This window comes from Zeus faber (assembly GCF_960531495.2).
Source record: "Zeus faber genome assembly, chromosome: 21".
NCBI lineage: Eukaryota > Metazoa > Chordata > Actinopteri > Zeiformes > Zeidae > Zeus > Zeus faber.
Window position 1 is genome coordinate 25711454 of NC_137208.1, and position 72089 is coordinate 25783542.

General features: G+C 45.6%; 1 protein-coding gene across 1 annotated transcript; it reads left to right on the top strand.

The window, feature by feature from the left end:
- Positions 1–28794: 28794 nt before the first annotated feature.
- Positions 28795–36046, top strand: LOC307246691 (prolactin-like; the record flags this gene model as incomplete). Its single annotated transcript, XM_080022677.1, has 6 exons — positions 28795–28821; positions 29065–29146; positions 32536–32726; positions 34148–34255; positions 34586–34765; positions 35849–36046. 6 exons carry the CDS (start codon positions 28795–28797, stop codon positions 36044–36046), a joined length of 786 nt encoding a protein of 261 aa, XP_079878803.1.
- Positions 36047–72089: the final 36043 nt, after the last annotated feature.

The window sequence follows — 72089 nt, forward strand, 5'->3', positions numbered from 1 at the left end:
ACCCTGGCCGTCGTCCGCCAGCACTTCTGGTGGCCAACCCTGCTCCCTGACACCCGGTCCTTCGTCTCGGCCTGTCCCACCTGTGCCTGGTCCAAGACCTCCACCCGACCCCGCTCCGGCCTCCTCCGCCCATTACCCATCCCGACTCGTCCTTGGTCCCACATCGCCCTGGACTTTGTCACTGGTCTTCCACTATCTCGGGGGAACACTATCATCCTCACGGTGGTGGACCGCTTTTCTAAGGCGGCCCACTTCCTCGCCCTGCCCAAGCTACCATCGGCGAGGGAGACCGCAGACCTGCTGGTGGCTGAGGTGTTCCGCCGCCATGGCATCCAGGCAGACGTGGTGTCGGACAGAGGACCCCAGTTCACCTCCAAGGTCTGGCGTGCCTTCTGCTCGGCCCTGGGGGCACAGGTCAGTCTCGCCTCCAGGTTCCACCCCCAGACCAACGACGGAGCGGGCAAACCAGGAGGTGGAGGCCATGCTCCGCTGCCTGACAACCACCAGCCCCACCTCCGGGAGCGACCAGCTGCCATGGGCCGAGTACGCCCACAACACCCTGGTGAACGCCTCCTCCGGCCTGTTGCCCTTCCAATGCTCTCTGGGCTACCAACCCCCCGCTGTTCCCTGCCCAGGAGGCTGAGATCACCGTACACTCCGTCCAGGCCCACATTGGTCGCTGCCGGAGCACGTGGAGGAGGGCCTGCTCTGCCCTACTCCGGGCCTCTGCCAGGTCCCAGCAGCAGGCGAACCGGCACCGTGTGTCCGCACCTACATACGTCCCCGGACAGATGGTATGGCTCTCCACAAAGGACTTGCCGCCAAGGGGCGTCCGTAGAGGGGGGGGTACTGTTAGGCGCACGGCCTCCCGGCGCCACTAGAGGCCGCCCTTGCCCCATCTGCAGCTCCCTACTCAAGCCCAATTGCACACACCTGGGATTAATTACCTGCACAGTATTTAGCCCCAGCTTCCTAGCCATTCCTTGCCAGACCGTCAACTAGCTTTCCCCGAGTTGTATCGCTATTGGCTCCCTTCCAAGCTCCTATTCCTAGTTCCTAGTTCCTAGTTTATGTCTTGTTGTCTCGCCTTCCCCTTACCCGCTTGTCTCTCGTCGACCCAGTCTCTCTCTCCAAGTCCAGCCAGCCCGGTTTACCTGCCTGTCTCCGCTCGTCGACCAAGGCTCTCCGTCCATCTCCATCCAGCCTGGTTCCCCGTCTCTCCACCCGGATCCTGGACCCCATCTCCTGGTCATCGTCATCCCTGCCCTGCCCTGCTCCATCCCCACCCGACCGGGTCCCCCCGGCCAGCTCCACCGTCCCGGCTAATATACATTCCCTGCCTGCCTCCCGTCTCCCTGTGTCGTGCGTTTGGGTCCCTCCCAGTTCTGGTCGTGACACCTTGACATATAAGCTCTTGGATTTTCCTGTGTGCCCAATGACTCAATAAAGATATTGTCCGGGTGTACGTTTGTTGGAAATGCATCCCTCAATGCTCTCCACATCCGACCTCTACTTGCAGAAAACAATTCTGTGTCATACACCGCAGTTGCCTCGTATCTGTTAAGGCCTGCCGCCTGCAGGATCTCCACCATAGCTGGGACTCCAATGAGGCTAGCCAAAAGTCTCTTAATATCTCCCATGGCAGGCTGTGTTCCCACCAAAACCTCTTCCAGCTTTGAGATCCACGGATGTGCTCCATCTTGAAGAGTGGGTAACTTTTCAAGTATGTACTTGTACTCTAAATTTTGTAAACAAATTATCACTGGACACATTTTGTGGTGTCTCTTTCCTTTTCTTGGACGTAGTCCATACCTCTAAATGTCTGGCTTTTGAGGCTTTTTCTACTGTAATTTCTTCTCCGTTGTTTGCAGTTCTTGTAATTGTTTTTCCAATGTTGCTTGTTGAACTTCTGGACAGGTGAAATCACTTATGTCCTCGAGGGATCTGTCTATACTCCTCTCAATCTCTCTTAGAACCAGACGTCTATCATCTCCTACTCTTGTACCGGCTGCTCACGGGTGAAAACAGGAAGGACCTTCTTTCTCCGATTCTTCATCACTTTCACCTTGTTCACTCTCATCCATGTCGTCCGTTCCTGGAACCATTTTCCTCACTGGTCGATCTCCTCTTTTCTCAGCTTTAGCAAACATCCGTCTGACTGCTGGGTCGTATCCTCCAATAGCTTTGTCTGAATCACTCACAATCTCTTCTCCTATTTCCAGACTTCTGCCTCGTTGTCTGCTTCCCAAACGGTTCCTTCTCTTTGCACTGTTGGAGCTCGGGTACATCTTTGTGGTTGTTTAAGCCTTGCCCATCTCTATTATTTGCTCATCCTCATCTTTGAAGAGATAGTTGCCCTCCTGTGTAATCACTGGGAGCTGGGGATAAACATCAGTGAACTTCACCTCCTTCTTATAAGGCGGGGGCTTCTTTACAGATGCTGTATGTGAGAAGGGTGCCTTAATCTTCTCCATCAATTTTTTTCTTTCCTTATCATTTTTCTTTACTTCTTGTATACTCCCGTTCGCTTTTTTCTTTTGCAGCTTCGAACAATTTCTGTCCCTCCTTTTCGAACAGTTGCAGATTGCCAAGTTCTGTTTGTCTTTTCTCCAAGCGTCTCTTTCCTTTCTTACCTTTCTTTTGATTAACTTTATATGTGGACACAAGCACCTGCATTGTTTTAATCACATCCGGGTAAAGAGTTCCTTCAACTGGCCATGGTTGTTCAATGTCAGGCCACCGCTTGCTCCATTTTCCTGATATTTTTGCAATATCTTTAATCAGGGGATTATTCTTTCGCACTACATCAACAGGAGTGATTGCTTTTGTAATTTTAGTATCCATTTTTGACATCATAATGACCCTCTTATTTTCTTTTATTGTAAATCGAATCAAATTATTTCAAAATTATTTATAAAGCACCGTGTAATCACACTCAACCAAAAACAACTGAATTTACCAACCCCCCCAAGGAGACCAATAGCTCCCCACTTATGGAAGCAAAATCACTTGTTCATCATCTGATGCACCTGATCACAATAATTTATCTTTAATAATCAAAATTATATCAATGTTCAATCTCAAAACAGCCTCAATCAAGGTAAACCATACTCAGATAATGAAACCAATATTCAAAGCACTCAACAGTATTTAAATCATATCAGCTATTCCACAAGTGATCAATCAAATCAATAATACTCCATTAAATAAGCAAATGCCTTAATTATTAAGTCTGTTGCCAAGTCTCCCACTAAATAACTACTATAAGCCTATATGTGGAAACAAGCTAAACATGTATCAATTATGTAGGTTATAACTAAATGTATACACATACAGGTAAATGCAGGTGTCTATTGAAAGAGTTTGTGGATACTGGCCTTGTTCAAACTGGATTCAGGATTCCAAAGTGCTGTCATCCGCAAGCTCCAGTGTCTGTGAAGCACTGCCAGATGTCTTGTCATCTGCCCTTTGGATGATCCAATTCAGACACATTCCATCTTCTTTGTCTTTCCTCCAGTTTACACAGCATGGTAAAAGAGAGGAAGAAAGAAAAAGGAAAAAGAACAACACAAGAGTTCAGTGTCTTAGGACCACTCTAAATTCTTATACACACTGTAATACAATGCAGTGAGACATGCATTATCGGCTTTCTCATTTCTCACGCATTTGAAATTAAGCAATGCTTACTTTTTTTCATACAATGCATTTAAAAATGTAAAGAGTATATTAATCAATCTTTTTTCACCTTCAATCAATTATTTTTATTCTATTTATCTATTTTATTTTATTTTATTTTATTTTTTCTTCTAACATACTGAGAGAAAAAAGAGGAGGGGGTGGGGCTTCTTCGCAGCCCCTCTTGTTAACTAATTCCACTCTGAATGAATAAGCAACCCTTGCTCCACCTCTTAAATTAAGCAAAAAATTCCAGTAGCGACTGGTCGTCAGCGAGTGAACTTCCTGTCTTAGCTCCCTTAGTATCAGTCCAACCCAATGCAGTTACGCACAGAGTCAAATAGCAACCACAACAGTCTGAGCTGTTTTCTCTCATTCAGCAGCCGAAACACAAAACCTATCCTCTGGCAGCCAAAACCAGCTTCTCCTTCTATTTCAACAAGACTATCTGTTCTTTTAACCAGATCAAACTCACAGCAAGTATAGCCACATACACACAAGCAAGAAAAAGACAACGAAAGAACCAACACACCAATCAAACAATCCACAAATCCTACTTACAAAATAAGAACAGGAGATTTTCTTTATTTTTCTGAATGTGTACATGCATGTGTAAGCAAAATGTTTCTGGTTGCTCTACTCCTTTTCTCAGAAGGCTCATATTTTTATCAAATGTATAAATGTCCTGTAAAAGGCTCATATATGTTTTTATCACCAAAGAGGTAAAAAATGTCTCTCCATATGTATAACTCAAACCACTCACCACCTACTGTATGTATACCTATTTAATAACACATATATTCTATATATCATTTACCCATACACTTGAACATTACACAGATCTCTCCACACATCTTTAGTCGTGGCAGAAAACACACACACACACACACACACAGACACACATAGACATGTCTGTCCAGCACATATGATCCTCCAAAGACTCCAACAGTGCTTAACTTTATATTTTAACGTCGACTCATTTATAAATCTCTAATTTCATCATCATCATTCTTTCATCATGCATGCTCAATGTACACTAGTTCTCCTAGGCTGGTTCAGCCCTGTTTTTCCACTTTTCTCAAACTTTATTTCTCATCTTATTTCCTCTTTTAAGCCTTTAACTTTTAACTCTTTTTCACTTCACTTTCATCTTTTTCATCTCATTTCACATTAGCCAATTCCCCTGGCCAGGGTTGTTTCCTCTTTGTTTTTCTTACACAGATTTGACGATACTATAATTTCTTACGACCAACTTTCACGCAGCGGCTAATGTACACATGTCTTACCGTTAAGAAGATACGGGCCCTGTCTTCATTAATCTTGTGTGGTTATTTAGCTACCTTTATGTTACTAGTTCTGCCATTCTACTATTACTTTTTACTTCAACTTAATTATCTTTTAACTTATTTCTTATTTCTCTTGTCTCTATTCTCTATTTCTCTTTTTCTTCATTTATTATTCTTTTAACTTATTTCTTATTTCTCTTGTCTCTATTCTCTATTTCTCTTTTCTCTATTTCTCTTTAGAGAAATAGAGAATAGAGACCCAACACATCCACAACACAGCAAGGCCCAACACATCCTGTTTGTGACGCCACATTTGTTTTTTCTTTGTTGTGGATGATGTGCTGATGAAGAAGGAATCTTCGCTGACGCTGACTTGATTGTAATAATACATTTATTACAAGGAAGAACAGCATCAAATCAGACATGCCATGGATGTCTGGGAGAGAGCAGAAGCCAAATGCATTCTCTCTCGAATGGAGCAAAAGGCTGTCTCTTATACTTGTCCAGATATAACGTAAAACACCTGGTTCCAATACATAGGTTTCAGCTCAGCCCCTGTCTGACATAAATCTAAACATATTCCAATTCTCTACTCACAGGGGCCCCAAAGTAATCACTCTAATGTTGAAGTTCTCCGTGTAACTTTCGAAGCAACATACAATATGTTAATAATAAAACTATACTATGAGCTCTTTCTTGGGAGCCCAGTGCCCTTCTTCACCCTAAACATTCCAGACACCTGAGTCCCAAACACAGTTTCTGTCGTCTCCAGGATGCCGTTAGTCAGGGAGCCCTGGACAACACACTTATCAACAACAATTTACTGGGAAGAGAGAGCAAGAAAGCGCAGCTAGTATCAATACTGCAGAAAAAATGTTTCAAATATTCAGAATCGATATTTATTTAAAAAATCGATATTTCTGACAACCCTACCTGGGAGCCCAAATCACAGAGGACTCAACCTGGACTATACATAAAGACACTCTGGTGAGAAAGGCGAGGCAGCGTCTTTACCACCTCGGGCAGCTGAAGAAGTTCAGGGGCTCGGTGAGGATCCTCAAGTCCTTCTACCCTGGAGCAGTGGAGAGCATCCTGACTGGCAACATCACTGCCTAGATTGGGAACTGTACTGCTTAGGACAGACAGACTGCAGAGGGTGGTGCGTTCAGCCAAATGTACCACTGGAACTACCCTCCCCTCCCTGCAGGACTTATAAACCAGGAGGTGTAGTAGCAGAGCCTGCAGGATTGTGAAGGACTTCACCAAATACGTACGGTTCCAGCTGCTGTGGTCGGGCAAGAGCCTCCACGGTGACGCAGTGAGAACAGAGAGACTGAGACAGAGTTTCTTCCCATGAACCATAAGGACTGTCAATGCTGAACTCACAAGGGGCCCTCACTGAGACACTCACATAGGCCCCATTGCCTTGCTGTACTGCATGTTGCACACTGTACTGCATACTGTATCAATGTACTTGGTTATAGCATACAGTGTGCTATAACCAAGTAAATTGAATTACTGCTGTATTGCAGTTCTTTTCAGTGTTACTGTATTGCTATGCCATACTGTTGTATACTGTACTGTATATCTCGACACACACTACCTCACTTTATTCACAGATATGTGCAGTAAAATGTACTGCAATAAACATCTTAAATCTTGAATCTATTTCTACAGAGATGACTTGTTTGGTACTTTCCACATGACTCCTCCCCCTGTGACTTTCGTACATTTTAGGTTTTCTCCTAAAACCTCCGGCACGTCCACAGGCCTGAACCAGTTTTTTTGTACCAGCCCCAGACGTACTACTCTTATGTGAAGTCTCTCGAACTTCTCTGCTACGGGAACTCTGTGTTTTCTTGGCCGGTATATGTCCGCAAAGTCTTTTGTCATAATCAGGTCATGGGGTCCTAAGACCCATATGGTACCCTTCCAGATACCATAGGGTACCTTTCGCTTTGTCTCATCTGCCGGCTCCACCGTGAGATATCCTTCTATCTTTAACTAATCGTGGTTCATGGATATGTCTGCCCCAGGGTCTACTAGGTAGGGAACATCCTAAATGTTGGTATAGATGTCGTCCCCCACCCAGTAGGCATTCTCGAGGGTCACCCGGTACCTGGTGGCCATTACTTCCTGGCCCTTCCGCTGCCTCCTTACAAGACTGGAAGAAGGCCGTTTTCTGCTATGGCATCAGCTTTTCAAACTCTGCCGCCGGAATGTATTCCTTCCTTCCTTTCCGAGATAGTCCTTTTCTCCGTATAACTTCTACCAGCTTGGCCTCTCAATGTATCTCGAGATTCGGCTGGCTGGCGTGAGTGTGTAGGAGGGGTAGTCGGAGCTGATCTTGCTCCTCCCACGGTGCCCAGCTTCCTCTTCTGCTTGTAGTGTTCTCTGAGTAAATCCTTTCTTGAAACTGTACGATTCCTCAGCCCCCTACTGTACTCCCTGTACACACATGACTGTGTGGCCAGGTCCAGCTCCAACACCATCATCAAGTTTGCTGACGACACCGTGGTCGTGGGCCTGATCACCGACTGCGATGAGAAGGCCTACCGCGAGGAGGTGGCTGACCTGTCACTCTGGTGCCAGGACAACAGCCTACACCTGAACGTCAGCAAAACCAAGGAGCTGATTGTGGACTTTAGGCGTGGATCACAATCGAGGACGCACGCGCCCTTGTGGATTAATGGGACTTCTGTCGATAGGGTGAGCAGCTTCAGATATCTGGGAGTCCACATCACAGAGGACTTAACATGGACTGTTCACACAGACACTCTGGTGAGAAAGGTGAGGCAGCGTCTCTACCACCTCAGGCAGCTGAGGAAATTCCGGGTCTCGGTGAGGATCCTCAAGTCCTTCTACTCTGGAGCAGTGGAGAGCATCCTGACAGACAACATCACTGCCTGGTTTGGGAACTGTACTGCCCAGGACAGGCGGGCCCTGCAGAGGGTGCTGCGTTCAGCTGAACGTACCACTGGAACTACCCTCCCCCCCTTGCAGGAGCTATACACCAGGAGGTGTAGTAGCAGAGCCCGTAGGATCATGAAGGATCCTCATCACCCCAACAAAGGACTGTTCCAGCTGCTGCGGTCAGGCAAGCGCCTCCGCAGTCACACAGCGAGAACAGAGAGACTGAGACGGAGTTTTTTCCCGCACGCCATTAGAACTGTCAACGCTGACCTCACCAGGGGTCCTAACTGAGCCATACACTAGGCTCCACTACCTACTGTACTGTATGTAGCATACTGTACCGCTTACTGTATCACTGTTCAGGGTTGTTCGTGATGCCGTATTGCTGCGCCGTACTGTTGTATACTGTGCTGTATTATCCCAAACACTACTCCCTCTATTCACATTCACATGCCACTTTAATTCACATGCCACTTTAATTGCACATATCTGTATATACATAGGCATATTCCTTCTATCTATTCCATTTTATTTCAATTCATTTTTATTGTATTTTATTCTATATATTTTTATCTTATTCTATAAGTATTCCACTTACTGTATTACGTTTTAGGAGTCAGTTAGTCGGTCGATTAGAAAGGAATTTTTCTACTTTTTATTTTATTTTCAATTTTTTCCTAGGACATATTGTGTGCTATCACCGGGTGCGTTGCATTACATTTCACTGCATATATGTATGGAAGTATGTATATGTATGTAACAAATAAAAAATCTTGAATCTTGAATCTTTATTGTTTCCTCCGTATCCAGTCTGGGACTCATCCCCACAAACTCCATTTGTCACAGGAAGCCTTGCGTCATGGCCTCCAGCGCCCTCACTTGTCTTGTCATTGGAATCATTATTTTTATGCCCTGAGTTGTTTCATAGCAATCCGGATCCAGGTCTCCTCTTCTTCCACCGCTGCACCGGTATAATCCTCAAAAATCTGTTATGCAGTGCCCTGGTTTCGGCCCCTTGAGGACTTGTCTGACTTGTGGAAACAAGTGACCTAAGCTTGTTTATACTAAAATGAAACTAACTAAAACTGCTACTTTTATTGCAGGTAAAGTATTTATTGAAGCATGGCAAAGGGTTAAAGAATCAGTACATGATACAAACAAATTGTGATTATTGGTATTGATAAAATCAATCAATCTGATCAAAATCGGTAAAAAGAAAAAGATAAAAAAATCAAAACATACCCTAATGCTTTCCCTATCCTATTCTAATTTGGCCTAATTTAAATTGGGAGCCACCCGAAGGTGCTGATCAGGAATCTCCGCTGGCTTTACCAGCGGTGATGGTATCAGTGATGTCCTCCAGAATAGCCTGCCTCCCATTACAAGGAGCCCAGTAGCCTCACTACAGTTGAAATATCACTGCTCGTTGGGGGGATTCCAGTGTCCTGGAGTTGAGCTCTAGTGCTGAGGTTGCTGTGTAGTGTATTACTGCTCTGCTTATGTTATCTAGTATTGTAGTATTGCAACTTGGACTACTGGTTTGACTCTGCACATTTCACTGCTATTTGCTGATCTGCCAACAAGCTTGTGTTCCAGACACACCCCCTATTCAGGTAAGTCCTCTCTTATGTGGGCGTGCTCTTAGCCAGGTGCAACCCTAATCACATGAGCAGCTGTATTCTATCACCTATTTATGGTCCTGCCCTTGAAGCGTTAGCTTCAAGCGTTGGCCCATTTGTATTCGCTCTCGTGTGAAGACGCTCTGTGTAAAGACGCACGTCTACCTCTGCACGTCAAATAGAAGTGCATTACTGACTAAATCAGTTTTATTGTTGTCGTTTGTTGTTGTCCTTTTGCTGTTGTTTTTCTTGTTATTATCGCCGGTTCAGTCTTATTTGGCACTTACTTTGTTCCAGCTGGTTCAGGGTAGTACCGTCATATCTGCTGCTAATTGCTCAGCCATCAGCAAGGGTGTGAGCCAAGCAACTCCCTCTAATCAGTAAACCCTTTGTCTAACTTTCTGGGCGTGTCCTTCTTCCGCTGAACAGGGATAAATGCCCTTCACTACAAACTGAACTCTGAGTCGAGCTCTAGTGCTGAGGTTGCTATGTAGTGTATTACTGCTCTGCTTATGTTATCTAGTATTGTAGTATTGCAACTTGGACTACTGGTTTGACTCTGCACATTTCACTGCTATTTGCTGATCTGCCAACAAGCTTGTGTTCCAGACACACCCCCTATTCAGGTAAGTCCTCTCTTATTTGGGCGTGCTCTTAGCCAGGTGCAACCCTAATCACATGAGCAGCTGTATTCTATCACCTATTTATGGTCCTGCCCTTAACGCGTAAGCTTCAAGCGTTGGCCCATTTGTAGTCGCTCTCGTGTGAAGACGCTCTGTGTAAAGACACACGTCTACCTCTGCATGTCAACCGAAGCAAGGACACCGAACAAGGCAAACCTGCCTTCTTTTTCTCACTCCATACAAAAGGTGCTACTACCGCATCCCTACAACTTCAAGGTCACCCAGAAAGCCTCATTATACCATACGCCGATGCAATCCGGGTAACCTCAGGTCCCTGCAGCAAACATCTTCTGCAAAGACCTCCTTCTCTGTTGGCTTATGGAATTGTCGATCTGCAGTAAACAAGGCAGACTTCATTTCTGGTCATGCCAACTACCTCTCCTTGGAGCTCCTTGCTCTCACTGAGACATGGATTAAACCGGAAGATAGCGCAACCCCGGCTGCACTCTCCACAAACTACACATTCTCCCACACATCCAGACCATCTGGCCGTGGTGGTGGGACTGGCCTGCTAATTTCCAACATATGGAAATTTAATCCACTGCTGCCTTTAAACAACTTTGCCTCCTTTGAATATCACACCATCTTGGTGACTGCTCCGATAAAAGCCTATGTGGTCGTCATCTACTGTCCACCAGGACAACTAGGTGACTTCCTACATGAGCTTGACACCCTGCTGTCATCAATTCCTGACCATGAGTGTCCCATGCTCGTCCTCGGAGACATGAACATTCACTTGGACAGTGCGAGCTCGGCTGACTTCCTGTCTTTGGTTCGCTCATTCGACCTAAGACAGGTCCCGACTCCACCGACTCACAAGGCTGGCAAAGAGCTTGATCTCATTCTTGCTCGGAGCTGCACCACGGACAACCTAAGGGTCACTCCTCTTCATCTCTCTGATCTCTTCTTCATCCACTTCAATGTCCAGCTACCAAAACAATCCCCCACCTCCCCACCCATGGTTACTATCCGCCGCAATCTCCGCAACCTGTCTCCCACCCACTTCTCCTCTGTGCTCTCCTCTTCTCTTCCGCCCCACGGCACTTTCTCCTCTCTGCCGGTTAATGATGCCACTGACTCTCTCTGCTCCACCTTGAGCTCATGTCTGGATAGCCTGTGTCCACTATCCACCAGACCTGCTCGATCAACCCAGTCGCACCCTTGGCTGACTGACACCCTCTGGACAACGCGCACTGACCTCAGAGCAGCCGAGAGGAAATGGCACGAATCCAAAACAATTGAGGATCTTGCAAGCTACCAGACACTGCTGTCCTCCTTCTCTTCCAGCATCACTGCTGCTAAGAAGGCCTTCTTCAACGATAGGATCAACGGTGCCACAGACACACGTAAGTTATTCGCCACCTTCAAGTCTCTGCTTTACCCTCCACCACCTCCCCCAGCTACTAACCTCACTGCTGACTGCCTTGCCTCCTTTTTTACTAACAAAGTGGCATCAGCAGCCAATTCACTAAACAACTTACTCACAACCTGTCTTCTCCAGCCCTAGGCTCATTGTTCCCTGGTTTCACCCCCCTCGCTGAAAGTGAGGTATCTAAATTACTAACATGTAGCCGTCCTACTACCTGTCCGCTAGATCCGATCCCATCTAACTTCCTTCAAGCCATATCACCGACTATCACCCCGGCAATCACACATATGATTAATTCTTCCCTAACTTCCGGCACTTTCCCTTCCGCTTTCAAAGCGGCTCGGGTCGCACCACTGCTCAAAAAACCCTCACTCGATCCCAATCAAGTAGAAAACTATCGGCCGGTCTCTCTCCTCCCATTACTTTCCAAAACCTTAGAGAGGGCGGTCTCTAGACAGGTTACAGAATATCTGTCAAGAAACAACCTTCTCGATACACTTCAATCTGGCTTCAAAAGTGGTCACTCCACCGAAACAGCCCTGTTTTCTGTGACAGAGGCCTTAAAAACTGCTAGAGCTGCTGCCAAATCCTCGGTTCTCATTCTGCTAGACTTATCAGCTGCTTTGACACTGTCAATCACAGCATACTCTTGTCCATACTCTCAAGTATGGGCATAACGGGCAGTGCACTTTCCTGGTTCGAATCTTACCTTACTGGGCGCTCGTTCAGTGTGACATGGCAAGGCCAGCTGTCTGTGCCTCACAACCTCACCACAGGGGTGCCCCAAGGCTTGGTGCTAGGACCCCTCCTCTTTGCCATATACACCACCTCATTGGGCCCGATCATCCGCTCACATGGCTTTTCATATCACTGCTATGCGGATGATACTCAACTCTATCTGTCCTTCCCGCCCGACGACCCCACTGTCTCGACACGGATCTCGGATTGTCTCGCTGACATATCCACATGGATGGAGGATTATCCTCTTCAACTAAATCTGGCGAAAACGGAACTGCTGGTCTTCCCGGCCAAACAAGGTATTCATCACAACATTGATATTAAAATCAACTCTCTATCTCTTGTTCCTACCAAGGCTGCAAGGAATCTTGGTGTCATTATTGATGACCAACTGACATTCTCGGACCATGTTGCCGCCGTCTCCCGGTCCTGCTGCTTCGCACTACTCAACATCCGAAAAGTCAGGCCGTACCTGACCCAATATGCCACTCAACTGCTGGTACAAACCTTGGTGATGTCCCGTCTCGACTACTGCAACACCCTCTTAACAGGCTTGCCGGCCTGTGCGGTGAAGCCACTACAGATGATACAGAATGCGGTGGCGCGACTGGTGTTCAACCAGCCAAAGAGGGCACATTTCACTCCGCTGCTCATCGAGCTCCACTGGTTACCTGTAGCCGCTCGCATCAAGTTTAAGTCTCTTATGCTGGCCTACAGAGTGATTGCTGTTGCAATCACTCTGTAGGCTCTTGTAAGAGCACATGTTGCCCCCCGGATGCTGCGCTCGTCAAATGAGCGTCGCCTGGCTCTGCCGGCCATACAGCCACGGCAATCCAGGCTATTCTCATTTGTAGTTCCACGTTGGTGGAACGAGCTGCCAAATATGACCAGAGCAGGGACCTCCCTCTCTGTCTTTAAGCACTTGAAGACCCAGCTCTTCAGTGAGTACCTCCTGTCCTAACCTACAATTACTTAGCACTACCTAGCAGTATTTATTGTTACACTAATGTTGTTGTTACACTAATCTCTGTTGCAATGTAGCTTGAATGTTTTTCTCCCTTGTAAGTCACTTTGGATAAAAGCGTCTGCTAAATGACTAAATGTAAATGTAAATGTAAATGTCCTAATAGTCCAGAGAAGGGTTGGCATGACAAAGTCCCAGACCTGTCAAGTTGCCTCTTGATCCAGTATAATCGTCTTTTGGTTTTTGCCCTGGAGCAAAGAATCCCAATGTATTCTGCTCGTCTCTTCTTTTTATAACTTCTGCCAACATCTCTTTCCCTTTCGGAACACATGATCGGTGACTCATGCTTTTATAGTAATAGCTGCCCTATCTACGTCAATGCTCTTTTGTATTTCTACAGAGATGACTTCTTTGGTACTTTCCACATGACTCACCCCCCGTGACTTTCCGACATTTTAGGTTTTCTCCTAAAATGGCCATCCCAGTTTCGCCCACTTAAAGCCCCACAATGCATATAACTTTCTTATGCAAACTTGACTTTGTTTTTCTGACTTCCTCAGTATATATACATCCTTTCTTTATCTACCATTTCAATCCCTAATTCTTATACATCATCATCACATTAATCACAATATTTCGTTCTCATATTAATCCATTTGCTTAACATGGCTGTATCATTACCGTTGTGTAATGTACTTTCCATTGTTAATCTAGCCACTGGGGGTGCACAAGCCAGTGTATCATCAGTGCCGGTCCCAAGCCCATATGAATAGAGAGGGTTGCGTCAGGAAGGGCATCCGGCATAAAAACCATGCCAAATCAAACAATCAGACAACAAATCTGATTTCCATATCAGATTGGTCGAGGCTTGGCTTAACAACGACAGCCACTGGTGCCGTAAGCCAACAGGGTGCCAGTGGAAATTGTGCTACTGTCATTCGAAGAAGAAGAAGAGGGGGAAGGCGTGTCCGGAGATAGCAGGAGAGGAAGAAGGGTAGGAGAGTAGAGTTGAGAGTAGGAACTTTGAACGCACTATGAAGGATGAAGAGAGAGAGCCTGCTGACATTATGGAGAGGAGGAAGGTAGATGTACTATGTGTACAAGAGACCAGGTAGAAGTAAGGCCAGGAGTTTCAGAGCCGGGTACAAATTGTTCTACCATGGAGTGGATGGCAGGAAAAATAGGGTAGGGATAGCCTTAAAGGAAAAATATGTCAAGAGTGTTTTGGAGGTGACGAGAGTGTCGGACGGAGTGATGAGCATTAAGCTGGAAATTGATGGGGTGATAATGAGGTCAGCGCATATGCTCCCCAAGTTGGGTGTGAGATGGAAGAGAAAGAAGAATTCTTTAGTGAGTTGGATGTAGTGGTGGAGAGCATCCCCAAGGGAGAGAGAGTGGTCGTTGGAGCCGATCTCAATGGGCATGTTGGCGAAGAGATCAGAGACATAGGTGATGATAAGGTGATGGGTAGGTATGGTGTGAAGGAGAGGAATATGGAAGGACAGATGGTGGTGGATTTCACAAAAAGGATGGAATTGGCTGTTGTGAATACATATTTCAAGAAGAGGGAGGAACATAGGTTGACATTTAAGATTGGAGGAAGGTGCACAGAGGTGGACTACATGTTATGCAGGAGGTGCAATCTGAAAGTGGTGGTAGGGGAGTGCGTTGCTAGGTGGCATTGGATGGTAGTCTGTAGGATGACTCTTGAGGCCAAGAAGAGGAAAAGAGTGAAAGAAGAGCCAAAGATAAAATGATGGAAGTTGAAAAAGGAGGAGTATTGCATGCAGTTTAGGGAAGAGGTAAGGCAGGCAATAGGTGGGAATTGACGGTTACCAGATGACTGGGAAACAACTTCAGAAGTGGCGAGGGAGACGGCCCAGAAGGTACTCTTCAAGGGACTCTTGGTGGTGGAATAAGAAAGTACAGGAGAGCATAGAGCAGAAGAGGTTGGCATAGAAGAAATGGGATAGTCAGAGAGATAAAGAAAGTTGACAGGAGTACAAGCTGATGTGGCGCAAGGTGAAGAGAGAAGTAGCAAAGGCAAAGGAAAAGCCATACGAGTTGTATGAGAGCTTGGACAGTAAGGAAGGAGAAGGACTTGTACTGATTGGCATGACAAAGGGACCAAGCTGGGGAGGATGTAAAGCAGGTTAGGGGGATGAAGGATAATGCAGGGTATGTGCTGACTAGTGAGGAGAGTATGCTGAGAAGATGGAAGGAGTACTTTGAGGAGAAGTGTACTGGTACCCATCTTCAAGAATAAGGAAGACGTACAGAGCTGCAGTAACTACAGGGGAATAAAGTTGATCAGCCACCGCAAGCTATGGGAAAGGGTAGTGGAGGCTAGGCTAAGAGGAGAGGTGGGGATCAGTGAGCAGCAGTATGGTTTCATGCCAGGAAAGAGTACTACACATGCAATGTTTGCTTTAAGAATGCAGATGGAAAAGTACAGAGAAGACCAGAGGGAGCTGCATTGCGTCTGGATTTAGAGAAAGCATATGATAGGGTGTCAAGAGAGGAAGTGTGGTATTGCATGAGGAAGTTGGGGGTGGCAGAGAAGTACGTTAAATAGGTCCAGGATATGTATGAGGGCAGTCGGTCAGTAGTAAGGTGTGCAGTAGGTGTGACGAAGGCATTCAAAGTGGAGGTAGGATTGCATCAAGGATCAGCTCTGAGCCTTTTCTTGTTTGCAATGGTGATGGACAGGTTAACAGATGAAATCAGGCAAGAGCCTCTGTGGACTATGATGTTCGTGAATGACATTGTGATCTGTAGCGAGAGTAGGGAGCAGGTTGAGGAGGTCCGGAGGAGTGGAGGCATGCATTAGAGAGAAGAGGAATGAAAGTCAGCAGGAGTAAAACAGAATACATGTGCCTGAATGGGAGGGAGTGCAGCGAAAAGCTGAAATGCAAGGAGTGGAGGTGGAGAAGGCACATGAGTTCACGTACTTGTGGTTGACCATCCAAAGCAGCAGAGAGTGCAGGAGAGAGGTGAAGAAGAGAGTACAGGCAGGGTGGAGTGGGTGGAGAAGAGTGTCCGGAGTGATCTGTGACATAAGATTTCCAGTAAGAGTGAAGGGGAAGGTCTACAGGACGGTAGACCAGCTCCGTTGTACGGTTTAGAGGCGGTGACACTGACAAAAAGACAGGTGGCTGAACTGGATGTGGCAGAGTTGAGGATGTTGCGATTTTCAGTGGGAGTGTCAAGGAAGGACAGGAATAAGAATGATTACATTAGAGGGACAGCTAAGGTTACCTGTTTGATGGAAAAGTGAGAGAGGTGAGATTGAGATGGTTTGGACACGTGTGTACGAGAGATGAGAGTTACATTGGGAGAAGGATGCTGAGGATGGAGCTGCCAGGCAAGAGGAAAATAGGAAGGCCAAAGAGAAGGTTTATGGATGTGGTGAGGGAGGACATGCAGGCGGTTGGTGTAAGGGAGGAAGATGCGCAGAACAGAAGGTGTTGGAGGCAGATGATCTGCTGTGGCGACCCCATAAAAATATATAGAATAAAATACAATCAAATAAAATGAAATAAAATGGAATAGATAGAGGGCATATGCTTATGTATATGGAATAGGCAATTATGTATATACAGATATGTGCATTAAAGTGGCATGTGAATAAAGTGAGGTAGGGTTTGGGATAATACAGCACAGTATACAACAGTACGGCGCATCAATACGGCATCACGAACAACCCTGAACAGTGACACAGTATGCGGTACAGTATGCTACATAATAGTACTGCAACGGGTCCAAGGTGCGGGGGAGGGAGGCGCAGATATAATCCTTAATCAGCCTCTCGAAACACTTCATGACCACCGAGGTGAGAGCCACCGGACGGTAGTCATTCAGGCAGGCAGGAGAGGTAATCTTCGGGACAGGAACGACGGTGGACCTCTTGAAGCAGGACGGGACAACTGATTCAGCTAGGGAGATGTTGAATATTGTAATGAACACCGGAGCTAGCTGGTTAGCACAGGTCTTCAATACTCGCCCAGATATGCCATCTGGGCCCGCAGCTTTCCTGGTGTTCACACGCATTAGAGCCCTCCTGACCTCGTGCACGGACACTGAGAGTGCGCACTCATCCCCAGCGGTGTAACTCCAATTAGCCGGCGAGCTAATGGTGCTGTTGCCAGACTCAAACTGCGCATTAAAGGAGTTCAGTTGGTCGGCTAGGGAGGCGTCCACACTCGTGGCTGGGGAGGAGCTGTTGTTGTAATTCGTAATTGTCCGCAGCCCCTGCCACAAGCGTCTTGTGTCCCCCCGCTCCATCTGGAGCTCCTCAGTCTCTCTGTACATGTGTTGGGGACTGCTTGCCATTGTGGGTGTGGGTTGGGGTGTGGGTGGGTGGCTGTGGGCCTTTTGCTTCTGCGGCGTGGCGTGGCTTCTCTGTGGCAGGTGCCCCGGTTGCTGGAGGTGGCAGAGGGCTTGTATACCTGACGGCCTGCCAGCATCGGCGTGGGGGGGGGGGGGGGGGGGGCTTCAATTCTTCTTGAACTTCCTCAACACTAGAAAGACAAATGTAATGCAACCACCGCTCATGGCTTGCAATTACGTAGCTGGCTTTCACCGCAGCATCACTGACCTCTCGGCTCCGGGTGAAAACAGATTGCTGTTTCCTCAGACCCGCCAACAATTCATTTACCTTCTGTTTTCTCAGTTCTCCGTGCAAGCTGTTGTATTTTTCACCATGCTGAGTTTCATTGTGGCGCCGAATACTGTATTCCTTTAGCACCGAAACTTGCTGCATGCACACCAGGCACACGGGTTTCCCATTTACCTCCGTGAACATATAGGAAGAGGTCCATTTTTCTTGAAAAAGCCGACACTCTGTGTCCACTTTTCTCTTTTTTGACAAAGACATTTCACTGAAGAGGGGGCCAGGGTCAACAGAAAAAGCGGGTAAAACGATAAAACTGACTAAAACACAGCGCATACAATATAGGAACTGCAGATTTTAAAGAAAATGAAGTTTATTGTTATTTTTTTTCAATAATAATGCAGATTTATCCCGCGGGCCGGACTGAACCCCCTAGCGGGCCAGTTCCGGCCCACGGGCCGTCAGTTTGCCACCCCTGCCCTAGACAAACTGTACGTTTGTACCCAAATTGGGGCCCTGCTGAATCTTAGAGTAATTTTGACATAAACGCTGTTGTCGCTTACTAGACCCAGGAACCTAATACTCGATAACAAACATCTGTACACTGCACTATTCTCAATAATCACAATAAGTTCACCAAAAGATTTCATTGAATACACAGAGAACTTTTTCCTTTCAATACTGTAAACGCGAATAGCGTACTTCGGACCGGACGTGCTGTTTTAGACAATTTTGCACTCTTCTCCCTATGATTCCTCTCTGCGTTCGGCGGCGGTTCGTGTAAGCCAAACCAATCCTCCAGCATACACAAGACAAACCACAAACCAACTGATTATGGCCACATTCAACAGTGGATAATTCATACTTTCCACACCATGGTTTTCTCATAACATACAGTCACATAGATTAATCGCATCAGCCCCTGTTTTAGTTCCTTTTTCTGATTCAGTTTATAATTACAGTGATCTTTCAACTAGGTCAAAAATTTAGGTTTGTTGGAGAAGAGACTTTTTCCATACCTGTAACCTGAGTGGAGTCTGCACTTAGGCACAAACATATATTTCAGAAGAAAGCATGAGGTTAATAAAAATTTACCACGACACAACACTTTATCTTGTCTAGACTTTTCCACCGATTGTAATGCAACAAACACTGCCAACATCTCCACTGTGTAAACCCCAAAATTTTTGGATGTTCTTCTGTTGATTCCTATTGCTTTTGCTGGTATTGCCACCCAAAATCCTATGCTATTTCCTGTCTCAGGTTTCTTCGTACCATCTGCATATATCTGTATGAAATCACTATACCCTTTCATTACATGATAGTTGAATGCACTTACCAAATCAATTTAATCTTTTTCTTTCCTTTTTACCTCTAACAAATACCAGTCTATGTCAGGCCACACAAGCATCCATGCAGTGACCACCATAAAAAAATACTGAAGGCCTTATCCTCAGCTCAAACAATCCATATTATTATGCAATGTCATCCCTACCCGACCGAAGTTATCTCTCTGACACCTCCGACATCCGACATCTCCTGCAATACTCATTTTGTGGAGTGTTGACAAATATTTTCCTGGTGAAAAAGACTGTTTATGTTTTTTCTACTGAGAATCTACTGTACACCCTCAATCATAGCCCCACTCCATCACCTCATCAATCTCATCAGTTGGTCTTTGTACTTTCCTGATTGCATGCTCCATATTCCTCCCTCTTTTCCACAAGGCCCTATCATCAGCAAACAGTGGCCTTTGATTTAAAAGGATTGAGCAATAAATAGTCCAACCGGCGCTGTTTCGCCTCTGCCTGCCTCCTCTTCCTCATTCCCTGGCCCTGTGCCAGGTTGCGGCCCTCCCCCTTGGAACAGATGTTGACGGCCCTCGCCACAATTCAGGAACAGCAAGGCCTGCCTGCAGTTCCAGGAGATGGCAAGGGTCTGGGAAAGCCAGCGGGCCATCCAGGTCCTCCTCCACGAGCACACAAGATGAAGAACAACCGCCCAGAACAGCCCCCCCCCCAGCCACAACAAAAGATGACGGGGGAGGATGATCCCGAGGCGTTCCTCACTAACTGTGACATGGCGAGGCCAGCTGTCTGTGCCTCACAACCTCACCACAGGGGTGCCCCAAGGCTCGGTGCTAGGACCCCTCCTCTTTGCCATATACACCACCGCACTGGGCCCGATCATCCGCTCACATGGCTTTTCATATCACTGCTATGCGGATGATAATCAACTCTATCTGTCCTTCCCGCCCGACGACCCCACTGTCTCGACGCGGATCTCGGATTGTCTCGCTGACATATCCACATGGATGAAGGATTATCATCTTCAACTAAATCTGGCGAAAACGGAACTGCTGGTCTTCCCGGCCAAACAAGGTATTTATCACAACATTGATATTAAAATCGACTCTCTATCTCTTGTTCCTACCAAGGCTGCAAGGAATCTTGGTGTCATTATTGATGACCAACTGACATTCTCGGACCATGTTGCCGCCGTCTCCCGGTGCTGCTGCTTCGCACTACTCAACATCCGAAAAGTCAGGCCATACCTGACCCAATATGCCACTCAACTGCTGGTACAAACCTTGGTGATGTCCCGTCTCGACTACTGCAACGCCCTCTTAACAGGCTTGCCGGCCTGTGCGGTGAAGCCACTACAGATGATACAGAATGCGGCGGCGCGACTGGTGTTCAACCAGCCAAAGAGGGCACATGTCACTCCGCTGCTCATCGAGCTCCACTGGTTACCCGTAGCCGCCCGCATCAAGTTCAAGTCTCTTATGCTGGCCTACAGAGTGATTGCTGGGAATGCTCCCGCCTACTTAAATGCTCTTGTAAGAGCACATGTTGCCCCCCGGATGCTGCGCTCCTCAAATGAGCATCGCCTGGCTCTGCCGGCCATACAGCCACGGCAATCCAGGCTATTCTCATTTGTAGTTCCACGTTGGTGGAACAAGCTGCCAAAAATGACCAGAGCGGGGACCTCCCTCTCTGTCTTTAAGAAGCACCTGAAGACCCAGCTCTTCAGTGAGTACCTCCTGTCCTAACCTACAATTACTTAGCACCACCTTGCAGTATTTATTGTTACACGAATGTTGTTGTTACACTAATCTCTGTCGCAATGTAGCTTGAATGTTATTCTCCCTTGTAAGTCGCTTTGGATAAAAGCGTCTGCTAAATGACTAAATGTAAATGTAAATGTAACTTTGAACAAACAGACGAGGCGGCCAGCTGGACGGACCGCGAGTAGGCGTGGTGGCTCGTTCCCCTCCTCTCGAGAGAAGCCCAGCTGGCAGCGCATGACCTCCCTCCAGAGGAGCAAATGAGCTACGCTGTAGTCCAGAAGGCGGTGATGGCAAGACCAGGGTGATGGCATCTTGGGTAGATATTTGTTGTGTGCATAGGGATAATCACACATATCTGTAAGTATGGCTCGAAATTCGCCATAAGGGAAAAAAGCATAGGGTAAAGGCTGCGGTTAGTTCCCACCTGTCAGGGGTGGGTCCGCCCGTGGGGCCCCCCCAACCGCCCCCCCCGGCCAACCACGCCCCCACACCGACCCACCAGTGACCGGCCACCCCGGAAAAAACAAAAAACCCAGTGCTCAATGTGTGCTGTTGGTAACTGCAGTTAAAATTGCGAGGTTGGGGGTTCGAGTCCTTCAGGCAAGTGAAAGCTAAGCTAATGTGAGTGGGATTAAAATTTTTGGGACGGACGAGAAGCACGCTTGGGCAGGAGCGTGACGGGCAAGATGGCAGCTGCCCGCCGCATCCCCACCCACATAGCCTGCACCCCGCCATCCTGCAAGCTCTCGGTCTATTGTGTGGTCTATGTGCTGAGTATGAGTTTTGGCACTGGGAGAGATAGGCGAGTCGCAACCAGATCGATCCAGGGGCGCAGCAGGCCGGGGAGCAACCACGCAGACCCCCTCCCCCCGGACCCAAACACACCCCAGTGCGCCCACCTCCCGTACCTGGTAGCAGCCAACCCACAGCGATCAGCCAAGGGTGCAGAGCGTCCGTCATGCGCCTCCGCCATGTTGGGAAGCTCCGCACCCACATCAGGCCCCTGGTCAGCCCCCAGCCGCCGAGCATGTGAACTACAGAACAGAGGACGGCAGACGGCATCCTCACCCACACCCCCTGCCCCCAGCCAGAGCCCCAGAACCCACAACCACGCCCGGAACCCACACACGGAAGCCAGCTGCAGGTACTCCCCGGGTGCACGTCCCCCCCCCCACCCCCGGAGACAGGCCAGCTCAACTCAGGCAAAGGAGCGGGCGCCACCCCCCAGACCACCCAACTCCCCCATGGGGCCCCGGGATCCCCCAAGAACACTGGCCCACACACCACAGATGTCCCCAGAGCCACCCGGCAGCCACCCAAACGCAGAGGGCCCCACATGCCCCAAAGCGCAATGACATTGCACCAACTTAGGAAGGCTCAAGTATTAAATGATGGAGTTATGTCATAGATAAAAGTAGCCCATATTTCATTAAATGAATCAACATGGTTTTTGGATATTGCCAATAGTTTTTCCATTGAGATGTAATCTATTAACAACTGTAACTATTGGGATTTGGTGAGATTATCTCTATTTTTCCAATTGAGTAACATCGTTTTCTTGGCCATTGTTAAGGCGATCAAAATGGTTTAGTGGTGTGTCAGTGGTGGGTCGACTGAAGAGAGGTCGCCGAGAAGACATATAGACGGGGAGAATGGAATGCTGTGACCCAGAAGGGTTGATAGCTTCTTGGTGATATTGGTCCAGAATGCTAGGATAGGTGGGCAGAGCCAGAAGGCATAAAAGTAGTCATCTCTGGTGTCAAGGGAACAGTGGGAGCAAATGTCTTCATCCACAAAACCTATTTTGAACATTTTGTGTTCCGTGACATGGGCTCTGTGCTAAATCTTATATTGGATGAGTTGCATTTTGGAGTAGCGGTTTATAGAAAAGGTTGCAAATAAGCTTCCGCAGGTTGATATCGGTGAGACCAGCAAGGTCTCTTTCCAATTTTATTGTAGGTAAAGATAAGGTGTCGTCTATTTTTAATAAAAGTTTGTATATTCTGGAAAAGAGATTTTTCAAGTGACCGATATGAGTGAGATGTTCAATCATTCCTGGTGGTTGTAGGATGTTGTTCGTCAATTTGATTTGAACTTTTAGAGACTGCTGTAAGTGAAGGAATTGAAGGAAGCCGTGGCCACCGATATTATACCTTTGGGTTAAGGTTGGGAAGGATATAAGCGAATTATTTTCAAAAATGTGTTCCAGATAAGTAATTTCTTGTCTTTTCCAAGACCTAAAGATTATTGATCTGTTTTTAACCAGGAAATCTGGGTTGTGCCAGATTGGCGTGAATTTCTTTGGAGATAGAGTGTGACCACTGAGTTTGATGAATTTCCACCAGGCTCACAAAGTTGTTGCGATGAGTGGGTTTTTAAAGGAATTATGTTTCCTTATAGATTCAGTAAGGAATGGGAGATCGGATAATGATGACTCCTGACATTCAGATTGTTCATTGTCTCGCCATCCATGGGCCAATTGTTGCTCTGGTTGTAACCATTTAATTATAAATTGAAGATGGTTTGCTAGATAGTAGCATCTGAGGTTTGGGGCTGCTAGACCTCCAAAGTCTTTGTTCTTCTGTAGTGTTGCTAGTTTAATTCTCGGTTTCTTGAATTTCCAATAAAATTTGTTGACAATTGAGTCGAGAGTATTAAACCAATGTACTGTTGGTTGCACTGGGGTCATTGAAAATATATAGGTTTTTTTTGGAAGTATATTCATTCATTATTCATTAGTGAGATGGATAGGTTGTTCCATCGAATGAGATCTTACTCAATTGATTTGAGCAAGTGAAGTTTCTGGGTTGCAGCATTACAGTCCCCCCCAATGAGTGGTAAGACTGTGGTTTTAGTCCAATTTATTAAATAGTCTGAGATAGCTGAGAATTTAGATATAAGTTTGAACACCTCCGGTAGGGATGATATTGGGTTCCTTATGTACAGTAGGATATCCTCTGCATACAAACTGATTTTGTGAACATAGTTTCCTGTTTGTATGCCTACAATATTACTGTTTTGACGGATATCGGGAGGGGTTCAATAAAGTTGGTGAATTGTAAAGGGGAGAGTGAACATCCTTGTCTTGTGCCGCGTTGTAGGGTGAAACGCTGTGACGTGTAACCATTGGTGATGACAGACGCAGATGGAGGGTTGTAGAGGATTCTGATCCATTGAATGAGGGACTCTCCAAAGCCAAATTTGTTGAGGATTGAAATGTGATATGTCCAATTCACTCTATCAAATGCTTTATCTGTATCCAAAGAGGCAATAATAGTATTAAAGTTCTTCCTTTTAGATATGCTCATCAGACTGAATAAACAACGCATATTGCTGGATGAGTGTCTGCCTTTGACAAGTCCTGTTTGATCTGGGTGAATTATAAATGGGATTACTTTTTCAATTCTGTTGGTTAGTGTTTTACTTATTATCTTAAGGTCGCAATGTACAAGGCTTATGGCTCTATAACTGGAGGTGAGGGTTGGGTCCTTATTGGGTTTGAGCAAAACCGAAACCGCAATATTCATGTGCGGAGGCATGGTTGATGTTACCCAATTTTTAGTCCCAAAAAGCTGTCGGGATTCCGTCTTCCAGGCGGCTCATTAAAACCTCAATAGCCAGTCACCTATGACACGAGAAAACACTTGAGCGGATAATTGCCCGTTTCTACTGGCTGGGCATCTGGGCGGATGTGCGGCGGGGCTGTGCTGCCTGTCCCGAGTACTTTGTTCATGTCAAGCACACTGCGCGAACTGTATTTGTTACAGGACATCTGCTCAATTCAGACTAGTGTTTACCAACTGCAGACGGATGGCCTGGTTGAACGCTTCAACAAAATGTTGAAAAACATGATCCAGAAGTTGTCCATGATGACAGCCGAAATTGGGACACATGGCTGAACCTCATGTTGTTCTCAGTGCGGGAGTTGCTCCAGTCCTCCAGGGGGTTTTCCCCTTGGAGCTACTTTTCGGCAGGAGACCTTGTAGGGTGCGCGACCTGATTAAGGAAACTGGCAGGAAGGTTCCCAGCACCAGTAAAAATGAGGTCCAGTATGTCCTGGACCTGAGTGCAAAGCTACACACGTTAGAGTGGGAATCACAGGAGAACTTGATCCAGGCCAAGGAACATCAGCGTTGTCTGTATGACAGGAGGGCTTGGTTTAGACAATTCTCACCGGGAGAAAAGGTGTTCGTACAGCTCCCTACATCCAGCACAAAATTACTGCCGAAGCGGCAAGGGCCCTTCGTGGTCACACATTGCGTGGGGGTGGTTGATTATGAAGTCGAACTCACAGACGGGGATGCCCTGCCCAAATGAACCACCTAAACCTCCTAAAACAATGGAGGGAAGTGTGCCCGTAGCACTGGCCACAACGAAAAACCCGAAAACAAACGACAAATAGCGCAGGTGAAATTAGAGGCCATGCTGGACATGGGGGTAATAGAGGAATCTACAAGTGAATGGTCCAGCCCCATCGTGCTGGTGGGTAAGCCAGATGGGTAGGTGCGGTTCTGCGTAGATTACCGGAAGGTGAACGCGGTGTCAAAGTTCGTTGCCTGTCGACGAGGTTCTCGACGGGTAAGGTACGGCTCATTTTTATATGCTACTGGCAGATTCCCTTTTCCCAGCAGTCACACCAAGACCTTAGACCAAGAAGGAGGTAAAGTAGTTTTTGGGGCTGACCAGACACTATATGTTTGTGCCGCGTTTTCGGCACTGTCCAGCCCCTTGACCGACTTAACTCGAAAAGGTGCTCCAGATCTGGTCCAGTGGTGAGAGCTGTGCCAGCAGGCATTTATCAGATTAAAGGCAGCTGTCTGTGGGGAGCTTGTACTGCATACCCCTAACTTTGCTCTTCCTTTCTGTCTGCAGATGCACATGTCGGACAGGGGGCTTGGAGTCAAGGGCCTTCCAAAGATGCCCTGGAGTCATCTGCAGATCTACAGGCAGCAGCAGCACCCAGGGTGTCAGGTGGAGGAGTGGGGAAGAAGCAGCCACCACCCACCACCACAGGTAATAGCTTGGAGCAAGCTGCTCCACCCAGCAGCCACGGCCGGGACCATTCAGCAGCCCAGCATCGAGGCCACCCCTCCAAGAAGCCCTCGCAACAGCCAAGCCCAGCTACACATCCACCAGCTAGCACAGCAGCCCGAGGCCCCACGCTCCGGAAGGAACGAGGGGGTAGTCTGCTTCGTGGCCCTGGGGGAGGGTCACTGATAGACTGTGTGGTTCCTGGGAACCAGGTCCCCTGGAAAGGGACCAGTTCTCTCTTTTTGGACATTTTCTTTGTTTGAGGTATGGGAATCCTGTTTCAGAGTGCAGTGTTTGATTATGTGAAGGTATAGGAACCTTGTGTCAGATTCTGTCATTTTAGGTTCAGGAACCCTGTGTCAGAGTCTGTAGTTTTAGGTATGGGAACCCTGTCAAGGTGTGGGGTGGTGTGGTTTGAGCAGTCACACCTGTCTTGGGTCTAGGTAATTCGGCTGAGGATCAGGGTGGCTGTATGCCTGTTGCTCGTTAGAGTACTCAATGAGCAACAGGTCCCCCCCCCCCCCCCCCGACACACACACACACACACACACACACACACACACACACACACAGGAGAGGAGCCTTTGTAATGACATGTAATTGTGAATGTAATTCCATCTGCCCCTGCCTTGTTCCATCTTGCCCGCTCTGCAATAAAACTGGTGTGTTTTTAATCACATTGCCTGTGTCTCTGTGTCAGAGGGCCCTGAAAACGCCACTCGGGTGGCACCTTCCCACATCCATTGGTATATGTACAAATATGTCATTTATCATCACAAAAATAAAGTGGGACTTAAAACACTCCCCTGAGGGGTTCCACTTTCTACAACCTATTTGCTTGAAAGTTCTGACCCTATTTTAACCTGGAGGGATCTTCCACTCAGAAAGTCAATAATTCAGTCAAGTCCTTTCCTTCTGACTTCCATAATATGTAATTTGATCATAAGCCCCTCCCTCCATAACATGTCATGCTTTTCCACATCAAAAAACACTGCCGCCACTGTCTCTTTATTTACTTTCTTACCTCATGCTGAGGACCCAACACTGGGTCCAAAGTGGCCCTCCCTCTACTAATTCCACTTTGATATGTAGCCACCAAACCTCTTTTCTCCAACAAATACATTAGCCTCTCATTGACCATCCGTTCTATCAATTCACAGATATTTGAGGTCCAGGAAATAGGAAATAGGTTAACAAACTTCCTTCCTGCTATCTGGGATTCTTCCTTCTTTAGCATAAACAATATTCATCAGTCCCTCATTACTTAAATGTTTCAGCATTATGTAACATTTAATTTTTACCTCATGTAGTCTTCCCAGTTTTAGCCAACGCCTTACTTAATTCTCCCATGCTAAATGGGACATTTTGTTCATCCTCAGTGCTTTCCTTTCTCCTAAGGGCCTCCATGTTTTCAAATGTAGTTCTCCCTCTGCCTCTTCTCCCCTCCACAGATAAATTATTGGAACTGAACTGTGTATCACTACAGTTTCCCTCTTCCTCACTAAACCCCATGCCGTTGTTGATAACATCTGACTCCCTCCCTGACATCAGGCTGTTGGTCAATATCCCTTACACTGTTCCCCACAATACCTACTGCTACAACAATTGAGTCCCGATGTTGTTTCTCAAAAGTCAGGGTTGTTTAATCGGTCAGATAGTAAGTCAAAAACCAGTGTAGCAATATCCAGCAATTCAAACATTCCTCCTCCATTCCGTCACCTCAAAACATTCTCCCAACCCCCCTTCTGTACCTCAGTGAAGCATCCAGCTTCTGGTGTTCTATTTTATCCATTTGTTTATAGAAGTGACATAAGCTGTTCTTCCTCGGCTCCTCTGAGGTGACGTCAACTTTTTTTTTTACCACCAAAGAAAAACACTCAGAACACCCAAAACAATTCAAAGAAGAAAGAATCCCTGATGTAGTGAAACGAGTAGGCTAAATACAATTCATATCATTGCTTTATCAAAACTGTTTCACATTCTTACTTGACATCACACTGAATATAGAAGTATGATCTTGTTCTGCATGTTTGCATCAAATGGAACCATAAGATCAACGTTTGTGCTGTTGTGCGAGTTAAAAAATTTGGTGAGTCACTTTTTTTCCCTGTCAAATGCTGGTGAATACAGTAGCCTTGGCCTTTTAATAATTCATCTAATATTTAGAAATCAAACTCAGTTTTGAAAATTAGTTGAAAGATAGAAAACAACTTAAGGGAAATTAATCTTCTTTGATCTAATTTTTGACCTAGAAAGGAATTTTCGTGAGCTACGGACAGAGCAGCAGGGTGCATGGAGCGGCACATGGACAAAGCTCATTGACTTGCGCACATAAAGAGGATGTATGTGTTCGTATGCACGCAATATTTTTAGAAGAAAATAATACAATTATGCTGAAAAACAGCACAAGATTTTTTGGTCACTGGCCCGTCACCCAGTGCAGTCCGCACCAAGCGCACCCCTCCAGTTATACCACTGCTCACCATGCAAAAAGCTGCATAGGAATCATTTTCCAATACAAGGCTAAAGTCAGACCATTCTGTTTTTTGGTTTAAATCTTGAAATTATACAATACACTAGGATTGGTAAATGCAGAGAATTAATTTCTCCAAGAGGGATTAATAAAGTATACAAAACAAAAAAAAAACATGATCTGTGCATTCCTCAGTAGAATAAAAATAGAATACAGTTGAAAAATACCCTCAATTTGTCTTTCATGCTTCCCTGTATTCTTCCCCAGTTCATTCTGAGAATTGTAGTGTTTACATTACAGTGGACGAAGAGTCCAAAGCGTCTGGAAGCTTCAAGCCGCAGGCAAACCGGGAGTCTACAGCATGACTCTGGCTTTGCCCCTTGGAGGGGTCAGTTGCAGACACGATGGCACGAGACCGCACGTTACCGCCCAGAGAGCCTGAACTACAGAGCAGACAATTTCAGCGTGTGTGTCTAGGTTCTCTACATCAAAAGGCCAGCACATTTGCCAGGATGAAAACACTTTAAAATACTTTATGCCTTAGAAAAACATGTCGCAATTTCCATAATAACAATTGTGTTGTTTCAGTTTTGTGTTACTTTCAGTCGTTGCCTTTCTATGTTGTGTCTAGAGGGAACATGTGTCACGCACTGACGTGGTGCAGCAGCTACTGGTCATCATACTTGAAACCATGCCCACACTCCTGCTCCTGTGTCAGATTGGATTTATACATCATACTCATGTCATTATGATATTTTTAAGTCTGTTCTTACTCACCTAAAGAGGCAGAGGTTGAGGTCTGTCTCCTCAGTAAGACGTCATGAGTGTGTGTGTGTGTGTGTGGGTGGGTGGGGCTTTTCAAGCTCTTTACAATTGTGATTAAGTGAAAATGAGGAGCCAAGACTAAACTTGTCAACGTTTTCCTCAATTACTTTTTAAAAAATATATATTTTTTTAGGTTTTCCATTTTTGACATACGTGGATACTCTGCATTGAGACAGTAGCTATTGCCCATGAGCTTGTCAATTATTAAAACTTGATTGTTGTGCAATCAAAAAGTGTAATTAAGTAGCGTAATTATAATTTAAAAAAATGGCATGTGAGATATTGAACACTGGAGGTCTTGATGTCTTCATGTTTGTTACAAACGAAAAATAGTAACCATATGATTAAAAAAAACAACAAATAGGGAGTCTTTACTGACCAATATGAAACAACTCTGAAAAGGCAAACTTGTAATACTAGATTCAAGATTCAAGATTCAAGATTTTTTATTTGTCACATACATATACATACTTCCATACATATATGCAGTGAAATGTAATATATGCAGTGAAATGTAATACTAAATAAATGTACTACTGAATGTAGTACAGTGAACAAAGGCATGGTGCAAACAGTATTCAAAAAAATGCTTAAATAGACAAGATACAGTTGGAAACAATCAGTCCTGATCAGCTCAAACAATCCAGGTAGTAATGCAATACCTGCAAACGATTAGTTCATAGCGAACAAATATTTAAAATTACTCGTGAGTTTATATATGATTGTGGAGAGAGTGTGAATTGTTCTGTTATGTCTTGATTTTCGAGCTTTCTCCCTTTAGTCCCTTCAGTAAAAAAAAGAAAATAAAAATATTCACATCAAAGTTAAATGTTCAGTTTGCTGAGAGCTGATGTCACGGGTCAGCTGTGAGCTCTTTGTAATAAATGTACAACGTCATTTTCCTGGAGGCTATTTTTTTTATTGCAGTGACACATCACATAGACATGTAGACAGGTCATGATTCACTTTGTCTGCTGCACAGAGATGACAGTAAGTTGCAAATTACTTACTGCTACTACTAATAAGACAATTACTACATAATAACCCGCAAAGGATGACAGACTTTCATTATTTTCATTCGGGCTAGTGGGATGTTGTTTTTGTTTTCTAAAAAAAATGGGAAGCTGAGTTTTTAGGATTCGCTGATGTAAATAGTCAAAACCTTATTGATACAGATATTATATATCAACATACAACATGCATGTATATATTTGTAAAATAAAACCTATTTTATTTGAAACCAAAACACAAACAACAACCTCAGATTCTTTAAACTTTCTTAATCAAATTCAACGCTTATAATGATAAAATACATTTTGTGATTGCTGTTCCCAGTAAAAAGGGTGAGGCATTTGGTGTGAATCATATTGAATGTTACTGATTCATGCTTTGCCGTTCATCTAAACATTTTTCTTTTACATAATTAATTGATTCCTGTGAGTATTCCATTCACACTTCTCAGGAGTGTGGGAGAACCACAAAACTTTGTCAATCTGTTCTCTGTTTTTAGATTTTATAACTAGGCACCAGTGCATTATAAGAGAGGAGAGAGAATAGGCAATAGAAGTTACACAGCAGCATTACCCAACCACCCACAATTCATACAATGTCAGCTATAGAAAATTCTAATCAATACATAGACTTCACCCACAATGCTAGAAGTCTGGTATTGGCATACCAATAATAAACAAAAATGCAAATTTCACCCATAAATCCAGATGTTGATCTCCATCACTTAGAATCTCTCACTTTCGTTCAAATGAAAGCCTCGCAAGGTTTTGAAGATGTAAAATGCTAGTGAGCGCAAAGCTCATTTGAAGTCGACATGGTGGCGTGAAGTGACAGGGTGAGGGAGTTTGTGCAATTCACAAAATACATACTATGATACGTACCCTACAAGGATGAGGATGCGAAGGAACACTGCTGACTGTTACTGCCTGCAATCTGGTGATTATGAGTTTTATTATTATGAATTTTATTAATAGAAGCATTCAAAGATGACAAATATTTATGATTTCAATTATTTATTAATTAAATAATTTATAATTAAAAAATTAACAAACATACTATATGTATTTGATTAGAGGTTTTTGAATACAAAAAAGATGTGTAATCTAATATTTGCATGCTGTGTCAAATTTTATCGAGTGATAAAACATCAAACCCCTGTTGGGGGTTAATTTGCGACAATTGCCAACTGACTGCACATTATTCCTGACATATTTTATATAAATACATATATTATACCAGCATATTATGCCATACTACAGCACATTTCAACATACCACTTTTACTAGAGCTCATTACATATTATTGCTGCACACTAATTATAATATAGCTATATAACATACTTGTAATATACTTTAACACTCCTGCCAGCCGTCCATATTGGGCTCACAAGGTATTCAGCTGCACAACAGCCACTCGCTATTAACTTTTTTAGAGCATAGAAGTTGCTGCTGCAACATCTGAATTCCCCCCTCAGGATCAATAGTTAAAGTATTTTATTATCCCTTATCTTATTTTATTTTACTCTACTCAACTATATTCCATTCAATTGTATTCTACTCTTTCTGTAGTATGGTGTGTAATGGGATTCATGGTAATATATTGATCAATGTTTTGTTGTATTGCCTTAAAGCATTTGTGAATTACTTATACAGACAAAAAAATTAATGAAGACAATAGTTAAATTAAATTCAAAAGCAAGAATTATCTTGCTTTTGAATTTAATTTAACTATTGTCTTCATTAATTTTTTTGTCATCATCACTCCTTTGAGACCTTCCACAGCCTGTCTCACTCACCCCCCCCCCCCCCCTCCCTCTCTGTCTCTCGCCCTCTCTCCCTCCAGTATTAAATAGAAGTGGAGTCACGCCAGATGTCAGTGAGCAACCCTTGCTTTAAAAAACCCGGGGGGGTCTGAGCACACAAGCGGACAGGAGGGAACATCCAAGCTCTACGTGATGCCAGCCAAGATCAGATCAGGTAGCCACTAACCACTTTCATCCTTCTTCATCCCTTCCCTCATTCATTCTCTTCACATCTCTTCTTACCTTTGGAAGTATTTCCACCTTTCTCTGTGAAATTAGTTAATTTTCTTGTTTGTGAGATGACATTTTTGAGCTTTTTCTTTGCTTTTCTCCTACACTCTCGTTTTTTTTTCACTAGAGAATATATTTTGATTGACAAACATTATGGTCAGTTAGAATGTCAACAATAATGTTAGATCTGTCTCACAGTACTCCATTGCATTTCTATCCAACCTCCTGTACCAGTGTGGACCAGCACATGGCTGGGACTGCTGTTTCTGTTTCTGAGTGCCCAAGTAGGAAGGGTGAGCTCAGCACCCATCTGTGTGAACAGACAGACTGGGTGCCACGTGCTGTCGCTAGCTGACCTATTCGATCGGGTCATCCAACACTCCACCAGGATGCATGGCATTTCCAATGACCTACACTCAGAGTTTGTAAGTCAGTCAACCTTTTTTTCCAGTCATTTACCTTATATTTGTTCGGTATTGAAATATTAAAACAAGTGAACTTTTGAAACAAGTGAACCTTTTAACTGAAAACATAACCCTCTGACGATTGATTTGATTGATATGTCTTGTTGACATATTTTTGGGGGAATCATTGACATGGCAATGGCTCATGATCTGAAAATGGGTTCCAAGACACTCTGGCAGGAAATTGTTACTTGACCATAATTCAATAATTATACTGAGTTGAACAAATTACATGGTTGGAAATGTATTCTTTGCAAAGTGCATTCCACCACACTTACAGTACTGTCGGTAAAAGCTAAAAATATCAGAGAAAAGATTCAAGATTCAATTTTCAAGATTCAACAGGTTTATTTGTCACATACATACATATACATACATTCATACATATGTGCAGTAAAATGTCTTTGTAACGCACGCAAGATTATGAAGAACGCAAGATTATGCACAATACTTACTATACTGAACATAATAGCTAACCTAATTCCTACCTAGCTAACTAACTGAAACTAACTTGATTCCCAAAATGTAATGCAGTTTGTGAATAGAATAATATAAATAGAATAAAATAAACATGAAATAAGACTCAAAATGGTAATACAAAAATAAGTGAAGGGGATAGTAATGCATATAGGATAGCTATTTGTATAGACAGATATGTGCCGTAAAGTGCATGTGAATAAAGTGTGTATGGAGATATACAGTGCAGTATACAACAGTACGATACAGCAATACAATAACACCAAACAGAACAGCAATACAGCACAGTATGCAGTAACCCAGAACATTGATACAGTAACTTGCAGTACAGTATGCTACATACAGTACAGTAAGGCAATGGAGCCTGTGTGAGTGTCTCAGTACATTTTTTTAGGAACCATGGTGAGTTCAGCATTGACAGTCCTTATGGCTTGAATCTTGAGTCCTCAGTAGTATTGTCATGGTCCCTACATTTTTGTATGTCTTGTCATGTTAATCTAGAAAAAATATTCATTGTTTTTTAATGATTCTGTATAAAGGATTTTAAATACATTCTATCCATCTATCTATCTATCTATCTATCTATCTATCTATCTATCTATCTATCTATCTATCTATCTATCTATCTATCTATCTATCTATCTATCTATCTATCTATCTATCTATCTATCTATCTATCTATCTATCTATCTATCTATCTATCTATCTATCTATCTATCCATCCATCTATCTATCTATCTATCTATCTATTTTAGCAGCAAACTTTTAACCATTTTAATTATTATATTGATGACAAAAGGTCCATATTTTAGTCTAAACACACTTGACATTACTCTGACCCCTGTCCTACCCACCTTTCCGTCCCAAATTTCCTGCTCCACCTTTCATATCTGCTTGTTCTCCAGGAGCAGCACTTCCTTCCCAGTAAGAATCACGTTGGCCGGGTCAACCGCAACTGTCACACATCCGGCATTCTCACCCCCAACGGCAAGGAGAATGCGCAGAGACTTGCCGTGAGTGTGCTTACATGCTACACATCTTTTAAAGGATAGGTTGGATACTTTTCAACCCAGGCCTTATTAAAATGTTGGATTACATCCTTTATAACTGTACAACCTCGCTGAATGCTTTAATAAGCCCATGGCTTCCTGGGTTGGCCAACCTATTCTCCTGTTTCTATATTATTTTATATTATATAAATACGTATATATGATATTTGCCTGTCTGACAGCTATACTATCATCACTCCTTGCTCAATATCAATTCCTGAAAGATGGCATGGGTTGTCTCTACTACCTCACCCCATCTAAATATGCTGCACCCCTTCTCACTTTTATTTGCAGAGGGAGGAGCTTACAGAGGTGATTCTCAAGCTGCTATGGGCTTGGAGGGACCCTCTGTGGCGCTTCCACCAGAATATGGCCCACCGTGATGACTTCAATAGCTTCAGCTTCAACAAAGCCCTTGAGATGAGCGGCATGGTGCATGAGCTGCGTAAAGGAGTGGAGAAAGTAGCAGAAAAGGTATGTTGTGCATGTAAAGACTGAGAGTGCACCCTTGAATTATACTCAATGACATTTTACCTTGTAGACCTTATTGTCTCAATATTTATAAAAACAAAAGGTATTTATTTTTGATGAACAGAAACAAGTTGAGAACGTTTTTTGAACTTGTTTATTCACACAATTATGCTAATTCTAGCTCATGCTATAAAACAGAAAAAATGGTAATCCTGCATAACAAAGTGCATTCTGCTCATCTATTATCCATGATCATATCGATGTTGCCAGCGTGATTGGGAACAAAACAGTAGAGGAGACAGCAACTTAAACAAACAATGACATAAAACTGTTAGACTTGAACAACAATCTGGTTGTTCATGAACAGCCCAACACTAGTACAGTCCTTCGACGGCGGGGAGCGGGGACACAACATTTCACGGTTCCCCATGCAGAAAAAAGTCAATAACTTCCGATTTTGGATTCTAAATGGCATATCAAATGAGGGAATGATTTCATATCCTGAAAGATAGACAGATAATCCTGTCTATTTATGCACCAGCGTCTGAAACTTCAATGCATGTTGCATCGCGCAGGTAAAGGGATCATAATTAGAGGGTAGACCTTGGTGTCCTCCTCACATCAGAGCAGATCAGAGGTTGAGCCGATTAAAACCCGAGTCTATTGCCTGGTCATTTCACCGGGGATTGAGACCTGGGTTTTTCCTTTCCCACTGGTGACGAATGCTGATTGTTAGTGTTACTGGCTTTTTGGTGCAGTGGGAAAGGGGTATTGGTTTTTAGTGTGTATTTCAGAAGCAAAAACACCTTAATATGATCATTTAGAAGTTGCTTTTGTCCAAAGTGACTTACAATTATACATCCACCAATGGACGCGACATCATAATTAGAGGTTAAGTGTCTTGCTCGACGACACTTCAGCATGCTCGCAGGAGGAGCCGGGGATCATACCGACAACCTTTGGATTATTAGAAAACCCACTCTACCTCCTGAGCTACTGCTACTGCCAAAAACATCATACTTGTTATTTTACACTATGATGGTTGTTAGTACCTGTGCATCACTCATATCTATAATTTTTTCTCAGATGCAGCACCTGGGGATCATAAGTAACTCTGTCAACACCCTGGCATCCCGCGAATCTCTGCTCCCATCACCCGAAGGTCCTGAGCGGAGCCTGACAAACGACTATGATCTCCTGTACTGTTTCCGGCGAGATTCCAACAAGGTGCAAAACTACCTGAAGATCTTGAAATGTCGTATAGTTCCGGAGCATCAATGCTAGAGGCCAGAGACATACAGTAACTGGACTAAGGCCAAGTGCAGCAAAATTTTACAAATACACATGGAAATGGATATCCACACCAGACCAGACCTGGATGACCCTGGTTTGAAATGTGTTTTTATATTTAGGGTTCAAACCCTCAATGGGGTGGAACCCGACTGTGTTCTTGCCACTTTAATATTGTTGTTCTTCTCTGTTGTGTTATGCCGTGTCTCAAATTGCCGTGAGCTGGAACGGGCTAGAAATATGAAACTGGGCGGGGGGGTGCTAATGGCAGAACTTTGAGTGCGCAATTATTGAAATACTGTACACATTGTAATGACACAACAAGCATATGATTGATCTCACTCCTTCTTTCAACAGAATTAAACTAGCTGAAGTGACTTTGCTCAGCTTTTTGAAGCCCGAAACCCGCACGTTGCTGCTTGCAGGTTTCATTTTGGATGATTGAGCTGCTTCCTTCTGAGTGCAAAAAGGTTTGAACCTCTGAGTTGCCACTTGCAGCTATATTCATATTTGTTTCTATATTTGCAGCATTTACGATATTAGCTGATTAATATTCTTGTGGACATGGAATATACTGGAATCCCCAAATTGCAGTCCCCTCAGATTTTTAAAAGAGGTTTCCTTATCTGGTATGTGTATAAGCATGTGTGTATGGTGTAGTGAAACAAACACGTCTAGAGCAGACTGCATGCAGTGTGGATATCATAGAAACCGGAATTAATTTTTTTTTTCAGATTTCCAATGATAGTCGCCAATAGAATATTTAAAGATATATGGAGTGGAAATAAAAGGACTGTTTTCCTAGCATTTCCACAAAAATCACATGTACTTTTCCAATAAACGTATAACTTCCCCAGCAAAATCTAACATTGTTGTATTTTAAGAGAGAAGGGTTTGTGAGGGTTTGTGAGGCTGGTCTATGTATGCATTTTCCATAGTTGAGGAACACTGCGTGCATGTATGATTTTGTGGAAAGCAGAAGGCCTGTACTAAAATTACAATAGGCAAGCTCTCCGATTTCAATCCGAAGTTTATGTGATGGGACATTAAAATGTGTTCTATGTTTGTACTTGTGCATATGTGTTCATGCAAATGTGTAAAAAATAGTCATGTTTAATCTTCCAGACTGGTTGATTTATACAAAACAATGAGGTGTAAAACAAAAGTCAGTCAAAGGTTATCAGTGGCTGATCAGCTTATGAAGACAAGCCCTTCATTATTTATGTAAAAAAATGAAGCCGCAACTCAGTCACCAGACCAACCACTTCCACCTGACTCATGCCCATTTCTTCTCCACTATCGGCTTCCTGGCCACAGGGATATTTCAAAGGGAAATAGGAGACCAGGCTGATAATTTGCAAACCACTATGAGCCATATATTGTATATGTAACAGTGTTGTTAGATTTAACATCAGGCACTCAGGTTTACCAGCTGTCTGGTTTACTGTCATCTGGCAACAGAAATATATGAGGCCTGTACAATCACCAACTGGGCAGAATTTAAATTTTTAATAAAAAATACAAAACAGAAAATAGAAGGACAATTTTAACTGAAATACTGCTCTTTTACGAGACCACGTTATAATAGATGGATTGAGTCATTCATTTACTGAAGATATATCATTATTTACTGAATATAAACAGTATATGATTATTTACTTTAATAGCCCCTTTCATACACGACGATGCAACTAATAATGCATTACATTAAAATAAGCCCTCAAATAGTAACAATAAAAGCAAAGCAAACAAGCAAAATGAATTTACAAAGTAGAATAACACAATAATTCAAATAATGAAATAAACTCAAAACAGGGTAAGAATAAGCTAATAAATGTAAATATACAAAATTGCATGAAAAGGAAAAAATCAATCAAGCAAAATGCATTGCATAAAAATAAAAACATGATGTTGGAGCCCTTGGCTTCGGTGGCCAAGCACCGTATTATCCTGGTGGCTCATATTGTGTGCCACATAGAGGGCGGTGCTCTCCCTGTGCGTGTGGTTAATGTCACAGAGGATGAGTTGGTATTAAGAAAGGGCATGAAGGTGGGGACTCTCCACACCGATATTGAGGTTGAAAGTGGGGTTGAACCCAGGGGCATAAATATAGACAGTGCAGGCAGTGCGGTTGCACTGGGGCCAGTGGGGTGGGGGGCACTCAGAGCGGGCCCTCCAAAATGAATTGGGCAGAGAACGGGCCCTTGTGAGGGATTCAGATTACCACCTCGAAAAATATGCCTGTGTGCAAGGAAGAACTCATGTAATATTAAAAATGGTGCCAAGCACGTATTAATAGTTAACTATGCTTTTATTATGTGTTAATAAGACTATATAAGTGTTAATAACAGCATTTATTAGCAGTTAACTATGATTTTTGCAGACACTAGAGCTAAAGGCGAACAGTGCCTTATTAATGTTAATACACCGTTTATTATGCACTTATAACAGTTAACTATGCTTTTCGCAGCCCACCCATCGAAAATGAGCACTACATGTAGTCAAAGTGGATAAAATGTGAATTAAAAAAAAATATATATATGTAAATATACACAATAAACATAGTTTTCGTCACTTTCACGTAAATGGCAGTCACCTGCTGCCACAAGGAGAACATTCTATGAAACATAAGCTCAAACAGGCCATTATTAGTACAATTACATTATCTTTCAACATTGAGGGAAATTGTAAATTCTAAAAGATATTCGGAAAATGTTATATAAAAAAACATCACATCAGCACAAGTTGGAACCAGCAACCGACAACCAGTTTGATAGCAAAATATGCTAATTATAATAATAATAATAATAAGCATAGTTTAATGTAGGTGTTCGCTATCCTGTTGTTTTCCACAGAGCACCGCGTGGTGGATGGCACTTAACTTGTGTGACATCTCAATATGATCCTCAAATTCTTATTTTATTTTCATTTTTATTTCATTGTTTCTCATGTGAACTGAACATTGTGACTCAAATGCCGATGTGTGTATTGAATTTATTTTATTTTAAAAGTATTTTCAATTAAAAATATTCTTTGAAAATAATTAAAAATTACTTTTACACAGTCAGCACATTATAAGCATCATGAAGATAGGGGTTGGAGAAGGAATGGAGAGGAAAAGTTCCGAGGAAAAGAATGATTCAGCATGACAAATGAAAGAGAAGAGGAAAAACAGGGGAGCTGGCGATGCCGCCGGGCCTCTCCTACGGCACCAGTGGTAGGAGTGGTCGCTTGGAGCTGGTCCTCAGCTCCTTGGTTGGAGCCAGGGGATGGTAGGGAGCGAGCCGGTCACGGTGGAGGGCCAACACCTGGTTCTGCTTGACCAGCCGCACCCTGTACACATGTCTTACAGCTGTTCCATCACAATGCAAGGGCCAGCCCACTGGTTCGATAGCTCGGTGGACAGGCCCTTTTTCCTCTCTGGAAAGCCTGCACGCAAAGACACACACCCCTGGAACTCAACCCGCATTCTATCTCCCCTCTAAATTATGCAGAAACATTTATTATAATATTTATTGAAATAGTCAGCATACACCACTATGATATGGTTCTATCTCTCTGTGTACTTTATCAGCACTTGCCATGCTGTTCCGTGTTGCACTAAGCATGGTGGGGTGATCGTTTTACAAATCTGCAAGAATCAGGTAAATGGCGTACCAAATCATCATTTATCAACTTTGGTCTGCTAACTTAATCATACTCCCGTCTACTGACACTAATAACCATTTTATATTTTATCAACATTTCAAGGGATTCACATATGCAACGTGTGGTTGACCAAGGGAGCGGGGCCAATGCGCCGCAGCAGACAGGCGGTGGCAGGCTCCATCCCGGGCCGCTCAGTTGCTGTGGATCAGGCTAATCAACGAAGGGACTCCTTGAGGTAGATTTGACCATGTACAGCTGAGTTACAAACCACTTAAATACGATGCCTGGCCACGTATACATAGCTAGACAAAACCTCAAACTGACTACAACTTTTCATTGTTAAGGTCTTTTATACATGCTGGCCAAGTTTGTTCAGTTCTGACAAAAATAAGCATTTCTGCCATTTCAGAGCAGACTTCCCACTAACCAGGCTGACCGAAAATCCAGGTGTTTACCTGGTTTGAGGTGAGTTTGTGCCCCTGGAATAATATCTAAAATTTAGCACACTTGTGAATGGGGTGGTCGAGATTCCCAAATGGACAATTGCAGAAGGTAAAAATGTTATCGAATGGAAAATGAATTTGGTGTTTCTAGATGCATGTTAAAGTACCTAAAAACCTGCAAAAGGTCAAAGGGTTGCCAGGTGTTCCTTGTGTCAAATTTGACATTTGGGTTAGGGTTAGAATGCAAGGAATGAACCCTTGTATTTTCACATTTAGTATACATTTGGATGGAGTGCTCAGGGTTACCGAATGTCACAGTGAGAAACAGGAACATATTTTGCCATTTCCAATTGACCATTTGGGAACACTGACTACCCCATCCAAAAGTTGGGGTTGTCAAAATATTAAGCTCGCCTCCGCATCACATAGGAAAAAAATCTGGTTTATTTGGACTTTTCCTTTTGGACTTCAGAATTTATTTGGAGTCATAAGAGGTTGATGCCTTCACCACATACGATGCATTACCCCAATTCTCAACCATTTTTGAATGGGAGTCTATGGCTGAATTTCCAAAGGAAGAAACTAGGGGTGCCAAACTTTGCACATGTGGGCAGTGGGATGAGACCATCACACACATCAAATTTGGTGGCTGTATCACTTACGGTTTGGGAGTAATATGAGGATCAGCATGTATCGGTTTATATTCAGAACTCTGGATACTGACCTGGTCAGGACACATCTAGCTATGCACCAGATAGACCTGTGACCAGCTAAACCTGTGAAACTGCTGGCTCGCTGTGCCTCACTCCACTTACAACAGGAAATTGCAGAGCGCATTAAGGAAACAGAGGAAAGTGGCAATTCAGCCCCTTGTAGTACCTGGGCAGCCATGGTTGTACTGGTGAGGATGCATGATGGTACCCTCCGCTTTTGTGAAGACTACCCTAAGCTGATGAGGATCTTATGTGGAAAGACACCTACCCCCTTCCACATTCCTGATTGATGTCTTAGACAGCCTGAATAAAGCATGTTGGTTCCCCACCTTTGATTTGCAGTGGACAACTTAGTCTAGTCCACCTAGATGACATAATTGTGTTTGGGCACACCTTCCATGAACACCTCACACACCTGGATAAGATTCTATCAAAATTAAAAGAAGCCAACTTAAAAGTGAAACCCTCCAAGTGTAACCTGTTTTCAGAGCAAGTACAGTATCTGGGCTATGAGATTTCTACACAGGGTGTAGAAGCAGATCCTGCGACGATTCAGGCAGTCAGAGTATGGCTCCAACAATTAGACAGAGGTCCGGAGCTTTGTGTGTTTGGCATCCTATTACCAACGGTTTGTTAAGGGCTTCGTAGAGATTTGCAGGCCCTTGAACCAACTAACAGAAAAAGGCAGACCTTTTGAGTGATCAGTTGCCTGTCAGGCTGCTTTCGACAAATTGAGAACTAGTTTGTCTGCCCTGGTGTTAGCTAACAGCAGATAACTTGGTGGGTCGAACAGTCGGCTAGTTTCCATCATGAGATTGTACGTCACCCTGAAAAATGTCATGCTTATGCCTTGTCACAACTTCCTACATTTTCAGTGAGTGGCTCAGTAGTGCAGCAAGCTGATGGGTCTACTCAAACGTGACAAACCTTTGCAGCGAAATACACTGTTTTGATATCAAAATATTCGGGAGGCCATTCATGTTGTAGAAACTGCAACATCTGCAAAAACACATGGAGATGCATTTCATATAGCCTATGTTAGGATCTTATTTGACCAGTCCAGGTAACCTGACCACAAATCTCATCAATTTATATTATGAGAGAGTTTGAAGAAGAAGATGTCCTTACTGTGGCTCAACTAGAGGCAGGAGGATAATGCACATATCTGTTATACATAGGCATATTCCCTCTATCTATTCCATTTTATTTATTTTTATTTTCATTGTATTTTATTCTATATATTTTTATTTTATTCTATAAGTATTCAACTTACTGTATTACGTTTTAGGAGTCAGTTAGTCGGCCTATAGAAATAAATTTTTTTTTTTTTTATTTTTATTTTTTCCTAGGACATATTGTGTGCTAACACCGGGTGCGTTGCATTACATTTCACTGCATATATGTATGAAAGTATGTATATGTATGTGACAAATAAAAATCTTGAATCTTGAATCTTGAATCTTGAGTCAGGTGCATGTGGAACTGGGCCTGGCTGAAGTCAAAAACTGATGTCAAGAGAAAAGGATTTATCTTACAGCTGTCCCAGTACTGAAAAAAAAAATAGAAGCCAGGCCATGCCAGGTGCAGCCTCTGCTCCAATTAAATAAATTACTCAACAAAAGCATGCACCTTTGGCCCACTGCAATACAGAAAAGCTACCACTAACTGCCGTGGAACACACAGAAGAACCAGAGGGAAAAGGTGTAAAAAATAGTTAGTCGCAGTTACAGCACTGCGAGGAAATGTTTTTTGTGTATTATATTAAATCTATTGGTGTGTTTATTTAAAATAGAGTAGTATACAGAGGTTTGTTATCAAGTATAAGATTCCCAGGTCTGGTAAGAGATAACGGCGTGTATGTTATAATTACTCTAAAACTGAGCAGAGCCCGGATGTTGGTAAATGTACAGCTCATCCAGGGGGTCCTGACAAAGTAATTACATACATCTTTCAAATGTTGAGGAAGCGCATCGACAAAGAATGCCAGATGGGTAGAAGATAAAAGTTCAAGAACAAATTAAGCATACATCTTTTAGTGTTGAGGAAGTGAATCTAGAAAGCTGCGACCTCCCAAGTGAAGGTTAAGAACTGAACGGTTAGCGAGTCAATTGAGTTTATAAAGTTCAAGAGTAACTTAAGCAGGCACAACTACTTTTTTTTTTTTTTTTTTTTTTTTTTTTTTACCTGTGCTACAGCATGTTTGGCATACAACTAAAAGTATTTGTATGCCATTGCATCGAGGACAATTAGTCTGCAAGTGGAGTTCAAGTTTGCAACCTGCTATGCAACTCATTATTCATTCTGAAATCATCAAGATCTGCCATGGACATAACTTTTTTATCAACAACAAAGAAGGGTACATTAAACTTTTCCATTTGTTGTGTGTTAGTAAAATAATTTTGCTGAATGCCTTGTTTTCTAATAAACAATGAAGAGGAAAGAGGTTTTGGTCTCAAAGTGAATTTATTATCTTGTACATGGCCGGTTGTACAAGGGTTGGATCACAGATGTGGTTAAGGCAGTTTATTTTGGGAAGTCAGAAACACCATATAGTCAGTTTTGTGTGACAGATTCGTAAAGAATGGATGTTGTTCTTGCCCTCTGAAGCTGCGTCTCGGTGAGGCCTAAACACTGATAGCTGCGTCTGGACTGTCTGTGGGAATTAACACTGTGTGCTGATATGTGATTACATCGATTTACAAGGATATATGAGGAAAAGGTGGTTCTTTTGAATGTCCTAGTGCTACAGATGACGTTGTAGAAGCTTTTTCTGTCAAAGTGGCAAATGAAAGTGTTAATCTGGAAAACATTCAAGTTTTAGCTGAGCCTGTTGAGTACTTAATTATCAGCGTTGTAAACAGTGTAAGGTGATCATTTTATCATGGGAAACATATTTTTACATATGCAGGTGTACAATGCATGGCAATAGGTTTGGCAAGCCTCGCAAAACATACTCTTCAAAGTCTTTTATGGAAGATCTGGACACGGTTCTGTCAGGTGACGAGTTGTATACGTATTTGCGAGATACTGACAAGATCAGAAGGGGGCAAGTTTTGTTGTGTGGCCATGAATTACCTAAACAGCACACATTTTATGGAAAGGACTTTGAGTTTGAGTATGGTGATGACTATTTAACTGGTGATGTCCTGTTGTTCTATATTTAGGGTCCTCATCTACAGAATGTAGGATGATGATCCAATCGTTATTGCTCTGTTTATTAGGGTCTGTTGGAAAAATTCTCCTGTGTGGTTGGTGAGGTTAATCTGCCCGCTACAGGAAAACAAAATTGAGAGAACTAAAGATATTTATTCTGCAGAATAAAGAGAAAGATTCAGTAATGCTTTAGAGCCGTGTTCTGCTCGGTCTACCTCTACTTTAGTTGACAAGGCTTTCATAGTCATGAGAGGTTGTGTCCCATTCTGAGACTTGCCATGTGATTCGCTGTTGTCTTCAGTAACAGCTGAGAACATATTTTAACAAAGAAAAACATAGAACGCTCAACGCAGCATAAGTTGAGTGTTTACACAAATGTTCCTTTTACGATCTAGAAAAACAGAGATAATGACTAAAACATTTGTGACAGTGGTATACAGGAATGTAAGATCTCCTTTTGAAAGACTCGGGCGTAACCAAACAAACATATGCCTCAGCATTTAGACATCACTCCGTGGTAGAATTATATAATTTATTGACATTGATCATCATTTTCTCTCACACTCCCTCCTGTTGTTACCAGTGGAACAATACAAAAGGAAAATGCAATAATGCTTGAATATCATATAATTGAGGCAAAAGGATCAGAAAATTACGTATAAATTGATTACAATACAATTATATTACAAAGATATTGTTTTATTGTAGTCCTTTTGATGGAGGAGCGAAGGAAAATGATGACCATATAACAAGGTGGGGAGTGGCCAGGTGTAATTTAATGTGGATCAGAAATTCCATCGGTGGAGCGGACTGTGGGGCGCCAATGTTGGTGTAGACAGTGAGGTATCTTGGAATGTGTGGCGTCCCAAGACAGCCCCATCGTATAAGACAATTACTAAGCGACAGTGCCAGAGGTCCCGAGAGAGAGAGCACAAGGGTCCTGGTGAGAAGGGAAGTGAAATGTGACCTGTGACCTATGTAGGGGAACCAAATGGTAAATGTTGTCTTTGGGCCAGTATAAAAGACCCGCCCGTTTTGCATTTGACAGAGAATCCTCCGGCTTGGTTCTCTCCTGGACTTCCTAGGCAAAGTCTGGTCTGATGCTGTTCTTTTGTAATAAATCCATTATTTTACTCAAGTCAGCGTCAGCGGTCTCTCCTTCATCCACACATCAAATTCATCAAGAAACTCCAACAGCCCCTTCAAAAACTGCTTCCAAAACACATTTCTTGGGCTGTGGTAAGGGGAATGGCAGTAACCCAAGTAGCCGATGTAGGTGTGGTTGAAGTGGTTCCATCGCATTTGCAGGGTTAGTAGCGTTCGGCGTACACTCGCGTTGTCTCCTCAACGAGTACCTAGAGGGGAGTAGGAACTTTCTTCCGACGAGATGCGTGTACCCATATTGGTCGTTCTGCCACCTTAACTGCTGCGGCAGTGGTGAGGACCCTCACCCTACTGCAGAGGTCCCAGGAATTTGGCAGAGTTCCAGCTTTTCCTCTGGAAGTCGCAAATCACCACCCATTCACCTGGTCAGAGACCGTGTAGAGGTCCTTCAAGTGGGACAGGTAGGGCTGCTTTGACCTGGGCACATAGACTTAAACACTTGAGTTTGAGACACTCATTTTGACAACATTGTTTGGTATAGGTCCAAGATTGTTAAATGGGGTACGTGGAAAAATTCTGTGATTTCCCAAACAAATATGTTGAATAGCCAACTACAGACTCTGTACAAAAATGAATGTAAGCACACTCGTGTAACAACAGAATAATATTCTCACAATGTCTTGTAATTTGTAGTAGATAATGTTCATAGAATATCGATTAGGCTACAAAATAACCGACAGTGTGTAAATCATGCAAAGTTTTTAATTTTCCTGGAATGCATTTCTCGAATGTTGCCTGAACATAATCCCATCTACACAATCCATTAATAAAGTCAAATCTAAAAGTGATAAATACCAAACTGGACAATGTGATCACTCCTGGTTTACGTGACGTAATTCATATGTGTTTTTTGTCGACAGAAGACAGATGTAACTGCATTGGTTGCTCGGTCAGCACTTTATGCTAGAACAGTTCTATCACACCCTGTGATCGTCCTCACATTCCCGTCATCACTTATGGCAGGAATGAAACTCCGTTGAGCTGGGATTTCATTAAGATTCCCATCAATATTAAATGGGTCCCATGCATGGCCGTGGCAAAATGGCCGACCACACCCTCTTTACATTTTCAGAAAATCAAACTTATTCACTTTATACCATGAAACTCACAGAATTCGGGACACTTGTGTAACATCTTGGATAAAATGTGTAATTTTAGTCACTTCTCGGTCATTTTCATCCGTTGTACTTTGCAAACTCCTCCGAGGCCATGTATGTGATCAGCTTCAAACTTGACGAGTTTGAAGCTGATCACATAGCTGAAAACGCTGAAAACGATTAAAAGTTATTAAAATATATAATTTTTTTGTCACTCAATGTGGGAGTGGCAAAGCATTGAATTTCATGTTCCAAAAAAAGCTGTGTTTTTGTAATATTTTAGGCACTTTTAATGCTTTGTACTTTCACGAACTTCCTGACGCTGGCCTTTTGCTTTGTGAGCTCTGCACAACATGTTTTACAGTTTGAAAACAAATGTACTGTAATAAACACCTTTTTTTTTGTTTGTTTGTGTTTGTATATGTGCTTCTCCTGGACTTCCCTCCGCGTCTGACTACGGAGGTGGCGCTGCAGGATTTGCTCCGTGAGGAATACCAACATGTGGCGACATGCATGGGTATGTTGGAAGCATATTTTAGTTTAAGTACAGTTAAATGTATAACGAGTATATATTTTTAGACAAACCAATTCAATAAATATTTTTCTAATCAACAAAGTTGACATATATGTGTACATATTTCTATTCATCATAATCGTTGTTTGAGGTATCAAGTACTTTTCTGCAGCCAACCACTTCCGATTGAACCACCCAGAGCTGTGAAGAACAGATGGTGTAAGTACAATTGTACAATTTGTTGTCATGTCACGTGATGGGAATTTTATTAAGAACTTTGCAATGTTGTGTAATCATGGCCATATAAACTTGTTTGTGGAACAATATATCTAAATCTCTGTTATCACAGAAACATTTATGCACACACATAATTAAGAACCTCATATATCCTTGTAAATCTATGTAATCACATATCAGCCCACAATGTAAATTCCAACAGACAGTCCAGACGCAGCTATCAGTGTTTATGCCTCACCGCGATGGAGCTGCAGAGGGCGAGAACAACATCCATCCTTTACGAATATGTGGCGCCAAACTGACTATATATTGTTTCTGACTTCCCAAAATAAACTGATGATCCCAGAGAGCTGCTTTAAGCACATATGTGATCCAAACCTTGTACAACCGGCCCTTGTACAAGATAATAAATTCACTTCAAGACCAAAACCTCTTTCCTCTTCATTGTTTATTAGAAAACAGGGCATTCAGCAGAATTATTTTTTAACACACGGCTAATGGAAAAGTTTCATGTACCCTTCTCTGTCGTTGATGCAACAAGTTCTGTCCATGGCAGATACACATTGAGGCTAACTGTGAAATACCACATACCCGTAATGATTTCAATCTGCTTCGTGCATTAATGTTTCAATACTTATTTTTGCAGGTACACCTGAGTAATGCTGAGGGGATGAAGATCCATGTGACATTGCTGTGAAATGCTGCTTATCGCCATATTGAGACAACAGCACTCCCAACAGCACCAAAGTCAAAGGTTTCTCCCAGCAGGTCACTTCCAACAGTCTCTCCAAAAGTGATTGTGAAGGGAGAGCTCATCGTGCCTCATCCTTCACCTGAACCTTTTGAGTGGAGACTGGTTGGAAGGGGCAGAAAGATAATGGGTTGCACATTATTATTGTTGGGTTAAGACCCTCTGGAAACTTTGATATTCCCTGGTATTCACTCAAAGTGTACCTATTTTTTTAAACAATTTTGACGTGTTTATTATGTGTGTAGTTTGTCAAGACAAAGTCTTTAATCGTCATTTTTCTCTATGATTTCACAGGTGGATACAACACCAGTAGCGTTGCCAGAATGGTCCATCTCACTATCTCATTTTGGATGCAATGGATCAACTTTTCCATAGAATATATGGACACGGTTCTGTTGTCCGGTGACCAGTTGTATACGTATTTGCGAGATACTGACAAGATCAGAAGGGGGCAAGTTTTGTTTTGGGTACCTGAATTACCGAAACATCACCCATTTTATGGAGAGGACTTTGAGTTTAAGTATGGTGATGACTATATAAATGGTGATGTCACTGTGGTTGATGGAGACTCTTTCAATGATTTCAGGTCACTTTACAACATGGATTGGAAAATATGTTGGCAAAATATGAAACATGTTTGTTGACGTTAAATAGTAATACAAATGCAATCATTTGTCATTTTGGACAGTATGCAGTGGTTTACTCTCATTCGCGCAATGCTGCTAGAATGCCAGATGTACAGTATGTGGCCGAAGTGTTCTTGTATATTTAGGGTCCTCATCTATAAGAAACAGTCTTTATTCGTCACGCAACACACCACACATGCTTGCACACACACACACACACGCTTTGATGGTGGCCGGTGAAATGGATCCTCTGCTTTTGACCCATCCTTGCCTTGTCCTTCCTCCGGGGGCACAGCAAGGAGCAGTGGGCAGCATACATGGACGCGCCCGGGGACCAGGTGATAAGTGTCCATCGCTGGTCAGACGATGAGTGCATGTTTTTGGTGGGGGTCCTTACTGACGTGAGGTGGAGGAAACCCCATGTGAGCACGGGGAGAACATGCAAACTCCACACAGAAAGGCTCCTATTTGGGAGATAACCCACCGGAGCACGGTGCCAACAGCGCCCCAGGCAGGAATCGAACCCAGGACCTTTTTGCTGTGAGGCAGCAGTGCAATGCACTGCACCGCGGTGCCACCGAGTGTAGGATGCCACAGAATGTAGGATGATGATCCTATTGTTATTGCTCTGTTTGCCATGTGATTCGCTGTTGTCTTCAGCAACAGCTGAAGATGTTTTAACAAAGAAAAACAGAACACTTTCGGTTCCGGGAAAGCAGACGTTGAGGGTATACACAAATGGTCCTTTTAAGATCAAGAAAAACAGAGATAACAACTAAAACACTTGTGACAGTGGTATACAGAAATGTAAGATCTCTTGTGAAAGAGTCGGGCGTCACCAAACAAACATATGCTTCGGCATTTAGACATCACTTGGTGGAATAATTATTTGATTTATTAACATTGATCATCATTTTTCTCTCACACTGCATCCTGTACAAAAGGACAATGCAATAATGCTTAAATATCATATAATTGAGGCAAAAGGATCAGAAAATTACGTATAAATTGAGTACAATACAATTTTATTTCAGAGATATTGTTTTATCTGTGTCCTTTTGATGGAGGGGCGAAGGAAAATGGTGACCATATAACAAGGTGGAGAGTGGCCAGGTGTAATCAAATGTGGAGCAGAAGTCCAGCGGTGGAGCGGACTGTGGGGCGCCAATGTTTGTTTAGAAAGCCTCTTCGATTACTGCTTCCAAAACACACATTTCTTCGGCTGTGGTAAGGGGAATGGCAGTAACCCAAGTAGCCTATGTAGGTGTGGTTGAAGTGATTCCATCGCATTTGCAGTGTGAGCAGCGTTCGGCGTACACTCACGTTGTCTCCTCAACAAGTATCTTAAGGGGAGTAGGAACTTTCTTGCGATGAGATGCGTGTACCCATATTGGTCGTTCTGCCACCTTAACTGCTGCTGCAGTGGTGCGGACCATAACCCTGCTGCAGAGATCCCAGGAATCTGGCAGAGTTCCAGCTTTTCCTCTGTAAGTCTCAAAACACTACCCAGTCACCTGGTCAAAGGCCATGTAGAGGTCCTTCAAGTGGGACAGGTAGGGTTGCTTTAACCTGGACACATAGAGTTAAACACTTAGGTGAGACACACATTTTGACAACGTTGTTTGGTGGAGGTCCAAGATTGTTAAATGGGGTACGTGGAATAATTCTGTGATTTCCCAGTTAACAAAACTGGCTACATAGGCTACAGGCTCAGTACAAAAATAAATGTATGCCCACTCATGTAACAACGGAATAATATTATCACAATGTCTAATTTGTAGGAAATAATGTTCATAGAATATCGATTATGCTACAAAATAACCGACAGTGTGTAAATCATGCAAGGTTTTAAATTTTCCGAGAATGCATTTCTCTAATTTTGCCTAGCATAATCCCATCTACACAATCTATTAAAAAAGTCATATCGAAAAGTGATAAAAAACCAAACTGGACAAAGGTATCACTCCTGGTTTACGTGTTGTAATTCATACATGGCTTTTGTCAACAGAAGACCGACGTAACCACATTGGTCTCCCGGTCAGCACTTCATGCTGGAACAGTCCTGTCACACCCTGTGATCACACCCACATTCCCATCATCACTAATGGCAGGAATGAAACTCAGTTGATGCATGGCAACGCATTGAATTTCATGTGACTTTTGGGCCCTTAAGAAACTCAAAAATATCGCATAACTTTGCACACTCGCAGTCCCAGTGTGTCATTTGATATTCTATGGGTCCCATGCATGGGCATGTCAAAATGGCCACCTATGCCCCCCTAGAAAATAAAATAATAATTATCTTACCTATTTACTTTTTCCCACGAAAACTCCCGATATTCGGTCCACATAGGAAACCTCACTAGACTTAAAAAAATATACATATCAACCATGACTCAAACCAAACAGGAAAATGGCCATTTTGAATTTTCCTGACTTTTTAGTCAAATTTATGCTTTGTACTTTCGCGAACTCCAACTTGCCGATTTATCGGATCGACTTCAAACTTGACGGGTGTCTACAAGACACCTTCACAGCTAAAAGTTATTACAATATATATATTTTTTGGCACATGGTGTGGGTGTGGCAACGCCTTGAATTTCATGTTCCATAAGATACTTGGAAATTCACAAAACTTTATGCACTCGTCAGTCCCAGTGTGGCAGTTAATATTCTATGGGTTCCATGCATGGGCGTGGCAAAATGGCCGGACATGCCCTGTTGAAAATTTGAAAAAATCAAATCTATTCACTTTTTACCATGAAAACTCATGACATTGGGTACACTAATCTAGCATTACTAGACTTGAAAAAAAATATTTTGCCGCCATGACCGACACCCAACCAACAGGAAGTCGGCCATATTGTATTTAATGTAATTTTAGTCACTTTTTCACGCTTTGTACTTTCGCAAACTCCTCCGAGGCGATATATCTGATCGGCTTCAACCTTCACGATTGAAAGTTATTAAAATATTTTGTTTCATGTTTCATGATTTCATGTTCAAGAAAAGACTGTGTTAACGTGACTTTTGTGGCCTCAAGAAACTCGAAAAATCACGAAACCTTGCACACTCATCAGGCCCGGTGTGTCATTTCATATTCTATGGGTCCCATGCATTAGTGTTTCAAAATGGCCGCCTACGCCGTATAGAAAAAATAAAGAAGATCAAACCTATTCAATTTTTAACCTCGAAAACTCATATGTAACATCACTAGACTTAAAAAATATATATATATTGCCGCCATGACCAAAACACAACAGGAATGCCATGTCAGCATGTGCCAATTGCCATGTGCCAATGTCAGCCATATAATTGATTAAAGGTCCAATTTTAGACACTTTTTGGTCATTTTCATTCTTTGTACTTTCGATTCACTATTAACACTAATTTAAAGATTTGTTTTCCTCACACAGTGTGGGTGTGGCACAGCCATGAATTTCATCTGAGAAAACAGCCACTTTTTTGTCACTTTTTGGTCATTTTTATGCTTCGTAATTTTGCGGACTCCTTCAATCCAATTTATCCGGTCCTGCCAACATTTGCACTTGGAGGACCCCGTCATCGCTGCTTGCAGCTTTTATCAATTTGGAATGCTTTGCGATAAAATCTATTAACAAAGTACAAACTATAGTTCAAAAACAAAAACTCACCATACTCCTCACCTTACAAAAGTTGCCTTTATGAACCAACAGATACTTTTTCAAGCAACTTAAAACCTGCAACAACTCACCACCATACAATAATTTCTCGACACACAATCAAACCGTTCAAACTGTTCAATATCTATTCATACTTCTTCAGCATAGACTACTATTGTCAACTGGCACTTAAATTCAATTTGATTTTAATTCAGTCTGCTAAGCACAACTAAAGTTCAGAGTGTTTTATTTATTTATTTAAGTGTTTAAGTGTACAGTTAAATTTCATGCCCCAATTCTTGGGGCATGACAGGCAACAACTGCCTAGTGGGCATAAAACGATGAAATAACAAGGCAAATAATTTTTTTATTTTATTTTTTTGATAAAATAAGAGTCAAATATAAAAAAAAGTAAGACTCGATGTTACAAATATGGGCAAGAGGTCGCAGTGTATGAACATAAAATGAAAATAAGAAAAATAATCCTAAATCGCAAACTAAAATAATTGGAACATTGTAGCAGTTCCAACAGAAATGGGTCAGTCTATTGCACAAGATATGGATATAAAAATAAAATGAAAGAGTGCCGGTGGATATGTAGATGTAGTAGTGGTGATGTAAATTTAATTTACATAGGTGACTACAGATGTTTCAGGTTGAGAAGCCTGATGGCTTGAGGGTAAAAACTGTTTGTGAGCCGGCACCCAGGAATCACCCAGGATTCATGTGTATCACTGAAACTAGTTAGAAAGTAAGTCGCATAGCTGGATTATCAGTATCAAAAAAATCTTATCTTAAAAAAAAATAGTTTATATATATAAATAATTATTATTTTTTTCAATGTATTTATATATGTTTTTTCTAAATCACATGAGAGCATTGTCTTTATTTCCAAACCCAATGTCCCAATACACCGCAGGACCAACAGGTGGCTTTAATTATAGTTATCACTCAATGCTTTTGCTAGGAGGGAACAAGAGTACTAACCTGCTTTCTTTCCCACAATGTGTCACGACCAGAGCTAGGAGCGACCCAAACGCATGACACAGGGAGATGGGAGGCAGACAAAGGATGTTTATTAGCCCACACGGTGGAGCTGGCTGGGGGGACCCGGCCAGGTAGGGATGGAGCCGGACTGGGCAGGGATGATGATGACCGGGAGGAGGGGTCCAGGAACCGGGTGGAGAGACGGGGAACCAGACTGGATGGAGAAGGACGGACAGCCTTGGTCGACGAGCGGAGACAAGCAGGTAAACTGGGCTGGCTGGAGTTGGACGGACAGACTGGGTCAACGAGAGGAGACAAGCAGGTAAGGGGAAGACGAAACAAAGAGACATATACTAGGAACTTGAAACAAGCACTAGGAGCTAGGATCTTGGAACTAGGAATGGAGCCAGTAGCTGTACAACTCGGGTAAGCTAGTTGGCGGTCTGGCAAAGAATGACTGGGAAGCTGAGACTAAGCTAGACATTGGAAAGGCGACAGGCCGGAGGAGGCGTTGTCCAGGGTGTTGTGGGCGTATTCGGCCCATGGCAGCTGGTCGCTCCAGGAGGTGGGGCTGGTGGTTGTCAGGGAGCTGAGCATCGCCTCCACCTCCTGGTTTGCCCGCTCCGTCTGGCCGTTGGTCTTGGGGTGGAAACCGGAAGAGAGACTGACCTGTGCCCCCAGGGCTGAGCAGAAGGCGTGGCAGACCTGGGAGGTGAACTGGGGTCCTCTGTCCGATACCACGTCTGTAGGGATGCCATGGCGGCGGAACACCAGCAGGTCCGCGGTCTCCCTTGCCGATGGTAGTTTGGGCAGGACGAGGAAGTGTGCCACCTAAGAAAAGCGGTCCACCACTGTGAGGATGGTAGTGTTGCCCCGGGATGGTGGGAGACCGGTGACAAAGTCCAGGGTGATGTGGGACCAAGGACGAGTCGGGATTGGTAACAGGCGGAGGAGGCCGGAGCGGGGTCGGGTGGAGATCTTGGACCGGGCGCAGGCAGAGACGAAGGACCGGGTGTCAGGGAGCAGGGTCTGCCACCAGAAGCGCTGGCGGACGATGACCAGGGTGCGGGTGATCCCGGGATGGCAGCTGAGGCAGGAGGCATGGGCCCACTGCAGAACCTTGGAGCGTGCGGAGTCAGGGATAAACAGGTGGTTAGGGGGTCCAGTACCTGGGTCGGGCTGGTGTTCCTGCGCTTGGGTGACAAGGGACTCGATCTCGGTGAGCATGGCGGCAAGGCAGAGGGGTGGAAGGATGGGTTCTGGATCCCCCGTCTCCTCCTCTGGCGCGAACACACAGGACAGGGCGTCAGGGTTGGTATTCTTGGTGCCTGGGTGGTAGGATAGAGAGAAGTTAAACTTGCCGAAAAACAAGGCCCACCTGGCCTGCCGGGAGTTGAGCCGCTTTGCCGTCCGGATATAGGCCAAGTTCTTATGATCAGTCCAGACGATGAAGGGGTGGAGTGCTCCCTCAAGCCAGTGGCGCCACTCCTCCAGGGCTAGTTTGGCGGCCAGGAGTTCCCGGTTACCCATGTCATAGTTGCGCACGGGTGGGGTGAGCCTGCGGGACAGAAAGGCACAGGGGTGGAGCTTACCGTCGGTTGGAGACCGCCGAGACAGTGCTGCTCCTTCCCCCGTGTCTGAAGTGTCCACCTCTACCAGGAACTGGAGGTTGGCGTTGGTCTGGGCCAAGACTGGGGCCGACGAAAAGGGCTTCTGAGGTCGAGGAATGCGGCCTCGGCCGCGGGGATCCACTTGAAGGCCACTGTGGTGGAGGTAAGGGCTGAGAGGGGAGCGACGATACGGCTGAAGGTTTCTGATGAAGCGCCGGTAGAAGTTTGCGGGCAAACCAGGAGGTGGAGGCGATGCTCCGCTGCTTGACAACCACCAGCCCCACCCCCTGGAGCGACCAGCTGCAGGAGGTGAATACGCCCACAACACCCTGGTCAACGCCTCCTCCGGCCTGTCGCCTTTCCAATGCACTCTGGGCTACCAACCCCCGCTGTTCCCTGCCCAGGAGGATGAGATCGCCTCCGTCTCCCTCCCTCCCTCCATGTCCACCCCACCTTCCATGTGTCCCTGCTTAAGCCGGTGTTTTCCAGCCCTCTCTCCCTCCCCACCAAGGCCCCACCAACCCCCAGCACCATCGACGTTCACCCGGCCTACACAGTGCGGCACCTGCTAGATGTGCGGCAGTGGGGGAGGGGCCTCCAGTACCTTGTGGACTGAGAGGGGTACGGTCCGGATAAACGGTCCTGGGTCCTGGATGCCTCCCTCATCCGGGATTTCAATCGAACTTGCCCTTCCAGTTCCAGGTGTCCGCCAAGGGGCGTCCGTAAAGGGGGAGGTACTGTTTGGCCCACGGCCTCCCAGCGCCACTCGAGGCCGCTCTTTCCCCATCTGCAGCTCCCTCCTTGAGCCAATTGCACACACCTGGGATCAATTACCTGCATCACTCTACACAGTATTTAGTCTCAGCTTCCCATTCATTGTTTGCCAGACAGCCAACTAGCTTACCCGAGTTGTACAGCTACTGGCTCCATTCCTAGTTCCAAGATCTTAGCTCCTAGTGCTTGTTTAAAGTTCCTAGTTTATGTCTCTTTGTTTCGTCTTCCCCTTACCTGCTTGTCTCCGCTCATCGACCAAGGCTGTCCGTCCTTCTGCATCCAGTCTGGTTCCCCGTCTCTCCACCCGGTAGAAGTGGCCACTCCATCACGGCGGCCACCTTCTTGGGGTCCATCTCCAGCCTCCCTCGGCCAATGATGAATCCTAGGAAGGAAACGGAAGGAACAACGAAGACACACTTCTCGGCCTTAACAAACAGACGGTTCTCCAGGAGCCACTGCAGCACCAGCCATACGTGTTTTACGTGGTCGGAGAGGGATTTGGAGAAAATCAAGATGTCGTCGAGGTACACAAAGACAAATGAGTTGAGCATGTCCCGGAGGACATCATTAATTAGTGCCTGGAAGACCGCTGGGGCATTTGACAGACCAAAAGGCATTACCAGATACTCAAAGTATCTGAGCAGGGTGTTGAATGCGGTCTTCCATTCGTCCCCTTCACGGATGCGGACCAGGTTGTAAGCGTTGCGGAGGTCGAGTTTGGAGGCAAGTGGGTGGCAACCTGGATGGGGACGAAGACTGAATCCATCAGGGGCAAGGGGTACTTGTTTTTGATAGTGATGTCGTTGAGTCCCCTGAAGTCAATGCAAGGACGGAGGGTCTTGTCCTTCTTGGCAACAAAGAAGAACCCTGCGCCTAGCGGAGACGACGAGGGGCGAATGATCCCAGTAGCGAGAGAGTCGCGGATGTAAGTTTCCATGGCCTCCTGTTCGGGTCGGGAGACGTTATACAGGCGACTGCAGGGGAGGGGTGCGTCTGGCAGGAGGTTGATTGCGCAGTTGTAGGGGCGATGAGGTGGTAGGGATAGCGTGCCCGTCTTGCTGAAGACCAGGGCCAGATATTGTGACGGAACCGAGGACATGACAGGGCTCTTGGGGTCCCCCGGCGGCGCGTCTGGCGGCGGGGTAGAGGCCGAGCAGGAGGCAGTGGGCGTGGCAGTGTGGGCTCCAGGCGCTCACGCCACCCGATCGCCAGGGGGTTCAGGGGGGAATAAATGAGGAAGAACCTCAAGGACTCACAGTGGTTGCCGGAGAGTAGCAGCTCGAGGGGGGCCGTCTGGTGGGTAATCCGGGTCAGACGTGACCCTGTCAGCCCCTTAACCTCGAGCGGTGTGGGGAGAGAGACGGGTTTCAGCCCTAGCTGGCGTGCTAGTCCCAGGTCGAGAAAGTTCGCATCCGCCCCGGAATAAATGAAAGCAGAGGTTGAGAGTGTTATACCCCCCCACGAGAGGGTAGCTGGGAGCAGAGGACGGGTGAGAGGGTTGGAGCTGGAGCGACTGGAATGTAACCCTACCGAAACATACCGGGCAGGTGGCTCGGAGGTGCCCGAGCCGGCCAGAATACAGACAGGCGCCGGTCTGTATGCGGCGGGTTTCCTCCTCGGGGGAGATCCGTGAGCGACCGAGTTGCATGGGCTCGGCATCGGAGAGAGTCGAGGGACCTCCCAGGCACCCGAGAGAAGTGGGCGCTGGAGACCGAGGCGTGGCCACCCAGGGGGGAGGCACGGGCTGGAGTCTCATCCCCTCCCTCTCGCGCCGGCGCTCCTGTAGCCGGTTGTCCATGCGGATGGCGGTCTCCACTAGTTGATCCAGGTCCGTGGGCTCGTCCCGCTGCGCCAACTCATCCCGCAACTCGTTCTTCAGGGCACGCTGAATCACATCCTGCAGGGCTCCGTCATTCCAGCAGCTTTCTGCGGCTAGAGTCCGTAATTGACGACGAGGGAGGCGACGTTACGGGGACCCTGGCGGAGGAAGAGGAGTCTTCTGGCGGCCTCCTTGGCCCCAACCTGGGTGGTCGAAGACTCTCCTCATTTCGCGGGTTAACAGATCGTAGGAGAGACTCACGGGGCGACCCTGACTCCAAACCGCGGAACCCCAGCCGAGAGCCGCCCCTCTCAGGCAGGAGATGAAGAACGCGATGCGGGCGCCATCCGAGGCGTACAACGATGGCTGCTGCTGAAAAACCACCGCGCACTGCACCAGGAAGGCGCTGCAGGTGCTGAAATTGCCGTCGTAAGACGCTGGAGCCAGAACGTGGGGCACCGGGGGGACGAGAGAGGCGCTGGGAGCCCTGGTGGAGGGAGGAGGAAAGGTCGGAGGAGCAGTGGGGGCCACGGGGGCCGGAGGAACCTGCAGGCTGCTGACGGCCGCCAATATGGTCCGGAGGTGTTCCGCGATGGAGGGCCTGGTCATGTTGACCAAGCAACACTCCGTGGTCCCGGAGTGCGCGGAAGAGCATCTCTGTGTTGGCTGGGTCCATGTTTTCTTGCCCAGACCGTACTGGGCAGGGATGATGATGACCGGGAGGAGGGGTCCAGGATCTGGGTGGAGACAAGCAGGTAAACCGGGCTGGCTGGAGTTGGGCGGACCGACTGGGTCGACGGGAGGAGACAAGCAGGTAAGGGGAAGCCGAAACAAAGAGACATAAACTAGGAACTTGAAACAAGCACTAGGAGCTAGGAACTTGGAACTAGGAATGGAGCCAGTAGCTGTACAACTCGGGTAAGCTAGTTGGCGGTCTGGCAAAGAATGACTGGGAAGCTGAGACTAAATACTGTGTAGAGTGAGGTAATTGATCCCAGGTGTGTGCAATTGGCTCAAGGAGGGAGCTGCAGATGGGGCAAGAGTGACCTCTAGCGGCGCTGGGAGGCCGTGGGCCTAACGCAATGCTTTTGCTAGGAGCGGTCAAGAATGATCTGTAATAATTATTTATTTAATGATGTTGATTTTACTATTGAATAATATTAAAAAAATAAAAATAAACAAACAAAAACCACGATTCTCTTGATCGATCCAAAATTGGCTACATCATCCACGGTCCTCCAGACAGATATATCCACTGCCCTTCCTAGCCTGCGCAGCACGCAGCTGGCGATACGTCTATCTGGGTGGGATTTCTGTTTAACAAAGCTTCTTCAACGATCCTCTCGATCAGGGGTCAGGAACCTTTTGGCTGGGAGAGCCATAAAAGCCAAATATTTCTAAATGTATTTCCTTGTGAGCCATATAAAATGTAATAAAATTGAATGCAACTTAATGCGTGCATTTTTTAAGTAAGGCATACATTTTTAACGTATAACACATCTCTGAGTACTTGAAAAAGCCCTATATATAATACATTTCTCTTTATTCTTCTTAATAATATTGTTGTTATACTGTAGCTAACCAATAATAAATACAATTATTTTTACCATTAATCCGACTTCTGGTGCTGCATGGTTTTGCTGATGGCCTTCTAGTCTGGTTCATACGTAGTGAGGTTAAGCTTCATGCAGGTGTTGTGGCTTCCATCAGTTAAACATGAGCGTAGGTTGGTCTTAATGTTTTTCAGATGCGAGAAAGACTGCTCACATGCATTTGAAGAGCCAAACATGGTCAATACGGTAATACCCACACGCTGCATTGTGTGGTATGTGACGCGAAGCTTGTTTCAAGTTTTAAGAATCAGCTGATCTTCAGGTTCAAGTTCAAGTCAAGTTCAAGAGATTATTTGTCACATACATATTGAAGTTTTTTCCATTTCTGTCCGCTTGTGTTCAGCTGATTGCTCCGACTCGAGGCAGGGGGTTTTCTTCATGTTTGTCTGTCCTACAGAGGGGATCGGCGCACGGGCTCGTAAGCAGCCCAGCAGTGGAACGCCATTCCTCCTGCTCACAAGAGGATCATTATTATCCACAATTATTATAATAATCCTCAGTGATATATATAATTGCGGCATGCGTGCAGCATGTTGCAATGAACAATAAAACTCTCGCAACAGCCAGAAAGACTCTTTCTCCCTCCCTAAACCCTTACCTGTGGGCCGAGACTCCCACAAGTTGCGCCTGAGCAGAGACCAGGGAGGGGCAGGGTGCCGGGTAAATGACGCCCCGGAGTCTTTACGTGGTCCGCAGTGGGTGCTTAACTACGCCCCTTTGTCTACGCCACATTTATATTTTGAATTTTATTTTCAAAGTTGTAATTTCTTTTACCTGTTTTACTTTAAAATTACACAGAATAATTATTTATTACTTGTTAATTGTGATGAAAAATTTTAGCTCAAAATTGTCTGCGAGCAAAATACCCTAATAATTGGCTCACGAGCCATAGGTTCCCCACCCCCGACCTAGATTGATTCAATCGTTAAGCTTACTCAGAGCTATTTCTTTTGATCGTCTCTGGTCGGCACAATAGCTTTTTCCTTCGATCTTCCCTGATCGTAGCAATATCTCATTAAGTCGTCACCATAATTTTTCGGGAATCTTGTGTTGCCTTTGCTGGATCTGTCCAGACGACTCCTTCTTGGATATCTTACGGCCGGTCTCTGACTGCCGTGGTGCACACAACCTTGACATGAAAAGGTCCAGCAGAGTCAAGCAGAGAGTCTCATCATCGTCACCAGATTGTTGGATTAATTATCCTAGGTGGTCAGTGAGGTTAATCTGCCCGCTACAGGAAAACAAAACTGAGAGTATTAAAGATATTTATTCTGCAGAATAGAGAGAAAGATAGTCATGCTTCAAAGCAGTGTTCTGATCAGTCTACCGCTGTTCCTGACGAAGAGGGCTTTATACCAAAGAGAGGTTGTGTCATTGGTCAGGTGTCATTTACAACACTGTGACCCTCAGTCATATCCCTGGGTGTTACCCCCAAACAGTGATTTAACAGTCAAATTCCAGTCACAGACACAATCCTACTGTACCATAAAACAAACACACAACGCTCTTTTAAGCCCCCCTTGTCCTCTCCACACAAGGTTAAGTGAAGGATGGAATATGGTCTGGTTTTTCCAATACTACAACTGAAATTCTTTAGACGGAACAGTCTCTTCTATTATATATTTTTATATTAACTGTTATATTAACTGAGTGACTCATTTAAAGCGATAGACAATGAGTTTTATAACTACGTAACATACAAAAGGCAATTGTCCTGTATATAACATGTAAAACGTCTTTCAAATAGTTGATCATGTGCATTTTTCTCTCACAGTGCACAGCCTTCATACATGCAACTGCGGCTCTTGTGCACGCCACTGCGAGCGCACTGATGTTTCACCCGCTGGACTTGATGGACCTGCTGGCCAATTTAAAGGACTTATTGGCCCGACTTAATGGACTTGTTGACCGACTTGAAGGACCTGCTGGATGAGTTGCCAAGCCCACTTTGTGCAGTTAAAGTTGTACTGCCACTCCGGTCCAGGTCTTCTGCCCGTTCCTCCAAGCCTGGCTTTCTGTTTGGGCCCACGAGTTCCATGGAGCCTCGGAGTTCTGAGAGGTCTGAGGGTTCCGTGGGCCCTGGGTGTTCTGACATCATTGCTCTCAGCAATGCCTTGAGGTGAGGCCAATGTTTTACTCGTAATCCCTCACCACGTGTAGCTGTACTTGACTATACAGCAAGCTAAACAGTCTTCTACCCAGAGACAGGAGCTCACTTTTGGTATCTTTAACGAAAGCGGTGAAAAACTGTGGAACAATACAGAAATATGTAGATAGACGATCAATCTCTATGCAGATGTAGATAACCTGTAAATATGTTGTAAGAGCTCCCACATTGTATACATATAACAATAATATGAATTATCTCACAGATTTTGCATTCTCAAGGGCAGTGAAAGGGCTGATGGAAGAGATGTTAATCCCAGTCTGGGACATGATCAGATTGGCTTAGTGTGCCTTGATCTGTCTATGCCTGTTCTGATATCATACTATTAACCAAATGCTATGATGTTGCAATACTGACTCGGCAGGGGGCACACTTGGAGGCAGAACAACCGTGTTTGGGTTGCATCTACATTTTTTAGTATGGCTTTTACGTTGGTTTTAAACTGTATTTCTGTGTTTGTATTGGATCTGATTTTTTAAATCTGGCTTTGAGTGGGTTTTGAAACTGTATTTCTGTATCAGAATTGCGTCTGAATTTTTGGGACACATCATCAGTAGTGGATGCCAGGATCATGGGGTGTTTGACCATTATCACAAGACACCCTCACCTGAGGAAGGCCCTCCCGTGGTTGATCAAGCCTCGGATAGCCTCCCATAGCCAATTGGAGTTCAATTTGGTCATGCTCGATTTTGGAGGGTAGTCAAAGAGTTTGATTGATTTAGAATGATTTATGATAAGAGTTTTGCTAAACATTAATTTCAAATTACCAAGTTACTAATGCTTTATGCAATTATGCCATGTCTAGGTTGGTATGGTAAGTAAAAAAAAAGGCAAAGTTAAATAGGTAAGTTTTTAGAGGTGTCTTGTGTTCTTACCTTGTGTCAGGGTCTTCTGCAGGTTCAGAATGATGTTAGCTCCTCGGCACATCTGAATTTATGGGGCATAGCTCCACCCATGTTTTGGAATAAACTCCTTTTCTTTTCTTTGTTTTCTTCCAATAAAAATCCTAATTGGCTTTATTAACTACAGTAAACTTGGGGATGGGTTTTAACAACTTCAGCTTTCATTTTCATAAACTTTCTTTACTTGATTTTTCTTTAGTGTCAGGGTTAGAGTTAGGTAACAGATTGGGTTAGGTCAAGGTAGTTAGTTAATTTGGGATAGTTAATTTTAGAGCAAGAATGAGAGAGAAAAATGTATATATGGAGAGGAAGATAGAAGAAAGTAGAGGAGTCTGTTTGGACAAGGACTCTCCCCCGCCGGATCGGGCTGTACACTCTACTTTCCCCCACTCCCTCATTTTCATGAGGGAAAAGAGGAGAGAAGAGAGAAGATAGAAAATAATGGATTTTCAGCCGATTTAAATGCTGAAAAGGCGGTTGGGTTAAAAGCTTCACTCCCGGAGCCCCACAGGGGTGTTCGGGGGGGCCCTGTGGTGGCGCCCGCTGGGTTGCAGCAGGCGTCCGTGTGTTTGTGTGGGCCGTGGTTGTGGGTTTGGGCGGCGCGACCCTGCATTGATCTGGTTGCGATTCCCCTATCTCTCCTAGTGCCAAAACTTATACTCACCACATACACCACACAATAGGCCTAGGGCTTACGGGATGGGTGGGGTGCAAGCTATATGGGTGGGGATGTGGCGGGCAGCTGCCATCTTGCCTGTCACGCTCCTGCCACAGCGTGCTTCTCGTCCGTCCCCAAATGTTAAGAACAAGAAGAGAACAAGAACAATCTTTATTTGTCACAAAGCACACCACACTACAACACATGCTTGCACAGACACACTTGCTTTGGATGGTGGGTGTAAGTGAGGGGTGTGAGTGATTCAGGTTCGACTTGCCTGAAGGACTTGCACCTGTAACGCCGCAATTTTAACTACCATAGCCAACACTACACATTTAGCACTGGGGTTTTCCGAGGTGGCCGGTCGCTGGCGGGTCGGTGAGGGGGCATGGTTGGCCGGGGGGCAGCCGGGTGAGCCGCCCTGCCGGCTGGACTTGTGTACTTGTGGCTTGCGCCTGGTGTCTTGAGGTGTGCTGCCACCTGGCGGCGCTGCGGAGGGCCCCGCCCGGTGCCTTCAGGGACTCCTGGGGTGGCTGCTTGCTGTTGTGGATGTAGGGCTTCTGTGCCTGAAGCTCCGTCTTGTGCCTGCAGGTGGGGGTGGGTTGTATGAGTCTGCCCATGGGTGGGGGGGTCTCCTCGTGCTCCCTGGAACTGGCGTATGCTCCTCTGCGCTGGGCGTGGGGGTTGCTCCACGGCCCTCTGGCTTCTTTGGGGGTCCGGGGGTCCTCTGTGGCCACAGGGCAGGGTGCTCGGGGCTTTCCTGGTGCCTTAGGGTGCTCCTGGGGTGGCTGCTTGCTGTTGTGGAGGTAGGTTGGGGTGTGGGGGGTGGCTGTCAGCCTTTTGCTCCTGCTGAACGGCTTCTCGGCGGCAAGTGCCCCGGGTGATGGGGGTGGTGGAGGGGCTGTAGTACTGGTGGCCTACTGGCATCGACGGGAGGGGGCTAACATCAAGGTGCCCTGCACTGAGCACACTCTGCTTCATGGATGGGCACTTGACGCTCACAACAGTTGGGGCGTCTGGTCGGCTGCGGTGGGGCGGGCCTCGCCCTTATGCGGCGTGTGGGTGTGCTGTTGGCTTGGGCAGGGTGTTGGTCTGGGGTTGGGGGTGGGCAGGCCGGGGTTCTGTGCCTGCAGCTCCGTTTTGTGCCTGCAGGTGGGGGTGGGTTGTATGAGTCTGCCCATGGGTGGGGGGGTCTCCTCGTGCTCCCTGGAACTGGGTTATGCTCCTCTGGGCTGGGCGTGGGGCTTGCTCCACGGCCCTCTGGCTTCTTTGGGGGTCCAGGGGTCCTCTGTGGCCGCAGGGCAGGGTGCTCAGGGCTTTCCTGGTGCCTTAGGGTGTCTACGCGGCTGCGAAGCTCGGGGGGCTTCGGGACCCTTTCTGCTGCTTGGAGGCGCCACGACATAATATCGAACTTCTACACCAGTACCGAATGGGATAAGTCATGTATACTTACCGGTGGACACCTTACACACACACACACACAGACAGGTGGTCCCATCACACACATGCACACACCACCACACCTGCTTCGAATGCACCCCAGCACCCTTCTCATTGCATTCCTCTCCTTACCTCCCTCATTTTCAGCCATAACTATGGCAGGAAGAAGCCACATGACCATTTGTCGTTCCAGTTTTCCTGGACCTAATCAACTGTTTTTCATTACATGTTGTCGTACAGTGTTTATTTTTTTGTGTAAATGTTGTTTGGTTCTGTGTTTAATTGTCTCACCGGTGGTGATTCTCCCCCTCTTGGAGTAGTGATCCGTTTATAGACCCAAACATGATAAATAGTTTTCCAAAGAGGGGGGTTGGTGGTGGTTCTCTATGACCAAAAACGTCTTGTCATCCTACAGGAAATCCACAGGACAGAGTTATTGCAGCAGTTCTTGATGATATAAGAATTAATAAAGTGTTGCATTGCAGGTTGAGAACTTCAACTCCACTTGCAGACTAACTCTGTCCTAGCTGCAATGGCATAAAAATACTCATTGTATGCCCAGCATGCTGACAGGACAGGTTAAAAATAAATAAATAAAAAATGTAATCTTCACTAATTACTCCATGTGACAGGGTCGAACAAAGGGTCAAACATGTATTTGTCGAGTTAGGAGCATTTTTAGAACTTGGGACGGTTTGCTCTCAAAAGGCAGAGAGGTTAAAAGCTTCAGTCATTACTCTGTGTGACAGTGTCAGACAGTATAAATACTCTGATAAACAAGTATGTCGTCGGCGGCGTCTCTCGCTGGCCCTTGAAAATTTGGGCGAGAAGGTGTAAGGTGGATCTCCCTAGCTACGGCGCCCGTCGGGGCGCTTCTCGCACCCCTCCCTGGGGCCCGGTGCCTAGCAGCTGACTTAGAACTGGTGCAGACCAGGATGAATCAGACTGTTTAATTAAAACAGAGCATCGCGATGGCCCCAGCGGGTGTTGACGCAATGAGATTTCTGCCCAGTGCTCTGAATGTCAAAGTGAAGAAATTCAATGACGCGCGGGTGCTGAGCAGGTACTGGCTGTCCTTTGCTTGACCGAGTACCGTTCCCTTTGAGAGCGAGGAAATGGATGACAAGGACAGCTGGACTATGCCTTGAGAGCCACGGCCACAAAATTGTATGGCATGTGGGAAGTGTCTGCCGGAGGCCGTGGAGCCCATAGATACAGTCCTCACCTCCCCGTTGTTCCTGCCGGGCAATGACCCCTCGGGGTTAGCTAAGAAGGATGCCCACCCCGGGTGCCAGTGTGATCAACTGGTTCTTGTAACCGGATCCCAACCAACCATGGCACGGTGGCGCAGTGCATTGCACTGCTGCCTCACAGCAAGAAGGCACCGTGCTCCGGCGGGTTATCTCCCAAATAGGAGCCTTTCTGTGTGGAGTTTGCATGTTCTCCCCGTGTACACTCGGCGCAAAGGGTCAGCGGCAATGTCGGCTACCCACCCCACCCGACCCATCTTGAAACACGGACCAAGGAGTCTAATGGTCTAATGGCAAGTCAGAGGGTCTCACGAAACCCCGCGGTGCAATGAATGCCATTCCCATGGGGAGGTGGAGTTCGAGCACGTGCGATAGTACCCGAAAGATGGTGAACTATCCCTGGGCAGGGCAAAGCCAGAGGAAACTCTGGTGGAGGCCCGTAGCGGCCCTGACATGCAAATCAGTCATCCGACCTGGGCATAGGGGCGAAAGACTAATCGAACCATCTAGTAGCTGGTTCCTTCAGAAGTTTCCCTCAGGATAGTTGGCGCTCGACACTCGCAGTTTAACTGGTAAAGCGAATGACTAGCGGCCCTGGAGCCGAAACGATCTCAACCTATTCTCAAACTTTAAATGGGTAAGAAGCCCTGCTCACTGGCTTGGAGCACGGCATGGAATGCGAGACGCCCAGTGGGCCACTTTTGGTAAGCAGAACTGGCGCTGCGGGATGAACCGAACGCTGGGTTAAGGCTCCCGATGCCAACGCTCATCAGACACCATAAAAGGTGTTGGTTGATATAGACAGCAGGACGGTGGCCATGGAAGGCGGAATCCGCTAAGGAGTGTGTAACAACTCACCTGCCGAATCAACAAGCCCTGAAAATGGATGGCGCTAGAGCGTCGGGCCCACACCCGGCCGTCGCCAGCAAGGACAGCCACGGGGGCTACGCCGCGACGAGTAGGAGGGCTGCCCCGGTGAGCACGGAAGCCTAGGGCGCGGGCGCGGGTGGAGCCGCTGTGGGTGCAGATCTTGGTGGTAGTAGCAAATATTCAAACTAAAACTTTGAAGGTCGAAGTGGAAAAGGGTTCCATGTGAACAGCAGTTGAACATGGGTCAGTCGGTCCTAAGAGATTGGCGAACGCCGTTCCGAAGCGCGGGGCGATGGACTCCGTTGCCCTCTGCCGATCGAAAGGGAGTCTGGTTCAGATCCCCGAATCTGGAGGTGCAGAGATAGGTGCCGAGGGGCATCCAGTGCGGTGACGCAAACGACCCTGTAGAAGCTGCCGGGAGCCCCGGGAAGAGTTCTCTTTTCTTTGTGAAGGGCAGGGCGCCCTGGAATGGGTTCGCCCCGATATAGGGGCCCGTACCCTGGAAAGCGTCGTGGTTCTGGCAGCATCCGGTGAGCTCTCGCTGGCCCTTGAAAATCCGGGCGAGAAGATGTAAATCTTGCGCCAGGCCGTACCCATACCCGCAGCAGGTCTCCAAGGTGAACAGCCTCTGGCATGTTGGAACAAGGTGGTTAAGGGAAGTCGGCAAATCAGATCCATAACTTCGGGATAAGGATTGGCTCTAAGGGCTGGGTGGGTCGGGCTGGGGTGCGAAGCGGGGCTGGGCCTGGCCGCGGCTGGGGGAGCAGCTACCGTCGCTGCCTTCCGTCCCTCTCCGCCGGTGTGATGGCAGGGCGTCCTGTTCATCAGCGGTGGGGGTTAGGTTTTCTCTCTCTCTCGCTTCCCCCTTCAACGCGCCATGTGTACGTCTTGCCATCCGGCAGGGCGGCCGCGATTGCAGGGTCGGGGCGGAGTCAGGTGGGGGGGGGACCCCCCCCGTCTCTCGCTCTGCTCGCCGGGCCCGATGGCGGGCCGTGGGGTGGCTGAGTCTCGGCCCTTCTCGCGGACCCTCCCAGCTACGGCGCCCGCCAGGGCGCTCCTCGCACCCCTCCCCGGGGCTACGGGGGGTCCTTGGCGGGCCGCCTCGGCTGGCACCGAGGAACTGACTTAGAACTGGTGCGGACCAGCGGAATCCGACTGTTTAACTTAAACAGAGCATCGCGATGGCCCCAGTGGGTGTTGACGCAATGTGATTTCTGCCTAGTGCTCTGAATGTCAAAGTGAAGAAATTCAATGAAGAATTGATAATTTTCAAAAAAAAAAAAAAAACGCCTTTTCAGACGAACGGCTCGACGTTTAAATCGTCTGAAAAGGCGTTTTTTTCCCACATTTGCACACTTTGATGAAAATGATCATAACTCGACAAATACATGTTAGATGGGCATAAAAATCTGTGAGAAACACTTAACAATCACATCATAGTTCCTAACAATAAATAAACCTCTATGGTGTACTGCAGCATTCAGAATCACCTATTGTGAGACAATGGTTCGGTGTTTCTCTAAATCGGCTGGAGAGGAAACCGTCCCTACTTCTGAAAATGCTCATAATTCGACAAATACATGTTATATGGGACTTAAACAGTTTCATAAACAACACTTTAGCAACACATACTAGTTTATCATAGTATTTATACTGTCGGAGACTGTCCTACAGGGTAATTGTTTCAATGTTTAAATCGGCTGAAAATGCGTTTCTTCCCACAGGTGCACTTTGATGAAAAGTATTAGAACTCGACAAATACATGTTTGACCTTTTGTCTGACCCTGTTACACAGAGTAATTTCTTGAAGGTTTAATTTTTTATTTTTTAGTTATTTATTTTTAACCCCGTCCTGTCAGCATGCTGGGCATACAACAAAGAGTATTTGCAGGCCATTGCATCTAGGACAGAGTTAGTCCGCACGTGGAGTTCAAGTTCTCCACCTGCAATGCAACACTTTATTAATTCTTAGATCACCAAGAAATGCTGCAATAACTCTGTCCTGTAGATGACCTGTAGGATGACAAGAGCACAGTTTTTGGTCATAGAGAACCACCACCAACCCCCCTCTTGGTAAACTATTTATCATGTTTGGGTCTATAAACAACTGATCACTACTCCAAGATGGAGAGAATCACGGCTGGTGAGACAATTAAACATAGAACCAAACAACATTTACACAAAAAAATAAACATTGGACGACATCATGTAATGAAAAACAATCGATTAGGTCCAGGAAAACTGAAACGACAAATGGTCACCTGGCCTCTTCTTGTCATAGTTATGGCAGTAAATGATGGAGAAAAGGAGAGAAATGCAACCAGAAGGGTGTTGGGGTCCATTCAAGGCAGGTGTGGTGGTGTGCGCGTGTGTGTGTGTGTGATAGGACCGCCTGTCTGTGTGTGTGTGTGTGTGTTTGCATTTGTGTGTGTAAGGTGTCCACCGGTGAGAATACATGACTTATCCCATTTAGTACTGGTGTAGAAGTTCGGTATTATGACGTGGCCCCTCCAAGCAGCAGAAAGGGCCCCGGAGCCCCCTGAGCTCCGCAGCCGCGTAGACACCATACGGCTGCAGGAAAGCCCTGAGCACCCTGCCCTGCGGCCACAGAAGACCCCCCGACCTAGAGGAGCATAACACCGTTCCAGGGAGTACGAGGAGACCCCGCACCCCAGACTCATACAACCCACCTCCACGTGCAGGCACAAGACGCAGCTGAGGGCACAGAACCCCCACCAGGCCCAACCCCCACCCCAGACCGACACCCTGCCCAAACCGCCCAGCCCGCGGGCGAGCCAACAGGACACCCACGCTCGCGTAAGGGTGAGGCCCGCCCCACCGCAGCCGTCCAGACGCCCCAACCGGTGTGAACGTCGAGTGCCCATCCATGTAGCAGAGTGTGCTCGGCGTGGAGCACCTTGATGTTAGCCCCCCCCCGTCGATGCCAGTAGGCGGCCAGTTCTACAGGCCCTCCACCACCCCCAGCACCCGGGGCGCCCGCCACAGAGAAGCCGTGCAGCAGGAGCTAAAGGCTGACAGCCGCCCTTCACACCCCAACCCACACCCACAACAGCAAGCAGCCACCCCAGGAGTCCCTGAAGGCACCGGGCGGGGGCCTCCGCAGCGTCGCCAGGTCGCAGCACACCTTAAGACACCAGGTGCAAGCCACCAGGACACCAGCCCAGCCGGCAGGGGGGCTCACCCGGCTGCCCCCCGGCCAACCATGCCCCCACACCAACCCGCCAGTGACTGGCCACCCCGGAAAACCCCAGTGCTAAATGTGTGCTGTTGGCTATTGCAGTTAAAAATGCGGGGTTGGGGATGCAAGTCCTTCAGGCAAGTCAAACCTGAATCACTCACACCCCTCCTGCCCCGCAGACCCTGGTCTGGTGGAGTGTTGCTTGGAGTAGGATTTGTGTGCGAGTGTATGCACTCTAAGCTAATATGAGTGGGATTAACTTTTCGGGATGGACGAGAAGCATGCTGGGGGAAGGAGCGTGACAGGCAAGATGGCAGCTGCCCGCTGCAACTCCACCTATATACCTTGCACCCCACCCATCCCGCAAACCCTAGGCCTATTGTGTGGTGTAATTGCTGAGTTTAAGTTTTGGCACTGGGAGAGATCGCGACCAGATCAATGCAGGAGTTAGGTTCTCTCTCTCTGCCAACGTCGGGGGAAGAGGGGAGGGTCGAGACGGGACGGGCTTATGGAGAGGAGAAGATTTAAGCCGTGTCTCCCCTCTGTTGTTATGGGAAACGTACGGTCTCTCAGCAACAAAATGGACGAGCTAACGGAGCTAAAGCGGAGCCGCGCAGAGTACCAGGAGTGCAGTCTGATGTGTTTCACTGAGACATGGCTGCACAGGGACATTACGGACCAGAACGTCGTTGTCGATGGCTTCCACACTGTCCGGGCGGACCGGGATTGTACCGAGAGCGGTACAATCCCGCTCTCGTTACAGCTCTGTAGCCCGGATGCTGAACTGCTGGCCGTTGGACTCCGTCCATACTATCTGCCTAGAGAGATCTCACATGTCATCATCGTTGTCCTGTACATCCCTCCCTCTGCAAACCCAACATCTGCCTGCAGCATCATACACACCACCATCTCCAAACTTCAAACTCAACACCCCAGTGCCCTCATCATCATGTCAGGAGACTTTACCCATGTCACCATGAACAGAGTTCTGCCGACTTTCAAACAGTACGTGAGCTGTCCTACCAGAGAGGAGAGGACCCTGGACCTGATGTATGCTAACATTAAGGATGCATCACGGACTATATCAACTTCTGTGTGGACTGCAATGTCCCAGCTCAGATTGTCACCTGTTTACAGTCTACAAAAAGGGCCAAAGCCGACTCTATTTCCTACGGAGGCTGAGGTCCTTTAACATCTGCCGGACGATGCTGAGGATGTTCTATGAGTCTGTTGTGGCCAGTACGATCTTCTTCGCTGGGTCGCAGACAACAACAGACTAAACAAACTAATCAGGAGGGCCGGTGATGTCATAGGAGAGGAGCTGGACACCCTGACGACTGAGGCAGAGAGGAGGATGCTGTCCAGGCTTCAGTCCATCTTGGACAATGTCTTACACCCTCTCTACGACACACTGGCCCAGCAGAGGAGCACCTTCAGCAGAAGACTACCCAGATGCACCACAGAGCGCCACAGGAAATCATTCCTGCCAGAGGGCATCAATCTCTACAACGCCTCCCTCAGAGAGTCAGACACCCCCTCTCTGTATCCTGACCTGAAAACACGGACTTCCACCTCTGCACCTTCTTCTTTTTGCACATTTTAACTGCACATTTTACACTTTACAATGTGTATATAGATATGTTTATATATATATTTATATATAAATATGTTTCTTAATAATTATTATATGTTGTATGTAAATATGTTGTATGTCAATATGTTGTATGTAGATTTGGAGCTGTAACAAAAGTAATTTCCCCCTGGGATTATTAAAGTATTTCTGATTCTGATTCTGATTCTGATTGTTTGCTCACAATTTTTATTATCCTGCTGAGTCGTGCAATATATCCAGCATACTCAGCATTGTCACTTAACAAGAAAACACGTCATTCATCTTATCCTCGTGACTCTGTTGGTGTGTGACTTTAGAAGTCACAAAGGAGGGAAATGTTGTGGTTAATTATAATTAACCATTATTGTTGTGCACTGAACCCAACAGCGAAAATGATAGGGATGCATCAAACAGGCTTGTGTGAGGGATGTCAGGAAGAAGAGTCCATGGAGCATGTAATTCTAAATTGTAGGAAGTATGTAACACAGAGAGAGATGATGAGGAATAATCTGAGGGAATTAGGGGTGCAGGAATTCTCATTAAAATAATTACTGAGCATAGAGTGGAGTACTGGTAGCTTTCTTAAGGGATACAGGGATTTTTTTGTATATGCAACAAGGTGTTAGGGTGACTGACATGGATAGGGAATTTATAGTAGGACTAGGTTGTAAAGCATGGAGGATTTTCTTTTCTTTTTTTAAGGTTTAAGAATGTAAATCTAATTTTTAAGCCCACGGCCTCCCAGCGCCACTAGAGGCCGCTCTTGCCCCATCTGCTGCTCATCCCTCCAGCCAATACCACACACCTGGGATCTAGTACCTTCATCATCTATCGCAGTATTATCCTCCAGTTTCCCAGCCACTGATCACCAGCTGGTGATCAGTGCAAACCCACCTAGTAGTGCAAACCTAGTAGTGCAAACCTACCTGTGTTTGTGTCTCTCCTGGCCCCTTCCTAGTCCATAGTTCCAAGTCTGTGTTTCCATGTATCTGGTCGTGTCCTAACCTGCCTGCCTTCCCTCCTCACTCGTCTTCCCATCCTGCTCCATCCAGCTCCAGCTCCGCACCCGGAACTACCAGGATCCCTCAGTCCCAGTCCTCACCGGTCCCGTCCTGTCCTGCTCCACCTGGTCCGCTAGCCCCTCCGGCC